Source organism: Myxocyprinus asiaticus, chromosome 18, assembly GCF_019703515.2.
Source record: "Myxocyprinus asiaticus isolate MX2 ecotype Aquarium Trade chromosome 18, UBuf_Myxa_2, whole genome shotgun sequence".
Classification (NCBI taxonomy): Eukaryota; Metazoa; Chordata; class Actinopteri; order Cypriniformes; family Catostomidae; genus Myxocyprinus; species Myxocyprinus asiaticus.
Window position 1 is genome coordinate 5271328 of NC_059361.1, and position 71900 is coordinate 5343227.

Genomic DNA, 71900 nt, shown 5'->3' on the forward strand with positions numbered 1-71900 from the left:
GGTAAATAAAATACCACTCGGCATGCACTTTTTTTTTTATATTTTAATATAAATCAAGAATACTGTAAAGAGATGTCCAGGTCTAATATCAAAAGAAATAAAATAAGAAATTATAGTTTGCATAAATAAAATACAGTTGAAGTCAGAAGTTTACATACACTTAGGTTGAAGTCATTAAAACTCATTTTTTTAACCACTCCACAGATTTCATATTAACAAACTATAGTTTTTGCAAGTCATTTAGGACATCTACTTTGTGCATGACATGAGTAATTTTTCCAACAATTGTTTACAGACAGATTGTTTCACTTTTAACTGACTATATCACAATTTCAGTAGGTCAGAAGTTTAACTGAACCAGAACAGGTGGTGGACATACTCCGCCCAGCATGAACTGAACACTTGTTACTCTTCCAGTGGGTCAGAAATGTACATACACTAAGTTAACTGTGCCTTTAAGCAGCTTGGAAAATTCCAGAAAATTATGTCAAGCCTTTAGGCAATTAGCCAATTAGCTTCTGATAGGCTAATTGGCGTCAAGTGGAGGTGTACCTGTGGATGCATTTTAAGGCCTAACTTCAAACTCAGTGCCTCTTTGCTTGACATCATGGGAAAATCAAAAGAAATCAGTCAAGAACTCAGAAAAAAATTGTGGACCTCCACAAGCCTGGTTCATCCTTGGGAGCAATTTCCAAACGTCTGAAGGTACCACGTTCATCTGTACAAACAACAATACGCAAGTATAAACACCATGGAGCCATGCAGCCATCATACCGCTCAGGAAGGAGACGCATTCTGTCTCCTAGAGATGAACATATATTGGTGCAAAAAGTGCAAATCAATCCCAGAACAACAGCAAAGGACCTTGTGAAGATGCTGGAGGAAACAGGTAGACAAGTATCTATATCCACAGTAAAACGAGTCCTATATCGACATAACCTGAAAGGCTGCTCAGCTAGGAAGAAGCCTCTGCTCCAAAACCGCCATAAAAAAAGCCAGACTACAATTTGCACGTGCACATGGGGACAAAGATCGTACTTTTTGGAGAAATGTCCTCTGGTCTGATGAAACAAAAATTGAACTGTTTGGCCATAATGACCATCGTTGTGTTTGGAGGAAAAAAGGTGAGGCTTGCAAGCCGCAGAACACCATCCCAACCGTGCAGCATGGGGGTGGCAGCATCATGTTGTGGGGGTGCTTTGCTGCAGGAGGGACTGGTGCACTTCACAAAATAGATGGAATCATGAGGAAGGAAAATGATGTGGATATATTGAAGCAAAAACTCAAGACATCAGCCATGAAGTTAAAGCTCAGTCGCAAATGGGTCTTCCAAATGGACAATGACCCCAAGCATACCTCCAAAGTTGTGGCAAAATGGCTTAAGGACAACAAAGTCAAGGTATTGGAGATGGCCATCACAAAGCCCTGACCTCAATCCGATAGAAAATTTGTGGGCAGAACTGAAAAAGCGTGTGTGAGCAAGGAGGCCTACAAACCTGACTCAGTTACACCAGTTCTGTCCGGAGGAATGGGCCAAAATTCCAGCAACTTATTGTGAGAAGCTTGTGGAAGGCTACCCAAAACGTTTGACCCAAGTTAAACAATTTAAAGGCAATGCTACCAAATACTAACACAGTGTATGTAAACTTCTGACCCACTGGGAATGTGATGGAAGAAATAAAAGCTTAAATAAATCATTCTTTCTACTATTATTCTGACATTTCACATTCTTAAAATAAAGTAGTGATCCTAACTGACCTAAGACAGGGAATGTTTTCCACAATTAAATGTCAGGAATTGTGAAAAACTGAGTTTAATGTATTTGGCGTATGTAAACTTCTGACTTCAACTGTAAGCCTATTTTCATGACATTTTTAAGCACAATAACCCCCTCACCAAATCCTGAAAAATTGCTCTAAAATGATTGAAATATTTTCATTATTACTGCATTTACATAATACTAATGTGTGTGTGTGTGTGTGTGTGTGTGTGTGTGTGTGTGTATATATATATATATATATATATATATATATATATATATATATATATATATATATATATATATATATATTGTTAAGTAAAATTGTACAGTATGGTATCATGATAGGATTTATTGTACTGAATTTAAATTATGCTGATTTTAATTTATTTGTTTAAATATGTCTGGACAATATGGTTTTTATTACTATATTACCGTAATGAGAATATTTTTCACACAATGCAATAATGATAATTTGGGAGGGAAATGTGCTTCATTGTCATGAAAATAGTCACAATGCAAAAATCTAAATGGTCAAAAAAAAATAGGCTCAATTTTCAACAATATTCAAGATATTTCTTTTTTTGGGGGGGGGGGGTGTTAACTTTACTTATTATGTACACTCATACTAAATCATGCATGGCTCCATAAAATGTCTTAAAACACACAATTGCAAACTATCAACACAAAGACACAGTTAGCTCAGTTCAAATCCAGTATGCAGTAAGTGTGAGCATACATCCATATCTGACTCAGATGAACATGGTCCAGGAAAATCATCATCAACTTCAGGACAGCCTCTCTCGTGGGGCAACTCTACGGCCCAGCTGTTCCCAAACTCAGCAATGTCTTCAGAGACTAAACCTGGCAATGTAACATACAACCCAATAAGGACATCATAATAGATTGCTATAACATAATTATTATAAAAATCAATAATGTCTTAAATTAACTTAATTTGGGGGCTTTTCCCAGCATATATGTAAATAATTGCGATTCATTAGATTAATTAATCAGCATATGAATTACAGATTCAATTAGATTACCATTTTAAATCGACTGACAGTCATAGATAAAAAAGAAATTACATTTATATATATATATATATATATATATATATATATATATATATATATACAACAAATTGCACTAATTCCTGAGAATTTCCCTAAAATGTAACAACTTCTCTCTTCATGGTCAACACTAGCCCTGCAGTGCTCAGACAAGTATACAGCTCTGCTCAGCTTTGATATAATTATTCTGAATTTGCTGCTGACTGAGATGATAAGTGTGTGTTTGTCTCACCGTGACTGCTGCTGAGATCATCCAATCCGTTATCATTATAGTTTCCACACAGACCACAAGGCTTCCCTCTGTGTGCTTCGGTCATTTTGAGGTAGACTCCAGAGCTCCCGTCCCACGCCATGGAGAAGCCAAATGTGGTTTTCACTAGGATGTAGTCAGCCAAGCGCTCGATGAAAACATTACGCACTGTCTGAGGCAGACTCAGCCTGAATACATCCACAGGAAACAACCAAATAAGACAATAATTTTTATAATCCATTTTGAAGGGCGTCATTTAAATGTGTATATCTGAGCCTAAAATTGTCCTCCACTCTATTTGCTTCCAAGATTAACTATCAATACTTTTTCTAATGAGACATTTACATTAATGATTGTGATTGATCAAGAGCCCACCCTTAAGTCTCTATGATATTCTGGTCTCTAGATATGTCTTGGGTTACGATTTTGTTGCCCATTCTATCGCCCGCCAGTGGAATATTATAAGTCGATTGCTTAGAAAAGTAATAACACATCTCTCCTAAATAAGCTACATGATTTGAGGCATCATCCATGCTTGTAACGCAAATGGTGCGGGATGAGTTACAAGCAAAAAGTAATACTTAGGTTAGGGATTGAGAAAAAGTAATGGTGTCTTAGCATACACTAATACTAATAATACACTAATAATGGCTAGTTCTCTGTCAAAAACTGGCAAACTGTCTATTCACACAAGGTTTCTAATATTCTTTTTAGGGATGTCAACCGATTACAATGTTTAATCAAATTAATGAAATGACATGCTGATAAATGTATTTAATTAATCAGGTTTAATTGCATATTTCAATATTTACCATATATAGACCCCTAAATAAAGATAATTCAGTTTATAATAACAAAAATAATTAAGGGCTGTGTATCTTTTAAAATGAAATGAAATTACATCATAAGTTGATTAATTTATCAAATAAATCAAAAATCTTTGCAACACAACACGAATTAAGATCCCAATATACTTCATTCAAAATCAAAGAACGAATGAAAGGGTGTGACATCATTTGGAACAAAATCTGGTCAAAAAGACAGTGTTTTTGTGTTTTGTAACAGCTTGCCTAGGTGAAATTATAGGAAAACATCTTAGCAGCTGCTAAACACTTTGATACTGCCATTGGTCCACATCATCAGTAGGTGTGACCTGAAGCTCCACCTGCTTTGTTTATGTTGTTCAGTCAGTCAAGATTAGTCAACATGAACATACCGATGTGCAGAGTTATTAGCGAGCCGGTGCACATTTATACGATGGCGCAATGCTGCCACATACTTATTGATTTTTTCACTCAGTTACGTTGGAAAAAACGATATCTTTTCTCATAATAACGAGATATTATGTCATAAAAACAACATCTTTTCTCGTAATAACGAGATATTATGTTGTAAAAACAACATCTTTTCTCATAATAACAAGATGTTATGTCATAAAAACGACATCTTTTCTTGTAATAACCAGATAGTTGTCATAAAAGCAACATCTTTTCTCGTAATAACGAGACATTATGTTGTAAAAATGTTAGTTTTTCTCGTAATAATGAGATATTGTCGTAAAAACGATATCTTTTCTCGTAATAACGAGATATTGTCGTAAAAACGTTATCTTTTATCGTAATGAGATATTATGTCATAAAAACGATATCTTTTCTCGTAATAACGCGATATGTTGTAAAAACGACATCTTTTCTAGTAATAACGATATAGTTATGTTGTAAAAACAACATCTTTTCTTGTAATAATGAAATATGTCATAAAAACGATATCTTTTCACATAATAACGAGATATTATGTTGTAAAAATGACAACTTTTCTCGGAATAATGAGATATGTTGTAAAAACGACATCTTTTCTAGTAATAACGATATAGTTATGTTGTAAAAACAACATCTTTTCTTGTAATAATGAAATATGTCATAAAACGTCATCTTTAATAATCTCATAATAACGAGATATTATGTTGTAAAAACGTCATCTTTTCGCATAATAACAGATATGTCATAAAAACGATATCTTTTCTCGTAATAACGAGACATTATGTTGTTAAAAACAACATCTTTTCTTGTAATAACGAGATAGTTATGTCGTAAAAATTTTATCTTTTATCGTAATGAGATATTATGTCGTAAAATTTATATATTATCTCGTAATAAAGAGATGTGTTGTAAAAATGACATCTTTTCTCGGAATAACGAGATAGTTATGTCATAAAAACGTCATCTTTTCTAGTAATAACAAGATAGTTATTGTCACATTTAAATTTATTTTTATTCATGTTTTGTGTTCATGTCTTTTATTTTGAAAGTTTAGTTCCTGTTCCTGTTTCATGTCATGAAGTTTCCTGGTCATGTGATATCCTGTTTTCTTCTATGTTCATGTGTCTTGTTTTCATTGGATTATTGTCTTGTTAACTCATTATCAGTCTTGTCATGTCATTGGTTCATGTTTTAGTAATCTTGTTATCATGTTCATTAGTTTAGTCTTGTCATTGGTTGTCTGTCATGTGGCTTCCCATGTCCATGTATTTAAGCCCTCATTTTTGCCATTGTCAAGTATTGTGTTGGTGTAATGTCATGCTAGTCTTCAAACAATTAGTCAATAGTTCCCAAAGCTGTGTCCAACCTAGAGCCAGCGCCTGAAGCCTCGTCCGTCCCAGAGCCAGCACCTGAAGTCTCGTCCGTCCCAGGGCCAGCACCTGAAGCCTCGTCCGTACCAGGGCCAGTGCTTGAAGCCTCGTCCGTCCCAGGGCCAGCGCCTGAAGCCTCGTCCATCCCAGGGCCAGCCCCTGAAGACTCGTCCGTCCCAGGGCTAGACCCTGGAGACTCATCCGTCCCAGGGCTAGACCCTGAAGACTCATCTGTCCCAGGGCCAGCCCCTGAAGACTCGTCCATCCCAGGGCCAGCCCATGAAGCCTCGTCCATCCCAGGGCCAGCCCCTGAAGCCTCGTCCATCCCAGGGCCAGCCCCTGAAGCCTCGGCCACCATGTCTGCCTCGTCATGCCATACTGCCATGTCTGCCATGTCTGCCACGTCATGCCATGTTGCCACGCCTGTCATTCCTACATCGTCATGCCATGTTGCCACATCTGCCACATCATGCCATGTTACCACGCCTGCCATGCCTAGTCAAGAGGCCCTGCCTTGCCATGTTGCCATGTCAACTACGTCATGTCATGTAGCCACGTCTGCCTCGTCATGCCATGCTGTCCCATCTGCCATTTCAAGCCAAGCCACTACACCTGCTATGCCTAGTCAAGCAGCCCCGCCTTGTTATGTTGCCATGTCTGCCCCGCCTTGTCAAGTCGGCATGCCTGTCCCATCATGCCAAGTCGCCATGACCCCTGAGCCTGCCACATCTCCGTCCCCTGAGCCTGCCACGGTTCTGTCCCCTGAGCCTCCCATGGCTCCGCCTTCCGATTCTCCCGCAGCTGTGCTCACGGCCGTCCGGAAGAAGAGAAGAAGAGCTGCTACTCCCCAAGCACTGCCAGTGTTCATGGCCACAGAGACCGTTCCCCTGTCACTGCCAGTGTCCATGGCCACGGAGACCATTTCCATGTCACTGCCTGTGCTCACGACCATGGAGGTCATTCCCCTGTTACTGCCAGTGTTCATGGCCACGGAGGTCATTCCTCTGTCACTGCCAGTTTCCACGACCACAGAGATCATTCCCATGTCCCTTCCTGTACTTCCAGCCACAAAGGCTGTTCCCCCATCAATGCCAGTGCCCATGACCACGGAGGTTATTCCCTCATCACTGCCTGTGCTCATGACCATGGAGACTGTTACCCTGCCACTGCCTGTGCTCACAGCAACCAAGACTGTTCCCCTGTCACAGCCAATCTCTGAGACTTCCACAGCTCTGCCCTCTGAGCCACTCCCTCCTGAACCCTGTCCAGCGTCCACAGCCCAGGACCATGTCCCTGTCCCTGCCCTGTGGCGCCTCTTAGGCCTCCTGGAGCTGCCACCCAAACTGCCAGACCCCGCTCCCTTCCTAGAGCCACTTCTCTGGCCACTGGCTCCATCCTGGTCTCCTGCTCCATGCCCTGTCTCGCCAGGCCAAGCCTCAAGGACCCCCACCCCCCCCCAGATCCCTATTGAACTCTAGGTAGTTTTATTTATGTTTGGACGTTGGGAGCCGCCCCTTGTGGGGGGGATGTGTCATGTTTAAATGTGTTTTTGTTCATGTTTTGTGTTCATGTCTTTTATTTTGAAAGTTTAGTTCCTATTCTTGTTTCATGTCATGAGGTTTCCTGGTCATGTGATATCCTGTTTCCCTCCATGTTCATGTGTCTTGTTTTCATTGGATTATTGTCTTGTTAACTCATTATCAGTCTTGTTGTGTCATTGGTTCATGTTCTAGTAATCTTGTTATCATGTTCATTAGTTGTCTTGTCATATGGTTTCCTATGTCCATGTATTTAAGCCCTCATGTTTGCCATTGTCTTTTGTCAAATATTGTGCTGGTGTAATGTCATGCTAGTCTTCAAGCTATTAGTCAAGTCAAGTCAAGTCCAGTCCATGTTTATGTCGCTTTGTTTTGATAATTTCATGCTTTTCATGGGATTTCATGTTTTGGATTTAACCTTGTAAGTAAAACTTGGCTTCCCACATCATCATCATCATCATCCTCATCCATTCCTGTGTTCAGCCTGTCCTGCCTTTCCTGAACGTTACATTTATGTTGTAAAAACGTAATCTTTTCTTGTAATAACGAAATATGTCATAAAAACAACATCTTTTCTCGTAATAACGAGGTATTGTGTCTTAAAAACAACATCTTTTCTCATAATAACGAGATATTATGTTGTAAAAACGACATCTTTTCTCGTAATAACGAGTTATGTTGTAAAAAATTAAGTTGGAGAGAGTTTTCTGAACCATGTTAGTGTAAACTGCAGGCCAAGATGTTTTGGAGTGTTCGCAAAACAAATAATATAGAAATATAATTTTTTTTATATATAAAAAAGATATGATAGTATAAAGTAGCTATTTTACTGACAGTTAGAAAATAATGCAAGAATTACATTGAACACATTGTACAATTTCTTTATGGTTTAAACAGAGAAGAAAATAAAGCAGGGACTAAAAACGGTAAAAACGAAAACGGACAAAAAAATTTGCAGAACGTAACCGAAAATGGGAACAAAGTGATTTTCAATTGTTCTGGAGTGAAAATTTTACTTTTAAATGCTGGTAACCGGTTATAACCGGTTAAATTCATTCCGGCAAGGCAAAACGGTTTATCGCAGTAAATTTTTGGAACTAAACCACTTCATGTTGCCCGTAAAAATGAAACAAATGCTTTGAACATAGTATCTCGTTATTACGAGAAAAGATGTAGTTTTTACAACATAATTTCTCGTTATTTTACGACATAACTGAGTGAAAAAAATAAGTACGTGGCAGCATTGCGCCACCATACATTTACCTACGTCTGTATGATCATTTGCGTTGAGACATTTTCCAAGACCATGTCATGCAATTTTATTTTGTTTAATTAGTCTACAAAAGGAATCAAATCTACTCAAATACTCTCAAGTGCACATTCACTCATGTGCCATCTGCAGCAAAAGCCATTCACACATCTGCCCAAAATAAGATATGCTTCTATCATCATTCTTTTGTCTGTATTCTGCACATTAACACTCTCTTATACACCTATCTTTGCAGTAGTACCAGTATCATCATACAGTAAATTACAATAACAGAGTGTAACCGGCGCATATTATGGCCATGTATAGTGTGTTAGCACATTAGCGTCATGAATTCAGAATGTAAACAAGACAAATTAAACATTTTCTACTGCATATTATTTTAAATCATCATCGAGTGGTTAAAACAGCTTCTTTCGCTGACCTCATGTGACTTCTACTCATAGAATGAGGCATAAAGTCATTAATAACACATTTTAATTTCACTTTATTTAAGGTTATACTGAGCGACCTCATTTTTAAATGCACCTCTAAACGCCTCCCACAGTAGTGTGACAAGTGTCTGAATGTTCACAAACAGTATACCGTTGCTCGGCTGTTTCAAACTTCTTTTTACCCTTGAACGAAGAACGTGGAAGAACTTCTTCAGAAGTATATCAGGGCCTTTAACGAATTAAATCGACGGACTTAGTTTTTTTACCAAACAAATTAAGCAAAAAATTATCATATTCATTCATTTATTCATACAGTAATTTGTCCAAGCTCACCTTTGTCCACCCTTGAGCACCTGGTAGCCACTAATATAGATCTCTTCTTCATTTGGGAAGAACAGACTCAAAGCACGAGAACATGAATATACTGAAGCTCTACATGAACGACTGTTATGAACCTGCCAATCAAAAAGAAATAAGAAAGCACAGCAAATACCAACAAAAACGTCCATAGCGCAAACAGAACTGTACTAATGTAGTACACATGTGGCCTAACTCACCCATACTGTATACTGTGGCTCTGAAGAGTGGCAGTCTTTGGCCAGAATATACGAACAGGTACCAGGGAAGTAGTAATACATTCCATCAAAGGTCTCAAAATGATTCTGACCCCATGAACGGCAAATCCCATCCCGGTCCTGGCCGTGGTTGGGAACTGATATGAAAAAAAAAAAAAAAAAATACTAATATCCCTTGCGAAATGTATGTTATTACCATGATAATTTTGATACTTTTTTGTGTATTCAACTATTTAGTTCAATATTTGTGCCATGTAATCAATGCTCCAATGGGCATTCTAATACACTCAATACATTTATATAGTAACCTGTTATTTTCTAAGTCACACCAGCTGCCTGGCTTTATAGCGCTTGGTTAATTAAACATGCATACAGAAGCTCTTTGTGGCCGCAGTGAGTTCCCAGCACATCTGTAATCCAATGCTACCAAATGCAGTAAGACATAGTCACACAGAACAAACTGTCTATAGATTAACTGGAATCAGTGAGCAATGGCTTTTGAATTCTAGTAATTAAATTCAGTGAGCCTCTATCCCAATTTATTAGTCAGCGCTGGGTGGCAGATGATAATATCAGACCATACCATACTATAATTACATGGAGGCAAGCTTACCAGTAATTTCCCATTTAAAATGACGTGTGTGTGTGTGGGTGTGTGTGTGTGTCTTACTGATTTGACAACGATCCCCGAGACCTTGGAACTGAGCACAATCGCAACGTCCTTCCTCCTGACACCAGCCTCCATTAAGACACCCACAATATTCTATAACACCAACAAACACAAAAGAGGCATCATTTCATAAACATTAATGAAGCAATTGAATGTTCAGTCGATGGCAGCCTTGACCTTGACATTAGAGCTCAATAGGAACTGTTTTTGTATGGAAAAGAGCAGCATTAGGATTCTCGAAGAAAAGATTGTTTTAGGATTCTACTGGAGGAAAAGAACACAATGAGGGACAACTTGATGGCAGTAAATAATTTTGAGGATTTTCATTTTGCTAGCCAGCTGATGTCATGCCATTTTACAGATACATCAGTGAGGAAAAGAAATTCAAGTTATATTCATATTTTCTTTGATACAGCACAAAAAAAAAGAAAGATAATATGACTAAAACAGGCAAATTGCTAGCAATGTAGACACAGTGGTAGTCTTGTGCTGTGTGAACTTCTGTGTGAAAAAAAAAATTATCTTTTAAAACCAAAAATTATACAGTTTTGGGTCTTTATCGCATTTAAAGCCTTTATTCGGAAAATGATTGCATTCAGAGCCTTTACTATTTTAAAGGAGCAAAGAGGACCATTATATTTGTGACCTTAACACCCGTGACACCCCACCCCCAAAATGGTTTGGTCCCCACCCCCCCAATGTTCAAGACATGGTTACGGCCTTGGTTGTGACATCATTCATTTTAATCTTCACTCTCTATATTGGCTGTCATCTTGGATTTTGACAAAAATCTTTTTTTTTTTTACTATTCCACCTACAAATTGTATTCCCAATCATGACCAAAGTTGTCTCTACATGATCTTCAGACCAAAAACAGTTCAATGAAGTCGGCGGTACCAACGCCAAACAGGATATAAGGCTTTACACATTGGTGTATCAAAATTAAACATCGTAATTGATATTGCTACATTTTATGTACCTCTGCATATGCGTGGAGTTTTGTGTGTGTGTGTGTGTGTGTGTGTGTGTATGTTTGTGTGTGTACGTAGGTCATACAATACCTGTTGATGCATCTCTCGCTGTATAATTATGAAGAACTCTTCGAGGGAGAGCAGAATCAGATAGCACTGCACTAAGAGTCTGCGGAGCAAAATTATAGTATTTAGAAATGATCCTATATAGAAATTTTGCCTGAGAGCCAATTATTGTTTTTATGGAAAGGCCGATATGATAGTTGATATTATAAATCTATGCTGTTTTGCCTGTTTGTTTTTTTAAACAGCACTCCAAACTAGAAATGTACATGCTACAAAAGAAATCATGCATCAAAACATTATAATGTAAAGTAGAATATATTTATGTTCAATATTGTTTAGTACTTTTGAAACCTGGTACAGAAAAGAGTATACTGCTCGAATTGGAAAAAAAATAAGCTTGATATTATCTTCTTACGATATCGGCCTACACAGACCAATGTAGATAATAAAAACAAACTAACTAATCTATACAGTCACAGACATATTATACATTCCTAACATTAATATTAAAGACCCATTGGACATTTGTGGCTTTTAGTATATGTCTTTGTGCTTTAAGGACATCTAATGAATGTGCTAGTGATTTACTAAAAGCGTTCAACTAAAACTAACTTTAAGCAGACAAACTTGGTCAATTTAATCTTTGCATTCTTTCTCTTCTGGCAAAACAGACCAAACTCAGCTTACACTCACAGGTATATAACAATCTATTATTGTCCAGTCAAATGCACTCCAGAATGAGAATGTCCCTCCCTCTAATACAGACAGCCAGCAGATTACCGAATCGTGGGATGGCAGGGGAACACTCATTAATGTTTATGAGGAAAGCACTTGTTTGGTTAGGGTTAGGTTTGGGTTTAGGGGTTAGTTTAGGGTTGGGCTATAGTTTCTCCAATGAATCAGGCAGCACAAAGGGTTTCAAACTATTTAAAGCCAATGAGCCTTAAATATGATGTTCCCTTGCAAGGGACCCCCTTCCCAAAATATAAAAGCAGCTACAGTAAATAGTTCATTTTTATTCAAACTGATCAATTTATACTCTCTGAGGGAAAATAGTGATATTAAGGCAATGTTTGGTCTCTAAATCAAATAATTAGAATTTATTTTTTATTGTACTGCAGCCAAAACAGATTGATAAAACTGAGTGCCTATTTGCACTAGGTGTAAATAGCACCTGCCACACAGCAAGGCTATTTGCACTCCAATAGTCTGGTGAAAACAGAAGTTAAAGTCAAACTGCAGCCCCAAGTGTTGCTGCAATAGAGTATTGTGTAAAAACAGCATAGATAAGTTTTTATCAAGCAGACGTCCTGGGTTCGATTCCCTCCTTGTCCCACTTTTTCCCATGCATTCCTTTAGTACTACTTACATAATAAATACAAATGTATAAAGTTTATTTTTTATTAATTTATTTATTTTTTGACATGGTGGGAGTTAAAATAAAGGTTTGATGCGGGTAAAATCAACCATCCTTTTACTACAGTAATATTGTCGCAACCATGTTTTTTTGGCTATAGTTTTAATTGCAGTTAACCATGGTGTTACTACAGTAATATGGTGTTAATACAGTTTCGTTTTGTGGTTTACTATGATTTTACTACAAAATACCATGGTGATACTATGGTTACTGTTGTGAAACCATGGTTAATTTTTGAAAGGGAAGGTTAGGGTTAGGTTTAGGGGTAGGGGTTGGTGTAAGGTGTCTGTAGGACTCTAAATAAATACAATAAACATGCAGCAGTGATTCCCCTATACTGTATTTCAGTATTTAATTAGGAGGGTAAATAGCATCTAGCACTGTTTGCACTTAGTGCAAAGAAGATGCTTTTTGTTGATATTTAGCCGCTGCCTTAATAAAATGTCTTTTTTTAAACAAAATATTAGTTTGTTTTCTACCCAATAATAGAATATTAGAGAAATATTAGTAATTTTTTTATATTTATAAATTAATATTTTTATAGTGTTTTTTGCAGTAATTATTTTTCCAAAGCAGCTTTACAGGAAATAGTGCCATTCAACTAGTGAGCAAGCTATAAGAACAAGAGTGGCAATGACAAAATCCCTAGAAAGATAAAATATTATATACAATATCTACAATTCATATGTATTGTATATGTTCTTACCTATTCATTAATATGAAATACACACTTAAAATATATATATATATATATATATATATATATATATCCTATCACCCCCTTGTGGCCCCCTGGCGGTCCCCGGACCCCCAGTGTGAAACCTCTGAGTTAGAGTATCCATCCAATCAGGTATGGCTTTCTTCATGAATATAAATGACTCTTCCCCTGCCGTCCTACGTTTCGTAAATTTGCTGCCTGCTGCCGACAAACAACAGCAAGTAGCAAATCATGGTTCATGGCTGTGACTAAACAGATGGCTATTGGCTATTTAAACAAAATAAGAACAAGCCATTCGATATGCCACGCCCTACTTCCTGTTTCAATCAGAAATACGTCAACAACACAAGAAAAGAACTACACTTGTAAAACCAATGCATGAGCTCTTTTAAGAGAATGTTAGCAAGCCCATGGGTCTTATGGGCTATAATGGTAACAATGCTATGTCTAGCCTGTTAGTCTGAAAGCCATGTTGGTGACCTCAACTTGGCGTCACCTCACCAGGTTTTGCCACTGCAGGTATTTGGGAACGCAGCTTTCAGTGGCTGTTGCATTTGTGTAAACTCCACAAAGACAGCTTTGTCAGCATTGAGAGTGTATCTCAGTATTTGTGAGTGTGAGTGAGTGTGTGTGTGTGTGTGTGTGTGTGTGTGTGTGTGTGTGTGTGTGTGTGTGTGTGTGGTTACTCCCTTGTCGCTTTCTCTTAGGTATACTCACCTCTTCACGGAAGAGATCCCGTTTCTGCCGCAGTGCATTAACCCTCCTTTTAAAAGTGGTACAAAGAGAGCAGTCTTAAAAGCACAGTGACTGTGAGACTAAAGGTTCACAAACACTTAAGATGCCATACAGACTCAGTCACACTGATGGAGCACATGATTCTCAAAGACCTGGTTTAATGGTTACATGGCAAAACATTAGACCAAACACTTAACAGCTTATCAATGGTTGTATGTATAACTTGACACTGTCTCTGTACTCAGAGTACCCGGTTCACTAGGTTTTTAAAGTCATAATTAAACTAAAATCAATCTTTGAAACAGATTTCAACATCTAATGCCATAGAAACTATGGTTACAAGCTAATAAAACACATACCTGGGCAGTTTATGTTCTGACTTTGACTCCTGGCAAATAAATCCTGTCAAAAGCAAAAGAATATCAACCAAACTCATGCATATTCATTAACTATTCTTATTCACCAGAATAAGTGTAGGTATTGCACCTAATCTAAAGAAAACTACTCTTGTACAACATTATAAGAAAATATATTTATTTTATTGAATTGAGTAATCTTTAACACACTTAATAAATAAATATATATATATATATATATATATATATATATATATATATATATATATATATATATATATATATATATAATTATTATTATTATTATTATTAAAAGATTTATGCATTAAAATTTTATAGCAAAATTCAATCAAATTGAACCAATCTTTAACAAAATTAATTAAAAAAATTATTTAAGGTTTTTTCATTTAATTTAGTTAAAAATTAAACAGTTCAATTTGATGGAATTTTTTATGAAATTGAAATGAGCAAATCTTAAAAAGTCTCAAATGTTTTTTTAGTGCATAGAAGAGCTATTCTATCAGTTATAGCTAATATTCTATTTTGCTAGAATGTTACAACAAGCTGATTAATTACAGAATACTACAACAAAAACTTAAAATGCATAGCTGTATGAAAAAACAAAAACAGGCGTAGAAATAAAATATTACAATGAATTTTACAACTGTAAAATCATAATTAATATGGGATGTCATTCAAACAGTGTTCAGTCATTTAAGATAACAGTGGTGGCAAAATTACCATGAAACTATGGTTATCATGGTCCATTTTTGTAACGGTCACGTGCAATGGACATAGTAATTTTGGGAAGAAATAAGAAGGCTATTTAAATGTAACCTACCTTGGAGCACAAAGAGTTTGAAGATGAAAAGTGTACAGAGTAAAAACAGTTTAATGTCCCGCTGGTCGTTCATCTCAGAGCGACGGACGTCCTTCAACGATTATGAAATGAGTTTCATTTTAAGAGGGTCGATTAAAACCTCTCCGTCGAATGATAAAATGATTCATACAGGACTAATCAGGTTAAAATCACTCTGTGAATAGAAATCAAACTAATGCAGTTTATGCCAGACTAGTGACGGATAAACGTCCATTTTCTGTACAGTGAGAGGAAGAGGATGATTTACCTGTGCGCGCTTGCGGAATGAGAACAGAGGCACGCGCACCTGCGCGCAGGTAAGTGCGCACTTTCATCATCTACCTGATTTATGAAGTAAAACATCAACAGCATGTAGCCTAATATTTCGCTTTACCTTTCTTCAACGTTATACAGTCTGATCCTGTTCTGCACAAAGCGCTATTATAATGGATGTAGGGGAGGGAAAAAAAATAAAAAAATGTAGGTAATAAAACTCTAATTTGCCGTCAGAAAGATCAACGCATAGTTCAGATTATAAATTCGACTCTAATGTCATTGTAAAATGCCGATAAACACACACGTGACTAGTATAATCTTAAGGTGTAGGAGACAAGAGTCATGTCCTTCTCCAGCCGTAAAATTTATATAAGTCTGTTCACTGTATTTATATATAAATGTATATATTATATCAATTAAATAATACCTTTATTATTATTATTATTATTATTACAAATGGTTAAAAACTACACAACAGTAGCTGAAACTCTGAACTGTGTCAAAACAACAGCTTTGGCATGAGAAAAAAAAAGGCATACTGAATGTCACAGCATACTAAATTCGCACTGAATTCACAATAAAAAAATAAAAATATGACAACAACAACAAAAAAATAAAAAATAAATAAATAATAAAAAGCTTTTAAAAATAGCGGCTTCCTAAAAGCACTTTCAAGGTGAAATGAAAAATATTATGAATATCACTGCTTGTGTCTCTGAGGGTTAAGATGCATAGATAGTATATAAACCGCACTATTAAAATGAACTCCAAAAGTCTAAAAGTTGATAAAAATAGCATATAAACAGCACTATTAAACTCCAAAAAGCTAAAAGTTGATAAAAAAAAACAAAACAAACATATAAACCGCACTATTAAAGTGAACTCCAAAAAGCTAAAAGTTGAATAAATAAATACATTATAATAGCATATAAAACGCATTATTAATTAAAAATTAATTAATTTTTTCCCCTTTTTCACCCAATTTGGAACGCCCAATTCCCAATGCGCTTTTAGGTCCTCGTGGTGGCGTAGTTACTCGCCTCAATCTGGGTGGCGGAGGATGAAACTCGGTTGCCTCCAGGTCTGAGATCATCAATCCACGAATCTTATCACGTGGCTTGTTGAGAGCGTTGCCACGGAGACATAGGTGTGTGGAGGCTTCACGCTATCCACCGGAATCTGCGCTCAACTCACCACAGGCCCCACCGAGAATGAACCACATTATAGCGACCAGGAGGAGGTTACCCCATGTGACTGTACCCTCCGAAGCAACCGGGCCAATTTGGTTGCTTAGGAGACCTGGCTGGAGTCACTCAGCAGGCCCTGGGATTCGAACTAGCGAACTCCAGGTGTGGTAACCAGCATCTTTTACCACTGAGCTTCCCAGACCCCTGAAGCCACATTATTTAAGTGAACTCCAAAAAGCTAAAAGTTGATAAAATTATCATGTAAACCGCACTATTTAAGTGAACTCAAAAAATCTAAAAGTGGCTAAAAATAGCATGTAAACTGCACTATTTAAGTGAACTCCAAAAAGCTAAAAGTTGCTAACAATAGCATGTAAACCGCACTATTTAAGTGAACTCCAAAAAGCTAAAAATTGATAAAAATTGCATATAAACCTGTAACAGTTCAAGGACGGGCAAGGAGGAGGCAGGAACTGGCTGAACAATACACATAAAGTTTAATAAGAAACTCAACATTAAAGAAACATAAACAAACACAGACACACATGCAACGCGGCCGCATGCGTCTCACTCTCTCTCGAACTGGTGCCTCCGGCTCGTCTTTATCCCCCTCCCAGCTGATTAGCCCTATTCAGGGCCAGCTGTGTGTCCTCACGGACTGGCCCCACCCTCCTCCTCGTCACACTCCTCCATCGCCCGACTCAGGCCCGGCATGACGCACTCCCCTCCCCTCTCTTCCAGCCGTGCCTGCCGACAGGTCTTCCCCGCCTTTCTGGAGCCCTGGGAGAGACGAGGAGAGGGAAAGAGGAGAGGGAAAGAGCAAGGCAGAGCGACAGAGAGAGAGAGAGAGAGAGAGAGAGAGAGAAAAACTTGCTCGCCGGTTCCTGGACATGCTGTCTCCCGGTCCTCAACCACTCCTCCGCCCTCTGGTGGACAACAGCTCACCCCTCCCCCGGCGGACGGCAGTGAGTCCTTCAGCCCCTGGCAGACGGAACCGCTCCTCCCCTTCATCAGCAGACAGCAGCGGTTCCTCCGGCTCTCGATGGCCAGCAGTGACCCCTCCATCCCCAGGCAGACGGCCGCGGCTCTGTGACAGTGCATCCCTCCTCCCTCCCGAGATTCGGCACCACTGTAACAGTTCAAGGACGGGCAAAGAGGAGGCGGGAACTGGCTGAACACTAAACATAAAGTTTAATAAGAAACTCAACATAAAACAAACATAAACACAGACACACATGCAACGTGACCACGTGAGTCTCTCTCTCTCAGAACTGGTGCCTCCGGCTCGTCTTTATCCCCCTCCCGGCTGATTAGCCTCACGGACCAGCCCCGCCCTCCTCCTCGTCACAAAACCGCACTATTTAAGTGAACTCCAAAAATCTAAAAGTTGATAAAAATAGCTGTAATAAAGGTTCAGGTTGGGCAGATAAAAGAGGAAGTGGGAACCGGTTTCCACAGTTCACGTGAGTCCGTTTTATTAACAAATAAACAGCAATCGCTGTACAGCTTCACTCAAAACACAAGACAGCTTTTCAGCGTCTCTCAAATAAACAGTCCGCTTTTCAGTTTCATACAACACAAGACTCTCTCTCTCAGGGAACAGACATAAAGACTCTGGTCTGTCTCTCTCTCACTCTGTGGACTGGCCATCTTTTATCTCCCCTGACTTTCACTGTGAACATAGAGATGGTAATTAGTAACAATTAATCTCAGGTGGATGTCCTTATCGCTTTCTCCTCAGACGGGCACTCGACCACGCCCTCACCTCCACATACCCCACCGCTCGACTACCGAAAGGAACTGCAGAGTGGGTCCAGTGCCACCGACCGGCGTCGCTGGATGAAGCAGTGCAGTTAGCGGAGGACCATTTAACGGTGTACCGGCGAGCCCCCTCTCTCTCTCTCTCTCTCTCTCTCTCTGTCGTCCCTTCTCCGCCCCCTCCCCTCCTTTCCAACCTATCCCATTCCCCCGGAAACGGTGGAACAATCCCCCGAGACCGGTGCTCTGGCCTCAGGGGTGTACTAACACTCCTGTTTCTCTCTCCCCCAGCTCTACCCATTTTTCCTCTCAGGTGGGGGAATCTGCCACCACTGGCGTGGGCGTGAGGTTTGGGCCGGTCTGTTGGAGTTGCAGGGAGCTGGGACACGTCCGCGAACAGTGCCTGGTGATGGAGGTGGGGACGGTGATCCGGGTCCCCGACACTCCACAGGTCACCCCCAATCAAGCTGGGATGAACCAAATATCTGTGAGTATTGGGGGGTGGGGGGGGGGAGGTACATACCAAGCCTTGGTGGATTCAAGTTGTAATCAAACCTCCATTCATCAATGCTTGGTTCAAAATGGGGCATTGGATACAAATAACCGGGTGAAGGTGGGGTGTGTGCATGGGGATATTTACGATTATCCTGCAGTGATCGTCACGATCCTATTTCGGGGTCAAAAGCATAACATTGAGGCTGTGGTTAGTTCCCGCCTCACCCATCCACTAATTGTGGGTACTAATTGGCTGGCTTTTCCGGAATTGTTAAAGGGGTTGTGTGTGGATGGGTCCTGTAACACAGTGGTACAGTCTGGGGTGTGCAATGCGCTGACGGGGGAGGCGGAGCCAGGGTCTAGGTCAGCTCCACATCAGGATGACGTAAGGGAGGGGGAAGCCTCGGCTGTATGAATTATTAGGTATTAAATCGATTCGGACAAGCGTGTACCATCCACAAATGGATGGCTTGGTCGAACGATTTAATAAAACCTTAAAAAATATGATTCCTAAGTTCGTGCACGAAGATGCTCGGAATTGGGATAGGTGGCTCGAATCTCTGTTATTTGTAGTACGAGAGGTCCCGCAAGCCTCCACTGGGTTTTCCCCATTTGAATTATTATATGGGTGTAAGTTCCGTGGCGTGTTACATGTCATGAAAGAAAATTGGGAGGGAACTTCACAGAGCAAAAGTGAAATTCGATACGTTCTTGACCTGAGAGCAAAACTCCACACACTGGGGCGTCTATCACAGGAGAATTTGCTACAGGTGCAAGAACGCCTGTATAACAGGGGAGCTCGGCTATGGGAATTTGCACCGAGAGATAAAGTCCTTGTATTACTGCCCACAAAGTGGCAAGGGCCCTTAGAGATCAAACGGCGAGTTGGGAAAGTCGATTATGAGGTAGCGCATACAGACAGGGGCGAAGCTCGTCAAATTTACCACCTCAACCTACTAAAACCACGGAGAGAGGCAGTCCCCGTATCCTTGACGATGGTAGTTCTGGAGAGGGAGGAGCTCGGCCCGAAGGTGAGTCTAAAAGCCAATCAGTTCACCCCGGTCCCTTGCTGAGACCACCTCTCGCCGTCACAAAGTATGGAGGTTGCCAGTTGCAAAATAATTTCTCTGACGTGTTCTCACCTCTCCCCGCCCCATTAATCTCATATAACACCACATCGAGACAACCCCAGGGGTAGTGGTACGTAGTCGTCCCTACCACTTACCCGAACACAAGAAACAAGTAGTATGGGAAGAATTAAAAGCCATGCTCAGTATGGGCATAATAGAAGAATCCCACAGCGATTGGGCCAGCTGCTTATTTGGATGATATCATTATTAACAGTAATGATTGGCAATGGCATATGCAGCATCTGAAGGCGGTTCTGAGGTCGCTGCAACGAGCGGGGCTCACAGCAAACCCGAAGAAGTGCGCAGTTGGGCGAGGGAGGTACGATATCTGGGTTTCCACTTGGGTCACAGGCAGGTGCGACCCCAAATTGATAAAAACGCAGCAATCGCGACCTGCCCGAGACCCAAGACCTTTTCTGACCCAAGACCCCAGTTTCTGGGGATGGCTGGCTACTATGATGGTTTGTGCCTAATTTTTACGACATCACTAGCCTGCTGACTGATCTCACTAAAAAGGGAGCCACAGACTCGGTCCAATGGACGGAGTCATGCCAACAAGCTTTCACGATGCTTGCGATGCTCTTCGGGACCGCGGCCGACCCGCTGCAGGATGGCTTTCTTCAGCTCAGGGTACCTCAGGAGTTTGTCAACTGGGAGTTGTTGGGTCGCGAGTTAGACTGGCCATCTTTTATCTCCCCCGACTTTCACTGTGAACATAGAGATAGTCACAATTAATCTCAAGTGGATGTCCTTAGCACTTTCTTTCTCCCCAGATGGGCGCTGGACCACGCCCTCACCTCCACAATAGCATATAAACCGCACTATTTAAGTGAACTCCAAAAAGCTAAACATTTATAACAATAGCATATAAACTGCACAATTTAAGTAAACTCTAAAAAGTTAATTAATTTTGTGGGGGAAAAACCTTAATAAAGATTGTGACCAGTTAAAGCAACTACACTTTCCCATATAGTGGCGCCCAAAAGTACACATTTTACATAAACACATAGGCCTGCATTGCAACCTAAAATCTTGATGTTTAAATGTTTTTATTTGTGTCACACGCGAGTTCTCGCGCTCACGTCCAATTGGAATGATGGCATCATCGTGGCGCGCCGGCGTCCGTTCATGTGCGTCAGAGGAATAATGGCGATGTGCACAATGTTGCGATGTGCTTCTGTTGGTTTGATTTCCTCACTGCCTCGAATTTCACACAAAAACGCTCTGATTCCAGCTAGACTGTTGGCGAAGACATGCTGTAACAGAACTCTGAGCACAACCACTCGATTATGCGCAGGTATCCACACATATGAATGTTTATAAGCGCCACGCGCGAAAGTTTAGGATCACTTCCATCTTGACATATGATATTTTTCATGCCATATACTATACATTAGAGTTTAAAAAAAAAAAAAAAAACACACAAACACTGATGCTGGAATTATAAATGTTGCTATATGTTGCTTTGGCAGTGATCAAGTTACATTCAAGTACATTACATGATTGACAGCATATTTACGAACACAGTTATGTTAAATCAAGGTTGTACTGTTATCATGGTGCAGTTGAGACTCAAACGAACCTCCTGCTCTCTGTTTGTAACTCTGCAGAACTGAAGTTCACAGACAAACACGAATGGGTTCGTGTGGACAGTGGCGTGGCAACCGTGGGCATTAGTAATTTTGCTCAGGTGGGTGGTTGAATCTTTAGAGTACAGGGTCAGAAATTAACTTCTATTAAGAGGCAGTATTTTCCCCCTGGTTTTGATTTTCAGGGGCATTGTTTTACTTTTAAACGGTAACCAAATAAAAGAAAATATACACAGTGTCATCCTTTATGTCAATTTCTTACATTTAATTATTCCAATAATATACATTATTTATATAAATAAGTATATTGAGAATTTAACTCTTTAAATTCAATCAGCATTTTTATCAAAGTTGTACTTTAAAAACCTTATATAGGTTTTTAAACACCATGCCTTTTATTGTATTTTAACTTAGTTTTTCACCATGAAAATTGCCATGGTACCTGGCATGATGTTAAATCACTAACAAACAAACAAACCTTAACTTCAATCAATGTCATCTTATAACATGTATAAGTATGTCTACATAGAAGAATTCTTTATGTGGGTATTTTTTGCCTACAGATTTTGTATATCGGGGACATTTTTGGCACTTTCAGTGGCATGTTCACCCTGAGCCCCCATTAATTTATGACTCTGTCTGACCCTGATATTTTATCCCCAAATAAAAACAAATTAGGTAATTATATTTTGCTTTAAAAAAAAATAAAACCAATTTTTAGGACCATCATTTTTTTAATCATTATTATTATGATAATTAAGACCCCCAGTTCTCATTACCATGTGTATACACATATACAGCTCTGGAAAAAAATTAAGAGACCACTGCGAAATTATCAGTTTCTCTGGATTTACTATTTATAGGTATGTGTTTGAGTAAAATGAAAATTTTTGTTTTATTCTATAAAGTACTGACAACATTTCTCCCAAATTCCAAATAAAAATATTGTCACTTAGAGCATTTATTTGCAGAAAATGACAACTGGTCAAAATAACAAAAAAGATGCAGTGTTTTCTGACCTTGAATAATGCAAAGAAAACAAGTTCATATATACATTTTTAAACAACACAATACTAATATTTTAACTTGGGAAGAGTTCAGAAATCAATATTTGGTGGAATAACCCTGATTTTCAATCACAGCTTTCATGCGTCTTGGCATGCTCTCTACCAGTTTTTCATATTAATGTTGTGTGACATTATGCCAAAATTCAAGCAGCTTGGCTTTGTCTGATGGCTTGTGGCCATCCATCTTCCTCTTGATCACATTCCAGAGGTTTTCAATGGGGTTCAGGTCTGGAGATTGGGCTGGCCATGACAGGGTCTTGATCCGGTGGTCCTCCATCCACACCTTGATTGACCTGGCTGTGTGGCATGGAGCATTATCCTGCTGGAAAAACCAATCCTCAGAGTTGGGGAACATTGTCAGAGCAGAAGGAAGCAAGTTTTCTTCCAGGATAACCTTGTACGTGGCTTGATTCATGCATCCTTCACAAAGACGAATCTGCCCAAATTCAGCCTTGCTGAAGCACCCCCAGATCATCACCGATCCTCCACCTGGTCATCTAATGTTTAGATGGAGACCTGGAGAGGCCTTCAAATCACAGTGTCTCGCACCCACTGTGAAATTTGGTGGAGGATCGGTGATGATCTGGGGGTGCTTCAGCAAGGCTGGAATAATGCTCCGTGCCACACAGCCAGGTCAATCAAGGTGTGGATGGAGGACCACCGGATCAACACCCTGTCATTGCCAGCCCAATCTCCAGACCTGAACCCCATTGAAAACCTCTGGAATGTGATCAAGAGGAAGATGGATGGCCACAAGCCATCAAACAAGGCCAAGCTACTTGAATTTTTGCACTACGAGTGGCATAAAGTCACCCAACAGCAATGTGAAAGACTGGTAGAGAGCATGCCAAGACGCATGAAAGCTGTGATTGAAAATCAGGGGTATTCCACCAAATATTGGTTTCTGAACTCTTCCTAAGTTAAAACATTAGTATTGTGTTGTTTATAAATGAATATGAACTTGTTTTCCTTGCATTATTCAAGGTCTGAAAACACCATCTTTTTTGTTATTTTGATCAGTTGTCATTTTCTGCAAATAAATGCTCTAAATGACAATATTTTTATTACAATGTTACTTTATAGAATAAAACAAAAATGTTCATTTTACTCAAACACATACCTATAAATAGTAAATCTGGAGAAACTGATAATTTTGCAGTGGTCTCAATTTTTTTCCAGAGCTGTATATATAATTACCATAATGGGAATTTCATTGATGAGAAGAATAGGAATGGCAAAAAAAAACAAACAAAAAATAAAACAGTGAAATTGATAAGATCTGGGAATTTTTTTGTGAGAGACACCCTGTTATGGCTGTATTTTTGCAGCCATGGTTTTGTATAAACTGTACAGGATGTATTATCACCATGCTTATGGTTCTGATGCTTTCAGGAGGCACTGGGGGACGTAGTGTACTGTGGGCTTCCTGAAGTTGGCACAAAGTTATCACAATCAGGTAAAACTGCTTCTTAATTTTTCACATAACCTTGTTCTTTAAGCATATGTGAGCATAATGCATAACTAGCTGTTGCTTGTATATACCTGTGTTTGTGCTGTAGATGAATTTGGTGCTCTCGAGAGTGTTAAAGCAGCAAGTGAGTTGTACTCTCCTCTGACGGGGGAGGTGATACAGGTTAACCACGACCTGGCAGACAACCCTGGATTGGTAAACAAGTCCTGCTATAAAGATGGTGAGACCTGTGATACCTTTATATGAACTTATCTCGACTCAAACAAGCCAGAAGTCTTTTACCTTAAAAGGATAGTTCACCCAAAAGTTGTATGTTTTCTTTCTAGGGAGAATTTTCTTACTGCTCTTTTATGCTCTTTTCTATAAGTTTTCTAAAGTCAGTTATTCACTAAACATCTGAGAATAAGAGGAGACAGTTGACTTGCTATAACAGGATTATAATAGTTAGATGTTTCGGAGTTGTTAATGTAATGGATATCCATGAAGTGTGTATTTTGTTTGCAGGCTGGCTGATGAAGATGACTGTATCTGTTCCTGTGGAATTGGATGGATTAATGGATGAAGCTGCTTATGAGAGATACATCAAATCTATAGCAGACTAGTGCGTGCTGCTGGCTTGTCTGAACTGGGGGAGAATTTATAAAGCATTAAGGAATGTGTATTTCTTCATCAAATACATTTGTTTGTAGTTGATTTAGTTTAGATATACTTATCTGAAATAAATATACACATGAACCCACACTCCGTGAATTGGGACCACAAGGACATTGTAATGCACTTGGCTTGGAAAGCCACAAGCAAATGTGGTTGGATTGAGTGAGTTATTTTCTTAATCATTTATTATGTTTTCCATCCTCAGAGATCTGAATATCAGACATCTTATGAAAGAGTTTCATCTCCTTTACAGATGTTACACTGTTTCTATGAAAGCTTGTCAGTGCTTGGATTAAGCTAGAAATAAAATAAGTGGAAATTTAATGACTGACTGAGACTGGTAAAGCTATTAACATGAATTAACATCATTAAACAAATATTAAAATCTCTCACCTGCTTTAAAAGGGTTTCTTTAATTAGCAATAATTTCAAAACACAAGAACACTGCAACTCTGCAAATTAACCTTAAATCAATTTGACTTTTCCTTGGTCTTGGTAGTCAAGTACCACTGTTGCAATTAGTGGGTCAAATTGACCCAGCTTATTAAATCACAGTTAATAAGTGACATTTTCACCCCAACAACTTTTATCATCGACTAACCTTTCAGTAATTCACAAATGTAAAATGTACTAAGTTTATATACAGCAAATGCTCCAAATTTACATTTAAAAATATGTATGTACAGTATGTATTTATGTTTGTGTGGGTGTGGGTCAGGTCTTGCTTGAACCACACACACATACACACATTTATTTCCATTAACTTCCATTGTTTTTATACACTGCCTGGCCAAAAAAAAAGGCAGTGTTATGATCTGGAGTTGCTTCATTTGGTTAGGTCTAGGCTCAGCAATGTTATGCGACAGTAAAATGAAGTTAGCTGACTACCTGAATGTACTGAATGACAGGTTATCCCATCAATGGATTTTTTCTTCCCTGATGGCATTGACAATGCAAGATTCATCGGGCTCATATTGTGAAAGAGTGGTTCAGGGAGCATGAGGAATCATTTTCACACATGAATTGGTCACCACAGAGTCCTGACCTTAACCCCATTGAAAGTCTTTGGGATGTGCTGGAGAAGACTTTACGGAGTGGTTCGACTCTCCCGTCATCAATACAAGAATTAATTAATTTAACCAAAAATTAATGCAACTGTATGGAAATAAATGTGACATTGCATAAGGTTGTCGAAAGGATGCCTCGATGAATGTGCGCTGTAATCAAAGCTAAAGGTGGTCCAACGGAATATTAGAGTATGCAACTTTTTTTTTTTTTTTGGCCAGGCAGTGTATTTTTCTAATAATATTGTGACAACATATGTTAGTGTGTTTGTGTGTGTGTGTGTGTGTTTGCGTGCAATTATGAGTATGATTGCACTTGCAACATTTTGAACTGTCTACCATTTAAATAAGTCTTTATAAGAACCGGGTCAAATTGACCCATGAGTACTTAAAGTACTTTTTTATAGCGTTGTTTATAAATACATGAAATTAATAATTTTTACATTGTCAGATCCAAATCACCTCCGTGGATTTTTACTTTTTACTTCAGCCATTGATATTAATAATGCCTTTAAAGAGTTCTATATAGATCTTTATAGTTCCATGTCTTCATCTATTGATGAAGATATTAGAAACTTTGTGGAACCATTAGAACTTCCTAAACTGACGATTGAGCAAAAAAACTCTCTTGATTCTGAGATAACCTTAGAGGAGCTTAACGAGATAATTAAGTCCCTACCTACTGGCAAGGTAGGTAGGGACATCCCGTTATTTCGCATTTACACTCGGTATGGACTAAAGTGTCCAGATTGTTTAAATTGGACACTTATTGGCCAGATGGTTTTGCCACTGAATTTTATAGATCCTATGCTACAGAACTGGCTCCACTTTTGTTAGAAGTCTATACTGAATCATTAAAGAATGGAAAGCTTCCTCCAACCATGACACAAGCCCGGATCAGTCTGATTCTTAAAAAGGACAAAGATCCAAGTGAGTGTAAAAGTTACCGTCCAATTTCCCTGATCCAACTAGATGTAAAAATATTGTCCAAAATTTTGGCTAACCGATTAAGTAAAGTTACGACATCTCTTATACATATAGATCAGGTGGGGTTTATTCGAGGCCGTAGCTCTTCTGATAACATCAGGCGTCTCATCAATATTATGTGGTCAGTGGCGAATGATCAGTCTCCGGTTGCTGCCATCTCACTTGACGCCGAAAAGGCGTTTGATATGGTAGAATGGGATTATCTTTTTAAGATTTTGGAAATGTATGGGTTTGGGAGTACATTTATTGGTTGGATTAAGTTACTTTATAAACACCCTGTAGCAGCGATACAAACAAATGGATTAATTTCAGATTATTTTACTCTGGATAGGGGAACTCGGCAGGGCTGCCCTCTTTCCCCTTTATTGTTCTGTCTTGCCCTGGAACCATTAGCAGCCGCGATAAGAAAGGAGGATTTTCCAGGGGTGGTGGCGGGAGGTGTGCCGCATAAGCTTCTGCTTTACGCAGATGATATTTTATTATTTGTCTCTGAATTTACTAGATCTATGCCTTGCCTCCACAGAATTATTCATTCCTTTTCCAAGTTCTCAGGATACAGAGTTAATTGGTCTAAATCTGAAGCTTTGGCTCTGACAGTGTACTGTCCAGTAACGGCTTTCCAGCCGGGCGCCTTCCAATGGCCCAAACAGGGCATTAAGTATTTGGGGATTTTATTCCCAGCAAATTTGTGTGATTTAGTTAGTGTCAATTTTGACCCTTTAATAAAAAGATTTTCGAGCGATGTGGGCAGGTGGGCTTCATTACATTAATCGATGATTGGAAAGGTTAATGTTATTAAAATGAATTGTATTCCAAAATTTAACTACCTGCTACAGTCCCTACCTGTAGATGTCCCCCTCTCTTATTTCAAGCAATTCGATAGCATAGCGAAGTCCTTCATTTGGAATGGTAAACGTCCCAGATTGCATTTTAATAAGTTACATAGGCCGATAGACAAAGGAGGGTTAGGCCTACTCAAGATTTTGTTTTATTACTATGCGTTCAGTCTCAGACATTTGGCTCATTGGTCACTTCCACCTGAGAGAGCCCCTCCCTGGTTTGTTATTGAACAGGCAGTTCTTGCCCCTATTTCGCCATTACAAAGCATCTCTATCAAACTAATTGGAAAAGTTAAGTTACATCCCGTTATTTTGCATTTACACTCGGTATGAACTAAAGTGTCCAGATTGTTTAAATTGGACACTTATTTAAATGTTGCCTCGAGCATATGGCAGAACCCAAGACTATGTATTGGGAAGTCCACTTTCTGTTGGCCAGAGTGGATTGTGAGGGGGGTTGCTACACTCAGTTGCTTACACCTATATGAAAGTGGAGTGTTGAGATTGTTTGAAAACTTGGTCCAACATTTTGGGATCCCCAGTCCTCAGTTTTATAGGTATTTACAATTGTGCCACCTGCTTTGTACTATTTTTGGGAGTAGCACACAACCCCCTGAGGAGGCAGATGCTTTGGGAGAGGTGATTGCGGCTTTTGGAAAAGGTCATGAGGCATCAGTGTACTACTCCCTGTTAATTCAAAGTCTGGGGGATGGAGCTTTAACTTCTATTAAGAAATTATGGGAGAAAGATTTGAATTTGGTATTGGAGGATGGAGTGTGGACTAAGATTCTGAAAAATGTCGAGATGCAAGGGTTCGCCTTACGCAATTTAAGATTTTACAAAGATTTTATTGGACCCCCTCTAGATTATATAGGCTTGGTCTTAAAGAAACACCCACACGCTGGCAATGCCAATCAGAAGTTGGAGACATAGCCCATGTTTTTTGGGGATGCGTTAAGATCCAATATTTTTGGTTAAAGATTCAGAATTGTTTGCATGACGTTCTGGGCACTTGGGTTTTGCTTTGCCTCAGACTTTGCATTTTGGGCGATGGGGAAGTTATAAATTCGGGCGACAAATATATAAAAAATTGGGTTCTGACTGGCGTGATGATCGGTAGACAAGTTATTTTAAGGGGATGGAAGTCAGATGGAGCGCCACCATTTCCGGAGTGGTGTGCGGAGATGGGGAGGGTGGTGGCTTATGAGAGGATGATAGATAGAAGGCTGGGGCGGGAGGACTTATTTTTCAGGAAGTGGGGTAGGTATTTGGCAGTTTTGGAGGACTCTAGGGGAAGGGAGAGTGTTTAGTTTAATTATGTATTTTTATTATATATTTTATTTATTTTTATTTTTTTATTTTATTGTTTGTGTGTGTGTGTTATTTTATGTGACCATAGGGGTGTTCTTTGGGGTAGGGTGGGGTTGGTGTTTGGGGAGGGATGTTAATGAGTGTTAAAAGTTAAATGTTGATTTGGTGTGTATATGTTGTGTTTTTCTCTGTTGTGCTTTCTCTTTGAATCAATAAAAAATATTAATTACAAAAATAAGGCTGGGGTCCCTCCTTCAGCGTAAGTCTATGGGATTTTTTCACCCACCAGGCGAAAATAAAGTCAGACAGCTTAGAAAAGTAATAGCACACTTCTCAACATCACACAATTTGAGACATCGCTGATTTTTGGCAGTTATCAGCATATTGGTGTGCCTGTAAATGCACTCATTGGCTGAGTTCTAGGCATTGACATGTCAGTTAATCTGTTATTTTCGAGGAATGGCGACACCTCCGGGCACTTTGCTGTAAGGGTCTCTGGTTGGGGTCCGCCTTGCCCTTCCACGTGGGGCTGTGGGTCGCGGTAGACCTTCGAGGAGACAACAGTCCCTCTCTAGCCTCTCTCTACGCTGTGCACTCTCGCACATCACACTGGCTGTGAAGTCTCGTTCATTTAGGAAGGCAATGGTATCGTCACGTTTGCGACTGACGTAGCCTTTAAGCACAGCGCTGTACGGGTTGTCTTGGACGTCTGGATCCTCAGACTGGCATTTAAACTCCATGCGTGTGATGACTGGAAGGAGGAACCCGGTTCCTTCACGCCTCACAACATCCTCCACACTGCCCAGAGCTTCCTGGACCAGCCTGGTAGGCAGAGGAACCAGGTCACAGCCTGATCGCTGGTCAACAAACTCCCTGAAACGGCGCCTTACTGATGCAACATCCTGCAGAGACTGTGCACGCTGCTTCTCAAGGTCAACAATGATCCGCTCTGGGTAGTTACCTCCTAAAACCACACCTGCAAACACAAAATAAGGAAAGAGGTTGAGGCTATTGGAAGTATTAATTTTTTGCGATTAAATTTTTAGTAAACTGATGTTATGGGTGAGTCTCAGGAAAACATGTTCAGGTCACATTTCACCTTAAAAGCAAAAAGTAAGAAATTATATATTGCATAAAAATAATTGAAGCCTATTTTTAGTTATATAAGCCTATTTTAGCCTATAATCAGTTCAGGCATCTTTTTTTTTTGTTTGTTTTTGCATTTTAGGATTTTTTTTTTTTTTTTAATTCTCATTACTGTAATACAGTATTTTTGAATACATAATGATTTGTTATATAATGATAAAAGTTATTTATGAAAATATTTACATTTTAAAATTTGAATAAGCATTAAATTACATGCAATACAACAACTGTATATGTAATGTAGAAATACACCACAGTTTAAATAATATATAATAATGTTTTTTTATTTTATTTATTTTTCTATTGGGTATTAAATTGTCATTTAAATGTGTTTCTTCATCTTTGGGCACTTTCATGTCCCAGAGGTGGATTTTTATTCAAACAAAAACAGATTTGAACCTTTTTTCTTTTTGTTATACTGTATGTCTCATTAAAACTGAATTGGACACTTTTTACCAGGCCTTCAACATTTATTTTTGGTTCTTTTCAAATGCCTTTTATGTATAGATTTTACTGTTTTAGCCAGACTTTCAATACTATTTATTTTTATTATTATTTTTATAATAATAATTAAAAAAAATTAGACTCACAGCAGTGTCATAATTTCCATAACACCAAATAAATTAGCCTCTAACAAAGTTTTTTCAAAAGTTAGTGTACTTGTTGACCAAGTCAACCAAAGTGTCAGTGAAGAGCATGCTTGATATGAAATATGTGACAAGTGATGTTTGAAGAAAACAAAGAAAAATCAAGGTAAATATCACTTGTGAGCAGAATATTTTTATCAATCAAGCTATAATTTTGACAAATTAAGCAAAAAGTGTGAAAATATTATTTTATTGTGTGTATTCAGGCTACATAAAATGTTATCAAATTAGCCTTACCAAGACGAAGTGGTCAGCTATTTTATTTCTATTGCCGTCAAAACTTTACTTTCTAGAAATCCAGTGCTAAAAGTGCCCAAAGTTGAAGAAACACCTATAAACAATGTCACATTGAAAACCATCTTAATGGGACTAAAATAAGCTTAATTGTTTTTATGAAAATTATACTGTATTACGGTAGTTCTTTCTTTTGACTTCGGAGTAAAATATGACCCAGTCATGTTCTTGACAAATTAACCCGGAATTAACTCTGTAGAGCCATAATGGAGAACTGAAGATGTTGGTGAAGTCACGAGAGGCTCTTAGATATTTTTTAGGGTTTTTATACTGGAACTAACATCCTGCTAGTTGGATAGTTAATGCAGGCTTCAGGCTTTAAATGAAAATTAAATGATTTGTTTAAATATGATTCAACACTACCAACATTACTTTTGCATGTGATATTATGTGATATACGGAGCATTTGCATGTGATATTAATTGTACATTTAATCTGAGTCGAAGTCTGAGATCACTGTAAGCAGATGAGGATAACAGACCTGCCCTGCGCAGAAGTGAAGCGGGACACTTCCAGGGCTTATGGATGAGGTCATCAGGAAGTGCCGACAGTTCAGAACACCACTGTCTCACATAAGCGCCATAGGGGTCACAGGTCAGCGCCGCATCAACGGGATGCATGACAAAGTTCCAATGGTCCAGTCCACACATCCCTCCATTCTGCCACATCATTGCATCTATGGCAACATCAGCATCTACCAGTGTGTCCTTTTCAGAAAGAGATTGCATTGTTAATGCTCATAACACATATAACTGCTGCCAAGGTTAAGGGATTTCTGCACAAATGAGGACTTAATGTCTCACCTGAAACCAGCGGTATCCTTCCTGCCAGGGAATATGTAGATAGGCAATAAGGAAGGAGGCCACCACATGTCTCATGTAGTTGTTCATCCAGCCAGTTAGCCACAGCTGTCTCATTGCTGCATCCACCAGTGGGTAACCTGTGCGTCCACGCTGCCATGCCTTCAGATAAGCACGGTCTGAACTCCAGCGCAGAGCCTGCACATGAGTAAACATTTGAATATTCATATAAAATCATGACAATAATCACAAACACTCACCGGCCACTTTATTAGGTACACCTGTACGTCTACTTATTCATGCGATTATCTAATCAGCCAATCGTGTGGCAGCAGTGTAATGTATAAAATCAGCAGATATAGGTCAGGAGCTTCAGTTAATGTTCACTTCAACCATCATAATGGGGAAAAATGTGATCTCAGTGATTTGGAGCGTGGCATGATTGTTGGTGCCAGACGGGCTGGTTTGAGTATTTCTGTAACTGCTGATCTCCTGGGATTTTCACGCACAACAGTCCCTAGAATTTACTCCGAATGGTGCCAAAAACAAAACAATATCCAGCGAGCGGCAGTTCTGTGGACGGAAACTGCTTGTTAATGACATAGGTCAGAGGAGAATGGCCAGGCTGGTCCAAGCTGACAGGAATGTGACAGTAACCCAAATAATCACACATTACAACAGTTCTATACAGAAAAGCATTTCTGAACACACAACACGTCGAACATCGAGGCGGATGGGCTACAGCAGCAGAAGATCCCTCCGGGTACCAATACTGTCAGCTTAGAATAGGAAACTGAGGCTGCAGTGGGCATAGGCTCACCAAAACTGGACAGTAGATGATTGGAAAAACATCGCCTGGTCTGAGAAATCTGTATTTCTGTTGAGGTACACAAATGGTAGGCCCATTGCAGCCTCAGTTTTCTGTTCTTGGCTGACAGAAGCGGAACCCAACATGATCTTCTGCTGTTGTAGCCCATCCGCCTCAACGTTCGACGTGTTGTGCATTCTGAGATGCCATTCTGCTCATTACAACTGTACAGAGAGGTTATCTGAGTTACCGTAGCCTTTCTGTCAGCTCGAACCAGTCTGGCCATTCTCTGTTGACCTTTCTCATCAACAAGGTGTTTTTGTCCACAGAACTGCCTCTCACTGGTTGTTTTTTTGTTTTTGGCACCATTTGGCAGTAAATTCTAGAGACTGTTGTGTGTGAAAATCCCAGGAGATCAGCAGTTACAGAAATACTCAAACCAGCCCGTCTGGCACCAACAATCATGCCAAGGTCTAAATCATTGAGATCACATTTTTCCCCCCTTCTGATGGTTGATGTGAACATTAACTGAAGCTCCTGACCCGTATCTGCATGATTTTATGCACTGCACTGCTTCCAAACAATTGGCTGATTAGATAATCGCATGAATAAGTAGATGTACAGGTGTACCTAATAAAGTGAGCGGTGAGTGTATACTTGGCAAATAGATGCGGAAGAACTTTTTATTAGTTTTCTTTAACTTTTGTCTTTGACTTTTCAATTCCATGACTGTAGACTGCTGTAGACTACTTGTAATTTTAATAATTTAATAATTTAATATGTATGTTAATATTGATAATATAAATGTTATACACAATAAGTAAATGTCTTCAACAGTATAATAATTTTGCTGTGTATTAAAACGTTTATCAACTACGGACGTAATTGTACCGTGACAGCCCTACAGCCACCTACAGTATACAGTACCACAAGCATACACACTGATCGACAATTTAGAGAAATACACATAATCTGATTGATCAGTTGACGCTGAAAACCCGTCACAGCTCCTTGGCCAATCCCACCCTGATTACATAATTACTGCAATAAATAATGCCAGCTAAACATGATCTTGACACACGGCAAAATCGTTTTGTAACTCAGTATTTTTGTCTTCTTTTTTTCCAGTAAATATATCTACACATTCTTAAAGGAATATTCCGGGTTCAATTCAAGTTAAGCTCAATCGATAGCATTTGTGACATAATGGTGATTACCACTAAAATTAATTTTGACTTGCCCATCCTTTTCTTTAATTAAAAAAAAAAAAAAGCAGAAATTGAGGTTCCAGTGAGACACTTACAATGGAAGTGAATAAAGACAATTTTTGAACTTTAAAATACTTTTTCAAAAGTATAGCCACAAGACATAAACAATATGTGTGTTAAGATTATTTTAGTGTGACAAAATCGTGTACTAACTTTTTCTGTGTAAAGTTACCACTTTGTTGTCATGACGATGTAATATCAATAAACCCTAAAACCCTCAAATGACAGTAAAAATTACAATTTTAACAACTTTACAGCTCAAATAATACATGAGTTTTAAAAGAAGAATGAATGTAAGTGCTTTTATAAAATTATAATCATCACATTTCTGTCTTTAAACCCTCCAAAAATTGGCCCCATTCACTTCCACTGTAAGTGTCACACTGTAACCTCAATTTTGCTTTTTTTAAAGAAAAGGACAGACGAGTCGAAATTCATTTTTGTGGTAATCAACATCATGCCACAAAGGCTGTCGATTGAGCTTAACTTGCATTGGACCCGGAATATTCCTTTAACACAAGATGCATATACTTGAGAAGCAAATTGGCATGAAGATATTAAGTCTTGTTTTCAGACAAAATCTAACAAAATTTAGTTAAGTTTATGCTTAAAACAAGAAAAAAAAATTTTTAATTTTTTTTTGCTTCTCAATTAAATGTTTTAAGGGTGTTTTAAAGATAGTTTTACTGTAAATCAAGTAATATAAAAAATATATATTATTATTATTTTCTATTTTTTTTAATAAAGCACAAACATCAAAGCACACATGAATAAGTGTGAATCTTGCCTTGTATGGGGGTCTGACTGACTCCCAGGGCAGGTCCGGGAAAAGGCACAGCTGCCAGTACGCCAGATCCCTCCATGCCAATTTACGCTGGAACTTGGGAGGTCTGCATCGAGCTCCACGGGCATCCCATAATAACCAGCGTGCACTCAGCTGCCCAAAGTGAAGATACGGAGACAGAGAGCTGGTGTTGGGATCATCTGCACGACTTGACTCTTTCTCATACCGGTACACACCTACAATGATGTCAATTAAACATTACAAAGTGATGAATGGGCTTGTAGAGTCTGTAATATTTTAGTGTGTGTGATGAGAGGCTTATACTAGAAATGTGTCTCACCATTTCGCAGGAAAGCCTCAAGACGGGCCTGAGCTCCTTCCTCACTGAAGTCCCATGATTTCCAAATGTTCGCAGCCCAGTCAATCTGTCATTACCACATCACCATAGTAAGTGCCAACATTATAGGGTATTGTCAGGAAGGAATACTAGCATACTAAATACTGCATACTGTTCAATATACACTAAATATTGCCTTCTACTGTCAAGATAAGAATAATAAAACCAGTGTTATTGGTGGTGTGGACGTCTTCTCACCTCAGTGCCATCTTTCCTGCGTGGCATGCGTGCCAGCTCCAGATCAACAAGAGGGCATCCCTGTGGCCATGTTGATGGAGCAGGCAGGACACTGGGGGCATCTAGTGGAGTGCCCAATCCACTGCCAGGGTTCTGCTGGCAACAGCTCATAAAGTGAGAGACAGAACCAATACCTGGAAATAAATGAAGACTCCCTGAGTAAAGAGCACTTTAAAATGACATTTTTACTTTTTCTGAAGAAAACGTGAGCAGAGCTTGTCCATGCAAAAAGCCACAATGCTAGGGAGTCGTTGGTTGTTGCCAGGACGTTGCTAAGTGGTTGCTTAGATGGTTTGGGGCTGGAGGATTCATGAAACATTCTTAGGAATTAAATTCTTCTTAAAGGAATATTCCAGGTTCAATACAAGTTAAGCTCAGTCAACAGTATTTTTGGTATAATGTTGATTACCACCAAAATGTATTTAGACTCATCTGAAAATCTGGGTTCCAGTGAGGCACTTACAATAGAAGTGAATGAATGAACGTTACATTTATATAGCGCTTTTCTGACACTACACCCAAAGCGCTTTACACAGCGGCAGCCGTAGTGCACCAGTACGCTCACCACACACCAGCTATTGGTGGAGAGGAAAGAGTAGAGTGATACAGCCAAGTAATGGATGGGGATTATTAGGAAGCCATGATTGATAAGGGCCAATGGGGGGAATTTAGCCAGGACACCGGGGTTACACCCCTACTCTTTTCGAGAAGTGTCCTGGGATTTTTAATGACCACAGAGAGTCAGGACCTTGGTTTAACGGGTTTAAGGAATAAATGGGTCCCATTTACCCAATCAGTAAACATTAAAATACTCAACAGTTTCAAAAGTATAGCCACAAGACATTAACAATATGCAAGTTAACATGATTTTAGTGTGATAAAATCGCTTACTAATCTTTTCTGTGTAAAGTTATAGCCAATTTAACAACTTTGCTGCCATGACAAATGTCAACAAACCCTAAAATGACTGTAAAAATTATGATTCAAACAACTTTACAGCTCAAATAATACATGAGTTTCAACTGAGAAATTAATTTAAAAGGGTCATGAAATGGAGAATAAAAATGTCCTTGATATTTAGACATATAAGAGGTAACTGTACTATAAAAACATACTGTGAAGTTCATTAACCCTCCAAAAATTTTCCCCATTCACTTCCATTGTGGAAGCTGGAATTATTTATTGTGATAATCAACATTTTGCCACAAATGCTGTTGATTGAATATTGCTTTAACTTAAGAAACAATTATATTTTACTTCTTATCATTTATCCTAAGAACTTTCTCAATTTTTTTCTTAAGATTTTTTTTAAATTCTTTTTTTATTTATTTTTTTGTACATGTTCCTTTGTGGTTGCAAGGGTTTTAAAGGTTGTTGCTAAGGTGTTCTGGGTGGTCACCTACCAGTCCAGTTCAAAAGATCCCACCCCCAAAAGTCTATATTTTTGTCCCTAGATATGGGTTAAATCTTAAATCTGACCACTGCAAAAAGTAATAGCACACCTCTCCTCAATTCAACACATGATTTGAGCCATCATTCATGTTCATAGCCAAACAGTGCTGGACGAGTCAAGTATTGAAGTTTATTACTTAGGCTTATGGGTGTGTTTAACCCCCTAACCCTTAGATATTAGCATTAGAAATGCAAAAAAGTAACCCTAGTTTCCACCCCTTTCAACCCAATCCACTTTACTGCATTACCCACCTCGCAGTCCAACACCCTTCGTGGTGACCATGTAGGGGTCTCTCAGGCAGTAGGAGTGGTAAATGTGGCACTTAATTTCTTGTTTCTCCAGTGTCTTCCATACACTATCATCTCTTTCCTTCAACCATGGCTCATACAGGGCTGTCGCCACAACCGATCTCGCCCCTGTCTCTGATATTAATCCCTGTAGGGCAGCCAAGGATGAGGGCTCTGCTTTCTGCATCACCAAGTGGCTTCCACGCTGCTCAAGAGAGAGATTCAGACTCACTAGTGCCTGGTGCAGCCAGTATTTAGATGCCCCACCTGCCGCGACAGTAACCCCTGGACCCTCCTCCTCCACTGCATTCCACAGGAAGACTGGTATGATTGGTGCACCAAGCTCCAGGCAGCCAATCAGAGCAGGGTTGTCCCACATGCGGAGGTCTCTTCGAAACCACAGCAGAACAGGTTGTGGGCCAGACAGGTTTTTCAACAAATGCTGCTTCTTGCGTTGTCGACGCCTTTGTGATCTTGTTGAATTTCTTGATTGGTCTTTATCATCAACGCGGGTTGCCAACGTCTTCAACCAATTGAAGGTTGGGACTCTGCTCCTTTTTAATGTCACATATGGTTTGATGTACTTCAGTGTCTGGGGTCCATTTTGTGATACGATGTGTCTCCAGTCCTCTGACTTCAGCTTGAACAACACCTGAACATCCTGAAGCCAGTCTGGCATAGCTTTTGGAAGGCAAGTAAGGTTGGCGATCTGAACCATGCAGTTTGACCTCTTGTTTGGTTTCATGGAGAGAGAGTGTTAAGGCCAACTCTAATTCATCTTCTTCATCCTAAAACAGCAACATACAAAATCTGTCATCACAAAACACAATAGTATTACAAATGATCAATGCCTGCACCATGCTTTGTTAGACCCTATTTAACCTTTGTGTTGTGTTTGTTGAACAAAAGAACTGTTGACTTTATTTAACCTTTGTGTGGTGTTTTTGTTTTGTGCTAACGCATTTTGTGCTCCCGGTCAAAAATGACCGGCCCACCAAGATTGTTTATAAATCTCTCATATTGCATATATTATCACAAGATATTGCATTAGATCTTTTTATCAACTTAATTTTTAGTAATTATAACAGGTTTTGTACTCCTTTTTTGAACATATTTTTAAAAATATATTTTTTTGGCAGAAGGATTTTATTGAACTGAGCTTATACCGGGCAAGTGGGGGGCACTTCCTGCAGAAAACAAAAAATATATAATAATTTCATAATAAATTAGTAACCACTTGCTTAATCTAAACATAATAGGTGTCATTTTTTAAAGATTCTTAGAATCTGGTCTTTACAATGCATATAGCTGATCCTACCAGTTTTTAAATAATGCTTTTTAATTTGCTGACAAATAAGAACTGTTTCATTCTCATCATTTGCAAATTTGTTATCAAAACATATTGATATTCAGAGTTGGTAAAACCATAAAAAAGATGAGATAGCCATGTGTTATATATCGTTGGACAGGCCTCAATTTGTAGAATGCAATGAGCAAATTTGTTTCATTCAGCGGCCAAACTGCAGTGAGTTTTAGTGTATGAAATTCCCACAGACACACATAAATATAATAAACAGGAGTGACTTCTTGTCATGTTTAACCTTATTAATTTGTTTATTACATAAAATGTAACATTCTTAATGAATATTAGCTGGTGTACTTGAATGATGTAAACAGTTTATAAAACAAAACAAAACACCATCTATGCAACAGTGTGGAATATAACAAATGTGGATCATCTTACACTGTGTCCTGACCAGAAGCGACACAATGCCGTGGCACGTGATAAAAGGTATCTTTTCCATGTTATTCAGAGTTTTTGTCCTAACCAGCCACGACGAGCGACAGGGCTTTCAATTTTTGAAATGGTTTCTATTTCTGCGACGTCGCGCCGGCCAGCGCAGTCAACAAATAGGTCTAAAATTATTGTTATTACAGTATATTAAAGCCGGCATCACACTAGCCGGTTCACAACAACTTGATTTAGGCAGAGGGTGTCACACACCTATCAAATGTTGTGCTTGATGTCTAGCTCTCTTCAGCCGGAGCTCTGTCACACACACGCACCGGTTCAGAATGGCAGTGGAGAGACATACCAGCTCATCCCTTCTTCCCTGTCACGTGGAGATCGGTGAAATAACAACACGAGTACTGCGTGAACATAAACAATCATAACAGACTAAGGATGCGATTCATAAATTAACTTTGCCCTGTGTATGTGCGTGATTGTATATTAATCCCCTCTGGGCTTGCCGTAGAAAGCGTATGCACATATGGAGCTTCAGTGAGAAAATGAGTTGCGTTCAATAAACAGACTGTTTTGTCTGTGATTGCTCCATTTTCTACATTTTACTGTCAATTATTCTCAATTTTGTGTATTAATATCGTGGTGTCGCATCATGCCTGGTGTGAACAGACAGATTACTTGTCGCTGGAATCTTATCGCATAGTGTCTGGTTAGGACATAATGTTATGTGTCATTGGGGGCTGACCCCCCTAAAATTAAAATCCTAGATTCGCCCCTGACCTGCACTATAGTGACATACACTGCCTGGCCAAAAAAAAGTTGCCTACTCTAATATTTCGTTGGACCGCCTTTAGCTTTGATTACGGCGTGCATTCGTCGAGGCATTGTTTTGACAATCTTATGCAACGTCACAACATTTCTATCAGTCCAGAGTTGCATACATTTTTGGCCGAGATCTTGTATTGATAACAGGAGAGTAGAACCACTCCGTAAAGTCTTCTCCAGCACATCCCAAAGACTTTCAATGGGGTTAATGTCAGGACTCTGTGGTGGCCAGTTCATGTGTGAAAATGATTCCTCATGCTCCCTGAACCACTCTTTCACAATATAAGCCTGATGAATCTTGGCATTGTCTTTCTTTTCCATGACCATGGGATACATCTTCTGATATGGTTGTTTAAGAAATGAGAAGCTACACACTGCATCAGTTAGGGTTAAAAGAACTTTTGCCAGCTGAAACATATTAATCACTGCAATAATGATCCAATCAAAGGCTCTTAAGTATCTGCTTATTTAAATCCAAACGGTGACTTCTTTTTGGCCAGGTAGTGTACATATGAAAGGGTACAATGGGTTTTTCATTTTATTTTCTACCAAACACACACTACATAGCATCAAAAACTACCACATCACTTTCATTCTTATGCACTGCAACATTTTCTTGATCCATGAGGTTATCGTATGCAATGTCTATAGGTTGATTTTGAGGTAATTTGGTTTACCATTTGAACTTTTAAAGGGGTCATGACTTGCCTTATTATTATTATTTGAATATGTTCCTAAAGGTTAACTTTTAATATTAGTAAAGTTTTCCATCCTCTGTCAGAAACGCTTGGTTTGGGTGCTTTTTCTCCTATAAGACTTGACAGTAAATGCCCACTGTTCTGACTGGCTCTCTGCTCTTGACTGATCTGCACTCTCTACTTGCAATATCCCTGCTCATCACTACTGGGTGGGCTACGGACATTATTAAAGGTAAAGTAGGTGTTGATGTGTTTTTCCCTATAACCATTACCCCTTTTTCTAAACTATAACCCCTGAAGCCTTTTACCTCAAGAGTGAAACAACCTTCTGTTATTATTGCTTTTCATGCAAATCATGTCACTCCATCAAAATGCAATAAAAATATATATATATTTTTTTTCAATCTTTATACAAAAAAATAAAATAAAGCTAATTTACCTTAAGGAGTACCTTAGTCCCATCATACCCTACAATGCAGCTAACACGCGTTTACTACAAAACTTGAAATCTATTCACAGCAAAGCTTGCTTGGTGTGTCCAAACTTTTATTTGTGGTGTAGTTTGGACACACTTAGTCATTTCTATTTTATATATATATATATATATATATATATATATATATACACAAACACAATGGCGGCCAAAAGTTTGGAATAATGTACAGATTTTGCTGTTTTGATAGGAAATTGGTATTTTAATTCACCAAAGTGGCATTCAACTGATCACAAAGTATAGTCAGGACATTACGGATGTAAAAAAACAGCACCATCACTATTTGAAAAAAGTCATTTTTAATCAAATCTAGACAGCAGCCATCACTCCAACACCTTATCCTTGAGTAATCATGCTAAATTGATCATTTGGTACCTAGAAAATCACTTGTCATTATATCAAACACAGTTGAAAGCTATTTGGTTCATTAAATGAAGCTTAACATTGTCTTTGTGTTTGTTTTTGAGTTGTCACAGTATGCAATAGACTGGCATGTCTTAAGGTCAATAATAGGTCAAAAATGTCAAAAAAGAAACAGTTTTCTCTAGAAACTCATCAGTCAATCATTGTTTTGAGGAATGAAGGCTATACAATGCTTGAAATTGCCAAAAAACTGAAGATTTCATACAAAGGTGTACACTACAGTCTTCAAAGACAAAGGACAACTGGCTCTAACAAGGACAGAAAGAGATGTGGAAGACCAGATGTACAACTAAACAAGAAGATAAGTACATCAGAGTCTCTAGTTTGAGAAATAGATGCCTCACATGTCCTCAGCTGACAGCTTCATTGAATTCTACCCGCTCAACACCAGTTTCATGTACAACAGTAAAGAGAAGACTCAGGGGTGCAGGCCTTATGGGAAGAATTGCAAAGAAAAAGCCACTTTTGAAACAGAAAAACAAAAAGAAAAGGTTAGAGTGGGCAAAGAAACACAAACATTGGACAACAGATAATTAGAAAAGAGTGTTATGGATCTTAACCCCATTGAGCTTTTGTGGGATCAGCTAGACTGTAAGGTGCGTGAGAAGTGCCCGACAAGACAGTCACATCTATGGCAAGTGCTACAGGAAGTGTGGGGTGAAATATCACCTGAGTATCTGGACAAACTGACAACTAGAATGTCAAGAATCTGCAAAGCTGTCATGCTGCACAAGGAGGATTTTTTGATGAGAACTCTCTGAAGTAGTTTAAGAAGTTCTGAACATTTTGTTCAAATTGTAATAGTAATTTTTCACGTTATTAATGTCCTGACTATACATTGTGATCAGTTGAATGCCACTTTGGTGAATAAAAGTACCAATTTCTTTCCATAAGAGCAAAATCTGAACATTATTCCAAACTTTCGGCCACCAGTGTATGTATGTGTGTGTTTGTTTGTTTGTTTGTTTGTTTTTTACATTTTAGAAAAATAGAAAAGTCAACAAAACTATTAAATAGCAGATGGAAGTATTGGAATTATAATGTGTTAGTATTTGTAATGTAAGAAGATCCCATGTATGCTTTTAAATTAAAATGTTGGTTTTGTAAAGAAATTCATACTTTATATTTGTCAACAAAACTATTTCGAATATTTAATTATAAGCATTTTGATTCAAAGGTTTTAAGAGTGAAGTCAAGTGTTTCCAACATTCTGACTGGTAGTGTATGAAATCCACATTACCTTTGAGAAATACTCCAGAAAGACTGTTGTCAGTTGACTGTGTAGATGCTCGTGTCCGGGTAAAAGGGGTTTGATTACATCCAGAAAGAGTGTTCTGGTGTCTGTGTCCCCCAGCAGAGACAAACAGAGCCCGAAAAAACCGTCCGGATCCTCACGGCCCAAAATCAGCTCTCTCAACAGCTCACGGACCTGAGAGATGTGCTTCATATCTCTGACTATAGACATTCACTTTGACTAAAACTGTCACTTTAAACGCGATAAACATGCACGATGTATGTATCATTAGTAACCACGAAGATAAAAGATACAATGTAGCAGCGCGAAAGATGAAGTTACAATGTAGCAGCGAGCAGCGTTACAAAACAATGAATGAATGTTTGACGAGTTGACAGGTTACACAAGCCGCTGCTGATGTGTTTCATAAGCGAAATTATAGGCGTTAATAACGCTTTGTTTTGCTTATATCACACTGATATTATTTACTATAAACAAATATAACAATAAATACACAACGTGAGCGGATTACCTTTATTAAATATGCACGCGAACTTTAGTATCAAAAGCATTGCGACTATATAACTGGCTGTGGAGACTGTGAAAGGGGCGGTCCTACTTGAACGATTTGACCAATCCTGGTCGAGGATTTTACAAGTGTCCCTCCCGTCAGAGAGGCACGTGTTAACCCAAACATATGAGAGCCAATCAGATCCATTGAACAGACAGACCGTTTCTGGAGTCACTGGTAATGTTCAATTTAGGAGTTAATGAACTTTTGTCAGTAAGTATATAATTAAACCTCACATATCATCCTGTATGTCAATAATGTCTTGATATATGTCAAACGTATAAATAGTACGTATAGCAACAGTAACAAGAATAATAATCCACACATATTAGACACCTGAAATCTCTAGGGCCATCTAATGCCACCCAAAGCCAAACTATTCTTGTTTTAAGATTAAAGTATTTTAAAACAATTGGTCAAATGAAATTTTATCGTGATAAAGCACCTTTTAAATCTGAATATTGAACCCTTGTGTGTTGTCTGTCATCTACATAAAAAATCCTTTTGAAACTTTCATGATTATTCCTTATAAAGTGTTAAAATGAACTGAACAGTATCATAACGAAAAACTAAAATATTTCCATAATGCTTAACTGTTTACACCCCTGTGCAATAATAAAGGTATTTACATCTGTGCTATTATCTATTGTTTCTATGAGGAATTATAATGTAAATGGATGCTAATATGATTATGAAGTAGAATTTAATACATACTATCCTTTGGATATAAAGCATTTACATAACCAAATGACTTATAAATAATACATATAATTGGGAAAAATGAATTCTGAAAATAATGTCAATTTCATAGCTACTTTTTAGCTGATATCTATATTTGTGAAAGTTTATATTTTATTTATTTTGTAGTGACAGGAAAGTGCAATTATGTGATTATACCACTTTTTTTTACTATCAATTGTCCTCCCTGCCCAGTAGGTGGCGATATGCACAAAGAATTCAAATCGCCAAAAATTAAAAGAAGAATGTGAAAGTGAAAGTGGAGATTTGTAGTTTAAAAAGGACTTAAATATTTATATGTTTCTCAGCCACACCTATCATATCGCTTCTGAAGACATGGATTAAGCCACTGGAGTCTTATGGATTACTTGTATGCTGCCTTTATGTGCTTTTTGGACCTTCAAACCATTCACTTGCATTGTATGGACTTACAGAGCTGAGATATTCTTCTAAAAATCTTTGTTTGTATTCAGCAGAAGAAAGAAAGTCATACACATCTGGGATGGCATGAGGGTGAGTAAATGATTCTTGAAAAATGAGAATTATTCAATATTCAGAAACCATTCAGATTTTTTTGTTATTAAATCCTCAATGTTTAGCTTTTTCACCAAAGTATTGGAATTATAACAAGAATAATTTATATTATTACTAATATTATTAATAATTAATTAATGATAATACAAATTAAATGGCTTAATGACTTAAATCCACCTTAAAAACGAATTCATTCTCTCTTGGAAGCATGGACCTCTAGATATACAAACCCAGACACACAAATAGGCAGTGCATGATGTAAAACAATGTGTTGCTATCTTTTTCTTTCATGTGTATTGACTTACAAGTGGACTAAAGCCTTTCTAAAGAGGAACAAATAGTTTTAAAATGAGAATTGAACAGGGAGCTTGTGCTTGAGGACAGTGTAATCAATAATGTTTAGACGACAGAACAAGTCTAACAGACAGCAGATCAATACCAGCAATACCAGCTCCCACCTCCCTCCCGCTCTGTCCCACTGACCTCATTGCATGATCTGATTAAGTCTTTATTTAAAGCTCAGTGACTGGTGAGTGAAGGACGAGAGAGAGAAAGAGCAGTTAAACAATTTAAGTGGAAAAAAACTCAAGTGGGAGAACTAAAGGGCTCCTCAAGACTGTCACATGAAAATTAACTAGATTTTTACATTTTCTGAAGAAATGTGAATGTTGCTTGCCTTTGCAAAACTCACTTGCCACAATGCTAGGGTGCTGTGGGTGGTTACCAGGGCATTGTTTTGTAGTTGCTAAAATGTTTAGAATGGTTTTTAGTGTGGTGCTACTGTATGTGATTGTTAGGGTGTTCTAGGTGGTTGCTAGGATGTTCTGGGTGGTTGCTAGGGTGTTCTGGGTGGCTGTTATGGTGTTCAGGGTGGTTGCTAGGATGTTCACAGTGGTTGTTAGGGTGTTCTGGGTGGTTGCTAGGATGTTCTGGATGGTTACTATGGTTATCTGGGTGGTTGCTAGGGTGTTCTGGGTGGTTGCTTAGGTTATCTGTGTGGTTGCTTAGGTTATCTGGGCGAGTTTTCTCGGAGGTTTCTAGAGTTTTCTGGGTGGTTGCTAGGGTGTTCTGTGTGGTTGCTAGGATGTTCTGTGTAGTTACTAGGGTTATCTGGGTGGTTGATTGAGTTTTCTGTGTGGTTACTAGAGTTTTCTGGGTGGTTGCTAGGGAGTTCTGGGTGGTTGCTAGAGTTTTCTTGGTGTTTGTTAGGGTTTTCTGGGTGGTTGCTATGGTGTTCTGATTGGTTACTAGGGTTTTCTGGGTGGTTACTAGGGTGTTCTGGGTGGTTACTATGGTTTCTGTGTGGTTGCTAGGGTGTTCTGGGTGAATGCTAGAGTTTTCTTGGTGGATTCTTTGGCATTATGGGTGGTTGTTAGGGTGTTCTGGGTTGTTACTATGATTTTCTGGGTGGTTGCTAGGGTGTTCTGGGAGGTTACTAGGTTTTCTGGGTGGTTGCTAGAGTTTTCTTGGTGTTTGTTAGGGTTTTCTGGGTGGTTGCTATGGTGTTCTGATTGGTTATTAGGGTTTTCTGGGTGGTTACTAGGGTGTTCTTGGTGGTTGCTAGAGTTTTCTTTGTGATTGCTATGGCATTATGGGTGGTTGTTAGGGTGTTTCTGGGTTGTTACTTGCTGACACAAGTCAAACAAGCTCAACTCAAGTCTCTGTGATGTTCTGTTCTCTCCTTCGATTCTGAGATTTTTCATCCACTAAGTGAAAATCGTGAGTCAGATCACTTACAGAAGTAATAGCATCTCTCCTCAAAAAGCCCCATCATTTGAGGTATCGTGTTATTTACACCAATAAAATACTTAAATTAAATACTTAAAATACCACATCTCAGTTCTGAAAGTTGTGTATTTATTCAAATGAAAATGCCCAGTTGTCAAACAACACTTGTTTCAAGAAAGGGAGAGAGGAAGAAAATAAAATGTTTCGTAAAGGAAATAAAGCTATCAAGGCGTATAAGTGGAATCTTTTATGGAGCATGTTGCCATGGAAATGCAGGAACTCATTTCAGTTGGCTCCTTGAGCCTGAACTTCAGTTTCACTGACTGCTCAGATACAGACACATGAAGTGACACATCTCACCACTTAACATCTGGGGTCAAATCTATTGGCACAGTGGTCTATGCCATATTTGCCATTCATTTGCCATTCTGTATTCTGGCTTTTTAATAAACATAAGCAAATATGAATATGTTTCTAAATCTGTCTCTCGTATGCCTCTTTTTCCATTTCTCTCTCTTTCATTAACGCTTCATTCAGACGCTGTATTGCAGGTGACAGGGAGAACTAATCGCTCCGAAGATTAAAAATAAATGAAGAGAAACGTGTTTTAGAAAAACGCTGGAGCGAGAATCATAAATCATCCAGCCTGGATCAGGATCCTCTTCACTGTCCTCACACTGACACACAAATTACATTCACATTACTGAAATCACATTACTGCTGCCTTTCAGGAAGGACGCACGAAGGGGAAAAAGAGAGAGAAGGTGACTCGTATTAGATGAGGTTTTAAAGTGATAGAGCTATAGGGGATAACCAAAATATGTCATTTTTGTAATGGATCTAAGATTTTAGGCTGAGTGCAATTTATTATTATTGAGAGGCTTGAGAGCATATTTATTATTATTCTTACGTTGTATTATGTAGGATTATTATTACATAGTTATAGTATAAGTGTATTACATTTCATTGCATTAAATCTATATAATTTTTGTAATTATATAAAATGTATATTTATTATGTATTATTAAATAAATGATATATATAAATGATATATATATATATATATTTATTTATTTATTTATTCATATATTTTTTTTCAAAGATTATGTTTATTGAATTAGGTAATTTATTACTTACTAAAATATTTATCAGCTGTTCATTTTAGATTTATCATAAGATTCTTCATTCTGTGTGTCAGGACATTATATATGAATCTTAAACTATTTACACTTGCATTGGAATAGAATAAGATATATGATCTTTTTATGCACATTTTTCTTAAAATGTCTTATTTATTTTCTCTGTATATAGATAACTTACTTATTTAATTCATAGTCATGCATGCATTGGGTAGACTTTCTGCCATGTACCATTGAATATGTGATGAATAAAACTTTGACTTTGAGGTTAATTTGATCCAAATTTATTCTATTACATGATGAAACTGTCACATGGTGTCATGATGTTAAAGTTGTTTTGTATATAAAACAATTGCAACTTTCCCCTTATGACTCCATTAGTATGTTTTGTTTGTTTGTTTGTTTGTTTGTTTTAAGTTCGTAAGCATAAAATTAATTCCTTGGATTTCAGTGGTGTTTAATACGTGATCCACTACAGATTACAGAGTGCATGCTGTAAAATGTAATTTGTAATGTATTCTATTAGATTACTCAAGTAACGTAATCTAAATACTTTGGATTACTTCTTCTGCACTAGCTACATTTTTAACTTGTTCATCTTTGCCCTAATATCAAAGGTCTTATAGTAGAGAAAAAAAAATATGCTCAAACGTGAATTTTCTTCATAGAATTTATTATAAAATATAATTGCGCCTAACAGGTGGATGTAAAGGCAAGAAACAGCATTTTAGCTTAGCATAACGCTTCAGTAATCAAAATACTTTTTGAATGTAACTGTATTCTAATTACCAATGATTTCAATTGTAACTGTGGTGGAATACAGTTACTTATATTTTGTATTTTAAATACGTAATCGCGTTACATGTATTCTGTTACTCCCCAGCCCTCGAAAAATATTTAGATTTTGTCCCTAGGTTGTTTTGTATGTACATTATATTGTATAATGTGTATATACTTTATATTGTGTGTTGTTATTGAAGCAAACCAACAATCAAATTTCATGTAAGTGTAACTTACGTGGCCAATAAGCATGCATTACAGTCAAATACAGTCTGCATACAAGCCCTCAGAGTCATAGAGCAGTCTGTGGCTCAGTAATGTATTTATTGCACAGTTAAGTGAAGACAACTAGCAGGAAAGCACAACAGGCTGCAGTTTTATAAACGTCCTCTGGAGGCCACTTCAGCATCAGCAGAACAGCAGCTGAATCAAACTGTGCTGATATCACAGACTGCAGAGAGAGAGAGAGAGAGAGAGAGAGAGAGAGAGAGAGAGAGAGAGAGAAATGCCAGACATTATTTGTGACATTCTGTTATGACAATGTCTTTGTGTATGTGTTCATTTTATGAGCTCATTTCTCTTTTGCGAGGTGTTTAAACACAGGAAAAACAGGACAAATTGACAAAGAAATAATAGCAAAAAATGAGTAGAATAACAACAGTAGGGAGTACAGAAGAGGAATCGGGGAGGAGTGCGTAATCCTTTGTTCTCCCCTATTCACTTTGGAGTGTGTGTCTGACTCCCTTTAAAATTTCATTTTGCAGCATCTCACACACACACAAGCATGCACACACACACACACACACACACACACACACACACACACACACACACACAGCATGTAATTTGCCCTGGAGGGACACCATCATTTTTGTATTTCTGGCTGTGTTTTTGATGTATACCAGTGTGTACCCTCTTAAGTTTATTTTTATTATTTCCTTCTGGTACAAGTAATCCTATTTTCATTTCTCCCCCTTTTCCTTGTGCCTGCATGAAGAATATTTATGTATGACACAATTCATTGATGTATTATTCTTGATCAGAAGTTTTTTTTTTTTTTTTTTGTTTTTTTTTTTTTTTTCAGGAGACTGTTCATCAAGATCAGACATAATATATATATATACACCATTTTTTGAAAACGTATTTATTGTTCCTGGTCTTGTCCAGATCTCAGTGTATATCTGCAATGCTCTCACAGATAAAAATGCCATATACTAATCTATGAGATCAAAGCATTTGCATAATATAATATAATATAATATAATATAATATAATATAATATAATATAAGAAAGCTAGTCCTAAACTGCATGTGATTATGGAGTATTTGGGAATCAAGAACAAACTAAAATACACTACAATTAGTACAAGATTCCAGTTTCCTTTTTCTTTTTTTTTTTTTTTTTTTTTTTTTATTATTATTTTAAAATGATGTATAGTTTGAACAGAAATTCAAAGAATGACTTTTAACTCTTTTTTTAGCTTACCAAAAATTTAAATAAATTAAACAAATTTAATTGGCTACATGCATGAATGAATGAATGAATGAATGAATGAATGATGTAAAAATACAAAATTAAATGTTTCGAACATTAAAAAAAACAATAATAATAAAACAAATTGGCATATAAGATAATTATTTAAATAAATAAAAAAATTAATTGAAAATTGAAAAATTTAAAATTTGAAACATGTAGAGCAAACCAATTGTTTAATAAATAAATAAATGTAACTAAATGTTGGGAAACTTTAGAACAAACCACTTGGCCTATAAGATAATTAATTAAATAAAAAATTACAATTAAATGTTTGGAAAATAAATAAATAAAATGACTGGAATATTTAGAGCAAACCACTTGGCATATAAGATAATTAATTAAATTTAAAAAATACAATTAAATGCTTGAAAAATTTAGAGCAAGCCAACTGGTAAATAAATAAAATGTTTGGAAAATTTAGAGCAAACCAATTGGTTAATAAACAAACAAATAAATAAATAACATATAATACATTTTTTGGAAAATTTAGAGCAAACCATTTGGAACGTAAGATAATTAATTAAATAACTAAAATTTAAAAAATAAAATACAATTAAATGTTTGGAAAGTTTAGAGCAAACCAATTTGTTAATAAATAAATAAACTTTAATCTTCAGTGCATATTACAGATGCACTGAACACTGAACGCACAAATTCGTCTTTGATTAGGAAGCTGCTTACAGTTTATATTACATTTTCTCTTTCTTTCTTTCTTTCTTTCTTTCTTTCTTTCTTTCTCTCTTTCTTTCTTTCTATATTCTATTCCAATTTAGACAAGTCTAAAGTACCATTTTGACAATCTATGACTCACTGTACATTTTGTGGTGGTGCTTTAGATGAGCTGTTATTATTGTATTTTTTTTCTCTCAGTTCCACCAGCAAACATCAGTTTAAATGAAGTAATGGCTGATGAATAAGCAATGTTTTTTCATTTTTCTTTGGGAATGTTTTTGTTGATGTTGTTTGTCAGAGAGCTACGACGGATTTAATGATATTTATTTGAGTCTAGGAGAGCTTCACAGACTATATAGCTCGGAGCAGAATACATTTTGAGAGAGAGAAGCTCCTAATCTTCAACCATTAGCCCTAATAAACAAAAGTGCCTGAAGTATTCCCACTGCAAATGGAAATAGTGTGAAATAAAAATCGAAACAAATCCGAAATTATACATTCATTTTTAAAGGAATATGAAGTAATAAATAAAACTCAGAGGTTTGCTTCCTGTTTGGAAAACCAGAAGGGAGTGAAAGCTCACATGCATATTTGTGCATAAGTGAGCAAGCATGCCAACACACATGTACGAGCATCTGACAAATGTGATGGCACCACATAATAAAGACACCCGCCGTTGATCGCCATGGCAACGCTACCTGACAGCCCCGTGACATGCATGGTAAGGTGTATTCCACGGTGATCTTACAGTAATATCACACCTCTCTGTTTCTTGGAAGGTTGTGTGTATGAGTGTTTGAGTGTGTGAGTGTGTGAGTTTGTGTCTGTGTGTAGGTGAGGAGATTTACTCTCTGTGGCCCTGCTAATGGACAGATGTGAGAATAATGTAGTGTAGAAGAGCAGAGATCCTGAAGCTATCGACCAAAAGCACACACACACACACACACACACACATTCACACATATCCTGAACACCATATCAGAGCAGAGGTCAGAGGTCAGAGCAGAGGCTAATGGGAAATGTGATTTATATTCCAACATTGCCAAGTGGCCTCCCATTACTGTTACTCACCTTAATGTGTGCACATAGTGCGCATGTGTGTGTTTTGTTGCATCTTTCTGTGCAATGCATTTTCCATCTTGAATGTGCATATGCGCTAGTGAGTAGTTTGTTAGCCATATTCAAAACACACACCTCACCCTTTTTAAAGGTGTTTGTTAACACGAAAATGAAATTCTGTCACCATTTACTCATCCTCATGTTGTTCCAAACCATGACTCGGCAGGAACACAAAAGGAGATGTTAGGCAGAATGTTAGCCTCAGTCACCATTCACTTTCATTACCTTTTTTTAACTCCATACAATGGCTGTGAATGGTGACTGAGGTTAACATTCTGTTTAAATTTTCCTTTTGCCTAATTATCCCTTTTAGGAAACACAGTAAGAAAGAAAGAAGTGGATGTTAGCGTATTGGTGCATTATGGGTAGGCTTACACAGAATTAGTGTCAATTTTTCATGTTTTGTGCTAATTGTGGGGAAAATCTGTGGAATGGGTTTAAATATTGGATAACACTTTATTTTAGGGATCAGAAATTAGACAGTAATTAATGACTAATAATTACAATTGTAAGTGACTAGTTATGGACTTGTTTGGCATTATATTTAATAAGCCTTTATTGGCTGATTTCTTATTCTTGCTTTATAGCCCCTTTACATTTGCTTTTGTCATAACAATGAAATTATTAGCTAAAAACAAAACATATCAGTAGCTAGTATGATGCAAATGACATCCTTTATAGGTTGTCAGTACTCTGTGTATATGTGTGACTTATACGTATAAAATACATGTAGAATGCATTTAGTATTTCAACAAAGCAGGGAAGGTTAGGGTTAGGGGTAGGGGTTGGGGTAGGGTGTCTGTCGGACTCTAAATAAACAAAGTAAACATGTTGATGCCCCTATACAGTATGGTAGCATTTAATTAGGGCTACAAATAGCATCTAACACTAATTACACTTAGTGCAAAAAATATGCTTTTTGTAGCTACGTAATGCCAACCTATAAAGGATGCGTTTTACACCTTAGTAACTATTGGTATCTTTTGTTTTTACCTAATAAATCATTGTTAGGACGAGAAAAAAAAAAGTTAAGAGGCTATTAGACAAGGGTAAGAGATCAGCAAACAAAGCCTTAATAAATTCCTTATAAATCTAAACAAGTCCGTAACAAGCCCCTTACAAGTCCAATTATTAGTCATTAATTACTGTCTAATTTCTGATTCCTAAAATAAAGTGTTATCCAAATATTGTGTAAAAAGAATGTTCTGGGTTTATTACAAGTTCTGTTGACAGCATTTGTGGCATAATGCCCATGGACAATTTAAACTCATCCCTCAGGATAAACAAACAAAAAACAACTATTGTGGTTGCAGCAACGTGTTTATAATGAAAGTACATAGGGTTTGGCATGGGTTCATCCACCTGGAAAAGTAGTACCACCCCAAAAAGGACGATTTAACCCTTAAATGCATGGGAATTTCACCAAACACTCTTACATATCCAGGTCTTTAGAGACCTGGCACTTATATCTATCAAAAGTGGATCTACAAAATGCCCAGATAGTGTAAAAATTTCAAAATATTCAATACAATTAGAAACTAATAAAATAAAAAATACTGTATTTTAATATAGGGGAGAGTGGGGTTTGTTGTCACACTTTTCACTCTTTCTTACATTGACTGGGCACAATACATCACAATGGTATAAATGTCATACCAAATGAAAGAAATAATTTTAATAATTAATAATTTTCTTTATTTGTCACATTATACATTTGCACATATACAGTGAAATTCTTCTTTTTTTCACATATCCCAGCTAGGCTGGGGTCAGAGTGCAGGGTCAGCCATGATACGGCGCCCCTGGAGCAGATAGGGTCAAGGGCCTTGCTCAAGGGCCCAACAGTGGCATCTTGGCAGTGCTGGGGCTTGAACCCCCGACCTTCTGATCAGTAACCCAGAGCCCTAACCGCTGAGCTACCACTGCCCTAAAAGAGGTCTTGGGTACATATTTTGTATTCATATCTTATTTCAGTACAGAGTTGTAGACAGTTAAATACAGTGTGCGCACTTGTGACAACTTGCCCCAAACTGACAAGTGTGCTAATGTAAGCTAAATCTCAAAGCTAGCTCAACATAGGACTGCAGCTAAAGTATCAAAATGTCACTTTAATATTTCCTCTACTCAGTACAAAAATATAATTTTGAACATTCATACCTGACAAAGTTTTATTACATCAAATGTAAAGTGTCATTTTTTTACTTTTGAAGGTGAAAAATAAGAAAATTGTGCTTTTTTTGTGAATTTTCTCAGACACTTATTGTTTACATGACAACGATGTACTAAAAACGGAAAAGTTTTTCCTTTGCGTTTTTGAAAAGTTTCGCGTACAGACAACTTTGTCAAAACAATCCCCATTCACACGGATCCGCGAAGACGACTAAAAACGCTGTATTATGCATGCCAGGCCAGTAGATGGCAATGTCACTTTGTAAAGAAACACTACGCGCCTGTGCACATAAGCATTCTTCCACAGAGCGGTGAATACAAACCATGAAGATGGCAATCGCTGGTCATAGTAGTGATGCAGTAAATCTACACTTTGCTGGAGAAGCGTCAATAAACTCAAAATCTTGAGCAGCACAAACACAGTCCTGTAGTCTGCCATTGTAGTTTTGAATGTCTCGCGTGTTGTTTTGAAGTACTCGCGCGCATGCCTATAGACTGAACACGTAATACGCATTTCACAAATTCACATTTTTGTGTTTACACGGAGACGATAACGGCATCATTTTCAAAAACTTGCACTTTGAAACTCGTTTTCAAAAGTTTGCATAATCAGGCCCCAAAACGACATTGTCGTGTAAACGAACAGCCAAAACGCATAAAAAGATTTCTGTTTTTAATTGAAAACGTTGTCATGTATACAGCCCCTAAAAAGATGCACAACTTACATAATTTCAGTTGTACACCCAAATGACAATAGTCATATCATACTGTTCATGTGTTGTACTTGCTATAGTTTACTTCCATGTTGTTTCTTCATCAAATTGCAATGTCAGATGTAAATCAAGTCAATCACTGAAACATCAGTACCAGCTTGAGAAACAAATAGTATGTATAAAATGTATGTGAACACGCATATGGAATACTGATAAATCACATTTGTTACACAGAAAATCAGCGATACATTATTTATTTGTATGAATATAGTACTAAATTCTCTTGTAATAAACAAAGAAATAGATATCCTGTGATAGTAAACCTATATAGATATGAAATATAATAAAACTATAATTTATGGAAGTGGGAAAAAAAGGGACACTCTTACACACCTCAGGTCTCTGATGACCCTATACACTTTTGGTACTTAAACCATTATACAAAATGAAAAACATTGTGCAATTGTGTTTGTGTGTGCATGTGTGTGTGTGTGTGTGTGTGTGTTACACTATTTATAAGAGATAGACTGAGGAATACTAAAGAGGTGAGGGAACAACTCCAAAAATTGGATGAGGTACAGAGGTGAAATGAGGTCATGGGTCTCTAAAGACCCGAGGCATTTGTTTAAGGTTTAGACAACTTTACTGCTCAAATAACAAATAGGTTATAATGAATAAATGTGTTTTATCAAAAATACAAGCTTCACATTTCTACTTTTGAATGCCGTGGAATGCTGGCCTCATTTACTTCCATTGTAAGTCCATTACCATACCTGAGATTTTAGGGGTTTTTTAAAACTGAGGGAAGAGTCACAATTATTTTCTGTGGTAATCGACATTATGCCAAAAATTGCTGTCGATAGTTCTTTAAATGGAGCTGAGAGTACCACACTCTTATTCATAGCTTATTCATATTTTTCATGAATAAACATGCAATGTAATTGCCTCATTAGACATTTGCAAAGACATTGTTTTGAATCACGGGATATAAATCATGAATCTGATGTCATTAAACTGGCACAATCAATCATGCCTGGAATTTTAAATTGTGTTTAAATATTCTCATTTATTCATAACATTTTGGATGACCCTCATTTTTCTAATTTTGTGACAAAATATTTTTTTCCGTTGAGCATCTATTTTGATAGTAAAAGTAATGTTTAAGATGAATGATGTTATGTCAATCTGATATATAGCCCTGTTCGATTGTTAGCCTGTTCGAGGAATATTCTGGGTTTAGTACAAGTTTAGCTTAATCGACAGCATTTCTGGCATAATGTTAATTACCAGAGAAAATAATTGAGACTCGTTCTTGGTAATTAAAAAAAAACAAACAAAAAAAACAGTGTGTACAGTGAGGCACTTACAATGTACGTGAATGGGGCCAGTCCATAAACATTACAATACTCACTGTTTCAAAAGTATAGCCACAAGACGTAAACAATATGCGTGTTAACATGATTTCAGTGTGATAAAATTGCAGGGTTTACCAATGTTACAACGTCAGGACAACGTCAGGACAACGAAGATATATTATTTGGATACAATTTTACCAGATAAGGTTAATAAGCGATTTAGTCACAATACATTGTGTTAACACATACAATGTTTACGTTGTGTGCCTATACTTTTGAAACAGTGTGTATTTTAATGTTTAGGAATTGGCCCCATTCACTTCCATTGTAAGTGCCTCACTGTAACCCAGATTTTTGCTGTGTTTTGCTGTGTTGCTGTGTTGCTGTATTTTTGTGGTAATCAATATTAAATGAAAATGGAGTATTTGTTCCACCAGCATGAGTGCCATGAATCCATGTGCTCTATGCTGTGCATTGGGAGTTGATGCCCTGCTGGGTAGACATGCCCACAGGGTGGACCATTTTACCCTAAAACAATGTCAATACTCCTTGGTAATCCCAACGCCACGGCATTTCCCCTTTCCAAACCCTGTGAGACAGAATGGTGAGAAGTCAATGAACCGAGAGGCAAAGGGAGAGAGAGATTAGAGAAATTAAAAGGTAACATACATAAGAGACTTTTCAAAGCCGAAAACTCAAAGAAAATTTGCACATGCATTCTGTTTAACAATATGCTAATCTAGATGATTTACATTGCAGTGACCTCCTGTTGCGAAACATTTCATTTTCTCTAAATAAAATAACAGAAAAAAGAACAGAAGGGAAAACAACTTGTTGGGGCCCACCGAACAGGCTCGCGTTTCTCAGGAAGCAGCACAGAAAACAAACTTGTGATCTTTGAATGACAAGAAATAAAAGTCAAAAACACGTCAAACCTGAAGAGAAGGAAGGAAATGCTGTTGAAAGTTAGTTACTGTGGCACGTTCGAGCGTGTACCTACTACATTTTTGTTTGCGATGAGCTTAAACACAATACGAACACACATATAAGGAATGTTTTCTACCACTCTGACATGAAAGAAATCTCATGGAGAGTCAGAATAAGGGATGAAAGGAGAAATAGGGTGAAGAGTTAGAAAGGGAGGGTGTGGGGGGAAGGGCACGGCGCAGCATGGCGAATGAACACGGTGGTTTTGTGAGGTTGGCACGGTGCCATCCACTCAGCGCCGGTGCCAAAGAGGGTGTGTAGGCAGGGTGGCATTACAGAGGAGAGAGGAGGAGAGACAGATATCCAGAGAAAAGAGAGGGATCGCCCTGCTGCCAATCCTCCAAATTAAATGTTTCCTGGGATTTTCAAGTATTGGATTCAAAAGTTGGAGAGTCCATCCGTCAGCTCGTTAGCATGGCAACTGTGTGAGTATGGATGCTTAGAATTGCAATTAACTGATTAACTGATGTCCTACATCTTAACGAACGTCTTTACCTTCTTATTGTTTCAGAAAAAAGCAGATCTCTTCGCAATGCGATTCCCATTCGCTTCGATCCCTATCTCCTTCCTGATTATGCCAGACTCTAAGTAGGCACCATTCTCCATGCCCCCCAGAGAGGAAATGACAAGAGGGATGCTTGCAGCAACATATGCCAAGTGTCGATGCCACCCAACACGGGTACGACCGCATCTGCTGTGTCATAATAGAGATATGTGTCTCGTCTTGTTGTTCTCGTTGGCATGCGCAAATGTTCGGCAGTGTGCCAGGATTTGCCGCTGGGAAGTTGGCGTTGGTTTGGGAATGGCAGAGTGCCAGCATGTTTCTGCAGCAACCAGCCCCCGACATGTGCCACTTGGCAAAGACAAAGAGCCCCAGGGACGATACACAAAATAAGATTGACAAACACAGTGATCCGACAGCTTAATTAACACTCACAGAGTTTGTTGGGTTAATTAGTGTGACAGATTTGGTGAAGAGGAATGCGTCGAGAACACTTGTGGGAACAAAAGTAATGGGCAACCTGGACTGAAGGAATGCTGATGGATGCCAGCGATCCACATGCCCACGGAAGCTCAGTCTACGCCCTGCGAAAGTTCGCTTGTTGTTCAAAAGGGTTTGTAAAAGGATGAATCAAAGGAAAAAGAAGAATTAAGAAGAAATAGTCCATATTTAATAAACCATATTTGCACCAAATACGTCCCATAAGAAAATGTTAAGATGGTGGACACAAGGGAAAATGAAGGATTGTGCCAACAACTGAGGATACACGTGAACAGGGAGGAGTTAAGATAAAAAAAAGAGGCCTTGACTTTTAATGCAGTGACTTAACAGATCAGTTAAATCGAAATTATAGTTGCATTATGGAATACGGTTTACATCTACAGCAAAAACCCAGAATGGACTCTGCTGGGGTAAATTGGAGGTCAGAACTTTTTGAGCAACTTTCAGAATCTCTTCTATAGCATCTATATGGACCTACCAAAGTGCCAAGAGAGGAAGTAATTCAATAACATGAGTGAAAGTACCTGACTTTGAACATGGATACTTGTTCTGGAGCCCTTGAGACTTCCTGTTGAATCTGACATGAGATCTGGCAGATGTGAGAGTGAGTGAGAAAATTCAGTCGCACTCTGGATACGTTTGACATTGTAGAGGAGTATAAATAATGCAGGTTTTCTCTCCTCCTCGTCCTTTTTCTCTCAGAAGGAATGGATCTACATACCCTTGTTCTTTTGAGACAATGCACTGGCATACACGGTTCACACTGGCACCTGTAATTGACCGAGGATTTGTTGTGACCGAGAAACAGGCATTGTTTTCGGTGTACCCTTTATAAAACATCTTCAAATTAGATGTTAATAACCTCGCAAAATTGGGCGTTTAATTTGCAGTTCTTTTTTTCTGTACCGTTTCCGGACAATTGTGCATGGATATGCTAATCACGCTGTATTAATGAGGTTTGTATCGTCGAGATGGTCATCTTTACTTCTGTGGGATCTTAATTTTACCTCATCTTTATTATGTAAATGGATTATGCCAAAAAAGCAAAACACAAAAGGGGCGCAGTCAAAGAGAGAGGGAAGAAGGCAACAGTGAGGAGGTGAGGAAAAGAAAATGGAGGATACACTCCCTCAAAACAATCCTTCGCTGTCTTGAGCACCAAAGAGCAGGAAACCGCCGCAAATCTGAAAGGATCTTTCTCCTGCATGCGCTAAGTACCAAATGGCGGACTAATTCATTGAATTAGTCCGCCATTTGAATTAGTCACCACCCCCCACCCCCTTTTCTTCTGGATATTTCCACTGCACCAGTTCTGTAATGAAGTGACAGAGTCAAGGATGGGATTTACTAGATGAAAAGAGAGAGTGAGAGAGAAAGAGAGAGAGAGAGAGAGAGAGTGGTTAATATTCTGCGCTTAATCATGGCACATGAGATTGGTTGTATGCATATCTCATTTGCATCTCATTAAATTGCTCATGCACCTGCAGAGAGTGGGGAGGGGTTAGGAGAGGATGGCTCGCAAAGAAATTAGTGTGTTGTTTCAAAATGCTTGTATCTTGAGCAGTTAATTCACTTTATATTATATTATGAATTATAAATGAATAATTATTTAATTACGCATTATACATAACAGGGTTTACGTTATGTTTTTTTGTGTGTGATGATGAATTGCACATGAAACAATTTGCCTATTTTTATGCTTTGTATTGAAATGCTATGTACTGTATATTACAAAATGTACCTATACCTTTACTATAAAGAGTATGAAAAAGAGCGAATATTCTATCCATGGCCTTTATATTTAATGTCTTAATCGCATTATACATTAACATGTCTAATGCCAATGCTCTATGCATTAAATTCTTAAAAACAATTCCTGGGAGGATAAAATATTTTTCTATAATATAGATATTGGTATATTAGAGGCATAAAGCAGTTTTATGTGTTTAAGAGTATGTAAAGTCCACCACCGGCCACCAGTTTAATATATGCATGATTAGTATGCAGCTCTTTGCGTTTTTGTAATAGAACTCAGGGTGAAGACTATTGTCTCTGATTCCAGGATGTGCCATCTGCCCGGCTGCAGAGACTGGCCTTCCTCTTTGTGTTCCACACAATGGGCTATTCTACACTGGACATCCACACATAACACAAATAAATCTTGCCCCAGCCAAAAGGCCACCAGAGGACCACCACAATATTTTCCATAAAAGAGAAGGAGAGGACTGCATGTGGAGTTGAGAAGAGATTAGGAAAATTAAAAATTTTCCATTACAGACCGAAATCATGACCGGTAGTCAGAGTGGGAAGGAGAGGAGAAGAATGAGAAGGAAATGACAAGAAAATGGAAAATGAAATGGAAAAAGAAAGCACTGGAATAGTGAAAGAAAAAGGAAAGGAAAGGACTGGACTAGAATGAGAAGGAAATAGAAAAGGCTGAAGAAAAGGAAAGGAAACAATAAAAGAAAAAGGGAAAGGGAAGGACAGCAAAAGGGAAAAAGAAAGGAAATGGAAAAGGAAAGCACTGGGGAAAGGGGAAAGAAAAAGGGGAAACATGAAAAGGAAAGGAAATAGAAAAGGAAATGACTAAAAAAGAGGAAGGAAAAGAAAGAAAAAAGAAAAGGGACAGGAAAAGAAAAGGACTGGAAAAGGGAAGGGAAGGGAAGAGGAAAAGGAAAGAAAAAAATTAAAGAAAATGGGGAAATGAAAGGACTAAAAAATGAAAAAGAAAAGAACTACAAAAGGAAAAAAGAAAAGGAATGGAGAAGGAAAGCACTGAAAAGGGGAAGGGAAAACAAAAAAGGCAGATGAAAATAAAATGGAGAAGGGAAGGACTAGAAAAAGTCAAGAAAAAAGGGAAAGGAAAGGACTGGAAAATAGAAAGAAAAAGGAAGAGAAAAAGGAAAGGAAACAAAAGGAAAGAAAATTAAAGGAAACAAAAGGAAACGAAACGAAAGAAAACAAAAGGAAATAAAACGAAAGGAAACGAAAGTAAAGGAAACAAAAGGAAAGGAAACAAAAGAAAAAAGGGAAAGAAAACGAAAGGAAAGGAAACGAAAGAAAATGAAAGGAAACAAAAGGAAACGAAACTAAAGAAAAGAAAACGAAAGGAAAGCAAACAAAAGGAAAGGAAACAAAAGGAAAGGAAATGAAAGAAAACAAAGGGAAAGAAAATGAAAGGAAACGAAAGAAAACAAAAGTAAGGAAAATGAAAGGAAAGGAAAGGAAACGAAACAAAAGGAAAGGAAATGAAAGGAAAGGAAACAAAGGAAAGGAAACGAAAGAAAACAAAAGGAAGGAAAATGAAAGGAAAGGAAAGGAAACTAAAGAAAATGAAAGGAAGGAAAATGAAAGGAAACAAAAGTAAAGGAAACAAAAGGAAAGGAAACGAAAGAAAAAAGGGAAAGAAAATGAAAGGAAAGGAAATGAAAGGAAAGGAAACAAAAGGAAAGGAAACGAAAGAAAATAAAACGAAAGGAAAGCAAACAAAAGGAAAGGAAATGAAAGAAAACAAAGGGAAAGAAAACGAATGGAAACAAAAGAAAATGAAAGGAAAGGAAACAAAGGAAAGGAAACGAAAGAAAATGAAAGGAAGGAAAATGAAAGGAAACGAAAGTAAAGGAAACAAAAGGAAAGGAAACGAATGAAAACAAAAGGAAAGAAAATGAAAGAAAACGAAAGGAAGGAAAACAAAAGGAAACGAAAGTAAACAAAAGGAAAGGAAACAAAAGAAAACAAAAGGAAAGAAAACGAAAGGAAAGGAAATGAAAGGAAAGGAAACTAAACGAAAGATACAAAAGGAAAGAAATCAAAAGGAAAGGATGAAAAGGAAAGGAGAGAAAACAAAAGGAAACGAAAGGAAAGGAAAAGAAAAGAAAAGAAGAGGAAAGGAAAGGAAAGAAATCGAAAGGAAAGGAAAGAAAAGGAAAGAAAGTAAAAGGAAAGGAAAGGAATGGAGGGGTTGAAGATAACATTGCAGTTCAAATACTTGCAAAATATTCCTTACACTGACCTTCTCGTGTATAGTGTAATATCATATTTCTGCAATATTTCATAAGTAAACTGCAAGTGAAAAGAATGCCCTTTCTCCAAACCCAAGAATGGCCATCCTCCGATGTGACTTTAATGTAATTACTATGTGACGGATATATTTAAATCTGGATGTAAACACTGGAGCAGCAAGGTCTATGTATGATAGTAATGTCTGCATCGATTACCCGCTATGAATGTGAAATGTTTAATCTCGTTAAAAATCTCATGCCTAAATTAGACTCCCTCAGCAGCTTTTTAAATTGGGCTATCCATCATATATAATGAAGAAGTGACAGTGTGTATGCAGGGGGTTCTAATATAAAATTGTTTTAAAATATTCTCATATTAGATCTGCTGGGGCAAATGGCACCGGCTATGTGTACAGCCACTGGTTTTCCTTGACGTGGTAAACAATAAGATAGAAAACACAAACTGAAGCCAAAATAAGCCCTAATCCAAGCTTTTGTGTGGACCAAGTCACAAAGCATTGCAGAAGGACAAACGTTGCTTCAAGGATTTATTCTCTTTTAAGAACAGAGAAGAAAGGATAAAAACTAGAAAGAGGGAAAGACATGTGGCGATGGCCACCACCTGGTGAGATGTCATGTACGATTAAGTGTGTGTTTGTCTGGCACGCTTCTTGTTGTTATCAAGTGTGGACAGCTCAGCGTAACCACTACACTGCATACTTTTCTTATGCTAATGACTTCGCAAGAGCTCCCTTGGATAGACCCCTCCTCCGCGTCACCATGCCTCTCCACTATTTCTGGACCATGCCCACCTGTGCCAATACTCACTACCTCTCTACATCCATCAGTAACTTGCTAAACCCAAAACACGGACAGTTTCCTGCACCCCACTGCACCACCTGTCCCACACCACACACTTTACTCAGGGTGTGGGTTCCCAAAAACCATATAACCAACCTTCATACGGCAGACTCCCTGAGGTCATAGGGTCAAAGATTTAGCATAATTTATCATATCAGTGCGAGATATTCACGGCAGCCACGCGTAGCCTGTTCATGCCCCCGCTGCCTCTGATTAGCATCTCATTTTACAGGCTTGATTCTTAAAAAGACCCCCCCACCAACATGATGGCTCAGTTCCTGCCCTGTACAAACAGATGCTCACCTAACATATTATACAGCGACCCTGTCAAACTAACAGCACAAACCACAAAGGAACAAAACACTGTCTTACTCAGCAAATATTTGGATGTTGAATTTGGCGACTCGTGGTTTAACAATCACAATTACAGACACACTACACACAAACATCCGAACAAAAGTTTTTATGACATTTCACAACGTAGCATTTGGTTGAAGTTAGGTTATGCATGTTAGCGGTTTAAAAAGTGTATGTATATTTGGAATCTGAAAAAGTATCTGAGAAAAAGACGACTTGAGGAAAGTTACATTTCAGTCTTAATTTCATAAAATATAAAACGTCTGGGACACGTTGTTAAAATAACAACCTGGAAGCTATTCTTAAAGTAGCTTCAAAATATCGATATAAAGTATTTTTTCTACGATAACAAAACTAGAACAAACTGTATTACACATAGCTATGTTGCAATGAAATGTCTGTTATGATTTATACTCAACCTCATGTCGTTCAAACGGAAATTATTTCCTGTCTTCTGTGGAACACAAAAGGTGCTTTTGCAGAATGTCCGTGCTTCTCTTTTCCCAACAAAGAAAGTGGACACTCATTTTCATTGTAAGCCTTCAAAAATGACAAAAGCACCATAAAAGTAGTCCATACAACTCGTGCACAGATATTGTGATTTTACATTCCTGATTTTACATTTTTATAAGGGGCTCCAAAATATATATGGGTGTTTCTTCAACTTTTATGCACTTTTAATTCCCAGGGGTTGATTTTATATCAAAACAAAATGACCTTTTTTTTATTTTAGTTACATGAAGATGAAACCAATTTGACAACTTTTTTCCAGGCTTTTATCAATTAATTTTTGTACTTTTTTAAAAAATGTCATTTATGTATAGATTTAACTGTTTAGCCTTGTCCCAGACCCAGACGTTCAACATTAAACTATTAAAATACAGTCTAAAAATATGTTTAAAACTATGATAATTTAAACGAAGAGACAACTAAACATAAACCATTTCAATATTTATTGTGTGAAAATGAATCTCTTATTCTATATTCTATACATTTTTCAAAAAATAATGACTGTCCCACAGTTGTGGCATCATTTAGACAAACTAAACAATTTTGCCCCTAAAGATTTTTCAAAAGTTAGTGTACTTGATAGTCAGTGTCAATGAAAATCATGCTTGAGATGAAATATGAGACAAGTGATGTTTGAAGAAAACAAAGAAATATCAGGGTAAATATCACTTGTGAGCAGAATATTTTTATTGGGTATCATTTTCAATCAAGCTGAGATTTTGCCAAATTACGCAAAAAGTGTGAAAATATTATTAAATTGTGTGTATTTAGGATACAATAAATGTTAACTATGGAATTTGCATTAGCAAGACAAAAGAGATTATATATATATATATATATATATATATATATATATATATATAATATAGTATATCTATTATCTGTAATATAAATATTATAAAACATTGTGGTTGAAACCACTTCTGTATTTTATGTCATTTGAACACATAATAATATACAAAAGCCTTTGACAGAATATTATGAACTTGAGTGAGAACGTTCCCAGAGCGATAATTTGGTGATACACGTATAAAAGTCGCTTTTTAACCTTACTCTGTTGAGCAAACGCTTCTGTAATAGAAAAACCCACACAGATGAATTTTCCTGCCATTTCCTGTAAAGAACTGCATATGGAACAGTGCGATGGCGGCCGTATGAACATTAATAACCGATTCTATTTGAGTTTATCTGGAAATCAAGGGCGCCGCAGACCTGTGATAGATGAGCAAATCTAGTGAGCCATTAAAAAGTCATTTCAGAGACAGATAGCTTGCAGGTTCCCCTCTAAACGTCTACTGTGGAAAGCATACTTTAATGGCGGCGTGAGAGAAAACAGAAACAATATAGCCTATTTCCAGAAATGGAAAGATAACAGGTGACATACTGCGGTTTTGGACATAATGGGGTTCTTAAATGAAAAGCAGATAGAGGATGGCATGTATCCGAGGCAGAATTTGCTCTTCCAATCTCTCAGCGCTCCCCTGCTAAGGGTGTGCATTGTATTAGTTAAGTAACATAGTGGTGGTTTTAATGAGTTGGAAGCAGGGCACTAGCCGGTACTATCTCAGATTCTAGGAGATCATTAGAGCTGCCTCGACCTGCTTCACTGGAGAGAGACAACATGACATACAGTCCGTGAATCTCTTAATGAGTCAACTGAAAAATAATGATAATGCCGCTATAGGTTAATCTTCTGTGAAAAGCCTTCATCAGAGATGAAGCAAACAATATTAATTTAACAAGAATCATTAAGAGGAAAATGCATTATTTTCTTTACTCTTAGGCTTTGTAAAGACAGGCAGCAAAATCAGATTTTTGGGCATATCCTACTCAAACCTGTTTAGTTATTAGTAGTCTAAAATGTTTTACAAATCTGATCCAAGCTACATCCATACATGATTTGAAATATGACTAAAAATCAGAATTTAAAAAAAAAGTGTGAATTGTCAGATTTCACATAGTTTTTATTCATATTTGGGACAGATGCATGTGTATGTAATATTTTAACATTTGCATTACATAACCAACTACTTTTACTTTTACAAGGAAGTGATATCACGTTGCACCGGGGTACAAGTCCTGAAGAGCATGCGAGTCAATAAATAAGCCGAAAGTGTCATAGAAGCACCACAAAATGACATGGTTGCTTCAGCAATTTTATTTTTCATCTCACATTTTTTTTATGACACTATCGGTTAGGTTTAGGTTTAAGGTTTAGGGTTGGAAGGAAGGTTTTGTTGATTTTAAACTCAATAGAGCATTAACGTTAAAAACCTCAACTGTTTGGGAGAACATTTAACTCGCTTTTGGCACCTCACAGTGGACATTTCACCTCAGAACTGCCGCGATACATGTAAGGTACCATTATATAATTTTGGACTAGGTTTTAGACACAGTATATGCATTAATATGTAAATATAGTAATGGCTCTGTTGTTTATGTTCTCTCATGTGCCTTGTGAGTTTAGCGGTATGATGTCATGAAAGACATGAACAGAGACAAAATCGGCATCAAACTGCAACATTGAGAAAAGCTATATTTTACTCGCAACTACGTTGTAGTTTCAAAAATTCTAAATAAACAGTTTCTGACCTTTTCCAATATTTTTCAGCCTATGTAAGGCACATTTGAATTATCACAGAAGCACGCCAAATCTTAATTATCACCAAAACGCAGAATGAGATGTTTTTGTCTGCAAGCGCTTTTCATGTGGAGTTCAAAAGTGCCGCTTGATGCTGACACCCTGATGAGAATCATCGCAGCTTCACGATTGCTGTAACAAAGTGGATAGCCATAGTCTACCGGCAGTTTAATATTGTGGAGGATGAGAGATTTCATGCCCATTTGCAATGAATATGCAACCAATAGGGAAAATAGTTATTTCAATTAGTCAAATTCCCATTCAGACTTTGGCAAACGTTTAATGTTACTTGAACTGGTAATATTTTAGATAATTTCTATCTTTATACTGTGGAAGGCTTTGTTTGGAAAATGTTGATAAAGAATTATATTGGGGCCTGGGTAGCTCAGTGGTAAAGACGCTAGTTACCACCCCTGGAGTTCATGAGTTCGAATCCAGGGTGTGCTGAGTGACTCTAGCCAGGTCTCCTAAGCAACCAAATTGGCCTGATTGCTAGGGAGGGTAGAGTCACATGGGGTAACCTCCTCATGGTCACTATAATGTGGTTCGCTCTCGGTGGGGCACGTGGTGAGTTGTGCGTGGATGCCGCAGTGGATGGCATGAAGCCTCCACACGCGCTATGTCTCCATGGTAACGCGCTCAACGAGCCATGTGATAAGATGCGCAAGTTGAAGAGGAGGCAACTGAGATTCGTCCTCCACCACCCAGATTAAGGCACTACGTCACCACGAGGACTTAGAGCGAATTGGGCATTCCAAATTGGGGAGAATAAATAAAAAATAAAATAGAGCATTATATTGTTACATATTGTTTTGCTTTGGAATGATGGAAATAAATGCATTTTGACAGGAAAAAAAAGTGTTTATTCTGCCAAACTTCTGCGATTAATCGTGATTAACTACAAAAAGATATGCAATTAATCACAATTAAAAAAAAAATATCAACTGGCAGCACTAATTAACATACATAAAATACAAGGTACTTATTGTTTAATTACATGTTGTTCTGCAAAATGCTCACAAGATTCACATTTGCTGCTACTGAGGTTGACATAGAGGTAGGTTTAGGAGTAGGGTTAAGGTTGGGGTTAGGTTAGGGGGTTAGGTTTAGGGTTAGAGGTTAGGTTCACAGTTTAACTACAGATGCAATTAAATGCAGGTACTATAAACGTAAGCAACAACTTGATTTACATGACACCATGTATAAAGTGGGCCCCATTTGGGAAACATAAAAACTTTCTGGTAGCTTTTCATAAAATAGCTTCAAAATATCAGTGTATTTTTACTACGAAAACAAAACCAGACCAAACTGTACTACACATAAACAGTGTTAGAAAAAAGAGTTCAGTATTGCAGTGTGATGTCATGATGTACATGAATGGAATGGGTCATGATGGAATGAGACAGCATTTTCATTTTTCATCCTCTCTTTCTACAATGACAGCTACTCTCGGTTGTTGAAGAATGTATCTTGGAATCGCGCTGACGATTAAGGTATTAATATGGCAATGGATGTAGATAAACCGGTTGTTGACTACACTGTCTGAACTAACGGATCAGATTTCAGAACTTACTAAATGACTGTGCAAACAGTCAGTCTCAAAGATCAGATTTATTTTGGTAAATGTACTAGTAGGCCATCCGGGTATTCGATGCATATGGAAAATTTGTATTTTGTGCTAAGTACACATACTTTAAACCACAGAAACAGTAAGAGACCTATGCTATTCCGAACAAGGTTGTGCTAAAAATAATGACAAAAGGTTGATTTTTCATTTCGCCATATGTTGTATTTTAGAGCCATTTCTTTGATTTAAAAGAGGGACTTTATGTTTGCTGAATGTGAAATTATGTTTGTTATTTTCTAGTATTTAGTTGGACGGCCACATGTTGTTCTCTCAGGGTATTTGTACATAAAAGAATCCATTATCTCACCAAAACGATTCTTGGTATTCTAAAATCATGACAACATCAGTGATGTGTCGGCAGCATTGAACGGCAGGAGTCGTTTGTGCGGCAAATCTTGAGCTCTGTCTTTTTAAGAGGAAATCACAGCTCTGAGCTCATGAATAAAGATGAGATGGCTTTTCTCTGTATACATCATAGATCATGTATCAGCAGGGCCCATCTATCAGAGCACAAGAGGAGCTGAAATGCGCACCGTGGCTCTACACTTCCCAGTATTAAAACCATTGAGATGGGGGAAGGGTTTCGAAATGAAGGTACAACGGCACCATCATCCACTTTGTTTATGAAACACTGGTGGACTTCCCTTTTAATACAATTTTAACAGATGATCTCCACGCTAATGTGTCGACACTGTTGCATATTCTATCAATTCAGTCTAGCAAGTTACTTAAATGATTCCTACTGTGCATAGCCTCTTTAGATTCACACAAACACAAATTGTCTACTGTATTATGCAGTTTCAAAATACATCATTACAATATGCAACACAAGTAAACATGCTGTAGTTAGCACAGCAAAAAGAAAATCCCATAAACTGAACATTTCAGTCATCAGTAACTCACCCTCATGCTGTTCCAAACCTGTATGACTTTTGTATTTCGTGGAAGAAAGAAAGGCATATGGGTTTGAAACTACATGATGGTGAGTAAATGATGACAGAATTTTCATTTAAGGTTGAACTATCCCTTTAAACGCATCTACCAAATAACAAGCTTTCACATGGGCAAAATGCCTGACGCATCACATTTAGCTTTGACACCGACTATGCATGAGGCAGTATCTTCATATCCCACCCTGCTTTTTCATTTTAAAACCTGCTGCTCAAGAAAGATTCAATCTCTCTGATGCCATAAAAAACACGGTTGGTTACAGCTTCTATTCACACAGGGCCGTTAATATTAATAATATCATCCTCACTCAGAGGAAACTCATCTGGCTCAATGTCACAAGTGTAATTAATGACTGGTCCGGGTTGACCTCGGCTGGGGGGGGGGGGGGTCTTACGGCCCCTAATACCATGCAGGCAAACTGGAATAATTTAGCATGTTAAACGCAAAGTCAATTAACCTTCCCGGGCAGCCAATGACGTGCAGCCCCCACTCGAACCAGCGCGCCATTCTACAGAATCATCTATACCTCTCTGGCAGATGCATGAGTCATTAGTGGAAAATGGTTTCTGTTTTCCGCAAAGCCGTAGACTAATTGTAAAATAAAAAACAGTTAGTTTGTATTGATTCATTTATGCAGTGATTTACCTCAGCTCAAGACAGGATTATGATGCGTTGTACAAGTTATACGATCTGTGGCTGTGAAGCTCTCAAATCTCTAAATCTCAAGCTTTACCACTATTCCTTCTCTTAAATCTATGGGAAAGCCTAATCAAAAATCAAAGCAATTTAATGTCAAAGGCTTTTTTAAAGGGATAGTCCACTCAAAAGTGAAAATTCTGTCATCATTTACTCACCCTCATATCGTTCCAAACCAGTATGACTTGCTTTCTTGTGAAGGAGAAGGAGAAGTTGCTCTCTTCTATCCAGTGAACGTGGATATGGAAAAGTGGAAAAACACCATAAAACAGACTTAAATTTAAGCAGTTATTCACTGAAAATCTTGCCTTGAAGACTCACTTTCATTTGGAAAAGAGCAGCACGGACATTCTGCTATAAATAACTAATTTTGTGAAAAAGGATTAAAAAAAAGCTTCAAATAGATAGTCCATCCGACTTGTGCATTATATTATAAGTCTTTTGAAGCCTAATAATAGCTTTCGTGTGAGGAACAGACTGAAATTTAAGGCATTATTCACTAAAAATCTTGAAAATATTGTTGGACAGCCATGGTCACCACTCACTTTCATTTGGAAAAGAGCAGCATGGACATTCTGCTATAAATAACTAATTTTGTGAAAAAGGATTAAGAAAAAAAGTTTCATATAAGTAGTTCATACAACCTGTGCACTATTTCAAGTCTTTCGAAGCCTAATAATAGCTTTCATTTGAGGAACAGACTGAAATTCAAGCAGTTATTCACTGAAAATCTTGATAATATTGTTGGACAGCCGTGTTCACCATTCACTTTCATTTGGAAAAGAGCAGCACGGACATTCTGCTGTAAATAACTAATTTTGTGAAAAATTACTTAAAAAAGGATCATAAAAGAAGTATTTCATGATAAAAGAAAGAAAGTCAAGTGGGTTTGGATCAACATAAGTGTCAATGATGACAGAATTTTAGGGTGAACTATCTCTTTAAGACAATAAAGCAGTGGCCATAACCGTCTAAATGAATCCTAACCTGGAAAATACAATCAAACGCAACTTCTTCCACACGTCATGCTAAGAAATACAGCTCTTGTATCCCTCTTGATGAGATGTGCAGAAATCATTCAGAGACGTGATGTAATTTGGTCCTCATCTCCCAGTACGATACACCACTGACAATCACACTCTCAATTCCTCTACACTGCAAGCGAAAAGCAACGATGCGACAAAACTGTATAATTGACGAATTGACATGATCGCGTGCAGTACGCTTTCCAAACATTGCATTTTAGTTGTGGAAACAGTCAAATGTCCAGATTTCTTAATGTGAGTACAACGCTATTTAGCATAACTTTACAGAAAACTCTCTTAACATTTGCAGCAACGATTTCACATTCTAGAAACATTGATTTGTAATGTACTGTTGCATTCCATTCAACTCAAAAACCCCGTTTCCACCTGGTATTAAGATCCGATCACATGTGGTCAGCACAATATACAGGTCTAAATGAGGTCTAAAACGTTTTGTGATTGGATCACAAAAATCACATCAAATATGGTCAAAAACGCATGTGACCACATCACATTTGAGGTGTAAACACTAATCCGTCCTGAATGCTTCCTCCAGCAGTGAAACTCCACCCCTCACCTGTCAATCAATAACTGCTCTAAAACAGGAGTTTAAACTTTGCCATGTACGAGCGGCTTTAAAAGGAAATAACCGTCCGATCTGAACATTTTAAAAAGCGGATACATACACAATCACAAGAACTTCACAGATCTTCTTCAGGGTGTCTGATATCAATACAGATGACAGCACGAACACTCAAAGCTCCTTTAATACAGGTAATCCACTAATATAATGGATAATTTTGCTTGACATGTTGAGCTTGTGCTTAGATTAAATTTCAACTGCATCTGGGAGAAACATTGCACCATTTTTATTGCACATTCTTTGTCTTTTCTGACTTTGTTGCGCTTTATTATCATGCAGTAACACACTGACATAGTGATTGATGTATGTCATCATGAAACAGAGACCCTTCCCTCAAAATTAGAACACAAGTGGTCACAGGAGATGCATTGAAGCGACCAGGTGTAAACAGTGATGCGTCTCACCTGACCACATATGACTGGATCACCCGATTACGCATCGTAATACCAGGTGGAAATCGGGTCGAAAAGTCTGAATTTCCAACTTCCAACTATTAGGAAAATGCATTGGACGTCACTTGAAGTCAAGACTTCCAACTTGGAAACTCGTGTCGAAATCAGCAACTCCCGATTTCGCCGAGATGCATGTGCGTGACATCAAACAAACATGTCGGTGCCAAGGGAGATGTACAAGGTTAATGATAAACATTTACTTTTAAGCAAATAAAAAGCATCAGTTAGTCAACGTTCCAACACCACATGATAATAAACTATCTTTAGCAAACGTTTGCAGAGTCAAGTGCGTAAAACACAGTAACTTATACTCTCTTTTGATAATCCTACACCGTAGAACAAATGATAGCATTGCATAGCATCGTTTATATCAGGGACTATTTAGCAGAGATGGGCCACTTCTAT

General features: G+C 37.8%; 3 protein-coding genes across 3 annotated transcripts in view; 1 reads left to right on the forward strand and 2 right to left on the reverse strand.

Moving 5' to 3' along the window:
• The window catches only part of otogl (otogelin-like), a 97146-nt gene extending 81774 nt beyond the window's left edge, over window positions 1–15372 (reverse strand). Inside the window, exons 1-9 of the mRNA XM_051723978.1 lie at window positions 15300–15372; window positions 14462–14504; window positions 14085–14130; window positions 11257–11335; window positions 10196–10288; window positions 9508–9662; window positions 9284–9405; window positions 3065–3270; window positions 2499–2623 (exon numbers count right to left, since the gene is read on the reverse strand). Coding sequence (XP_051579938.1) covers window positions 2499–2623; window positions 3065–3270; window positions 9284–9405; window positions 9508–9662; window positions 10196–10288; window positions 11257–11335; window positions 14085–14130; window positions 14462–14504; window positions 15300–15372 — 942 coding nt within the window. The remainder of the gene's footprint in view (window positions 1–2498; window positions 2624–3064; window positions 3271–9283; window positions 9406–9507; window positions 9663–10195; window positions 10289–11256; window positions 11336–14084; window positions 14131–14461; window positions 14505–15299) is intronic.
• Window positions 15373–21299: 5927 nt separating this feature from the next.
• On the forward strand, window positions 21300–25334 carry LOC127456447 (glycine cleavage system H protein, mitochondrial-like). Its single transcript, XM_051724951.1, has 5 exons — window positions 21300–21460; window positions 21774–21853; window positions 24212–24275; window positions 24379–24510; window positions 24795–25334. The coding sequence occupies exons 1-5, from the start codon at window positions 21310–21312 to the stop codon at window positions 24890–24892; spliced, it is 525 nt and encodes a 174-aa protein (XP_051580911.1). The 5' UTR covers window positions 21300–21309; the 3' UTR covers window positions 24893–25334.
• Window positions 25335–25336: 2 nt separating this feature from the next.
• si:ch1073-390k14.1 (deoxyribodipyrimidine photo-lyase) lies at window positions 25337–43018 on the reverse strand. Its single transcript, XM_051723979.1, has 9 exons — window positions 42693–43018; window positions 37814–38054; window positions 37231–37761; window positions 35488–35660; window positions 35233–35317; window positions 34896–35128; window positions 32036–32230; window positions 31714–31939; window positions 25337–30121 (listed from the first exon to the last, which is right to left on the reverse strand). The coding sequence occupies exons 1-9, from the start codon at window positions 42915–42917 to the stop codon at window positions 29592–29594; spliced, it is 2439 nt and encodes an 812-aa protein (XP_051579939.1). The 5' UTR covers window positions 42918–43018; the 3' UTR covers window positions 25337–29591.
• Window positions 43019–71900: the final 28882 nt, after the last annotated feature.

Bases quoted from the DNA above. Each gene is read 5' to 3' on its own strand.
- si:ch1073-390k14.1 (XM_051723979.1), bottom strand. From the start codon at position 42,917: ATGTCTATAGTCAGAGATATGAAGCACATCTCTCAGGTCCGTGAGCTG. The intron at 32,231-34,895 runs GCAAGATTCACA...ACTCATGTGCAG, and splicing joins CAGTCAGACCCCCATACAAG to GCTCTGCGCTGGAGTTCAGA. The intron at 31,940-32,035 runs GTGAGACATTAA...CTTTCTGAAAAG, and splicing joins AAGGATACCGCTGGTTTCAG to GACACACTGGTAGATGCTGA.
- LOC127456447 (XM_051724951.1), top strand. From the start codon at position 21,310: ATGGCGATGTGCACAATGTTGCGATGTGCTTCTGTTGGTTTGATTTCC. The intron at 21,461-21,773 runs GTATCCACACAT...GTAACTCTGCAG, and splicing joins AACCACTCGATTATGCGCAG to AACTGAAGTTCACAGACAAA. The intron at 24,276-24,378 runs GTAAAACTGCTT...TTTGTGCTGTAG, and splicing joins CACAAAGTTATCACAATCAG to ATGAATTTGGTGCTCTCGAG.